Source organism: Eutrigla gurnardus (assembly GCF_963514095.1).
Source record: "Eutrigla gurnardus genome assembly, chromosome: 2".
Lineage (NCBI taxonomy): Eukaryota > Metazoa > Chordata > Actinopteri > Perciformes > Triglidae > Eutrigla > Eutrigla gurnardus.
This window is the reverse complement of record NC_139916.1, coordinates 29,158,783-29,230,871: the sequence shown is the minus strand read 5'-3', so window position 1 is coordinate 29,230,871 and position 72,089 is coordinate 29,158,783. Positions and strand designations below refer to the sequence as shown.

Sequence of the window (72,089 nt, the reverse complement as noted above, 5' to 3'; positions counted from 1 at the left end):
CTTTTAAAACAAATGAATAAAGACTACAATAACACTTAAACTCCTTTCGCATTTGTTCATTCTTGACTTGATTCTGTCAACGTTTCTTTTCAGTTCCTGTGTGCACGTCCCTGCAGTCTAACACACGTTTACAGGCGGCGTTTGGGATGGAGAAAGCTCTTTCACATTAAAAGCATTCCCTTGTAATTGCCAGCGTTTACCTGCTAATTAGGATCAACTTGCAACGCACCTTCAATTTACCTGTCCAACATCCATCAGGCTTTGCTGCACTTGCCAACATTACTGTCAGTAGTTTGACTGAAGTAGACAAGTGGACATTTCGTCCAGCTGGTGGCGCTAAATGAAGGGTTGGAACTCATCCTGATGAAACCTAGCGATCATGTCTGAGCTATGGATTTCTGTGGGAGTCAGATGGCGATAGAATCCAGTAAATGAAGTCAACAGTTGATTAAAGATAAATTATCACAGAGATTTAAGATGTTTACATTCCTACTGGAAGAGCCATTCTCTTAATCTGAACACTGACTGGAGGTCTGTTGGCCACTCTAGCATATATCCAGGGGTCCCAATTACTAAATATTTCTCAAAGTGAGCACATAAACTCGAAACCAGAGACAAACCGAGGGATTTAATGAGACGGACGGAGAGCTAGAGCCCCGAGCTCCAGTTAGACCGCAAACAATGTGACAGATTCACGAAGGCAACCTGAGTTTAGTTTGCTGAGAAATGTATCAAGAGAAGCCATACCATTGCTGTCGTGAGTGTGGAACTATAATTTGCATCATGTGTGTTAAATAAACATGGTATTAGATTGATGCCAGATTAAGTTTGTGGTATTCCGACTGCTGAAGAAAGCTCCATAAAGCATTTCTTTAGGCGTTGAATCTGATACTCATAGAATATTAAATTCATACTCCAACTGGGACCAATACGTTTTAAGGAGATAAACAAAACCTAAATAAAGTCCAATGGAATCCCTGAGCATTTGTACAACAAAGTACAGAACCTAGTTTTGCTATTTTTGACATATTCCCTTATTCCCTCTGCACTTTGGCTGCGTCCTCGGCACGCCGGCGGACACCTGAATAAATCTCTGGTGGTGCAGCTGAACCGGAGGGCTGTGTTAATGTGGGAATGTAGTCCACAGGGGGAGCAGGTCAATTCATCATTTTGTACCGTTTACTTTTGTGTTGGCTGGCCAAGTGGAAGAGTTTAGTGAGCAAGCGAGGAGAAAGGAGCTGCTGAGAGAGGAAAGACAGTTTGCTTCCTAGCTTCTGCAAACACCTTCTGCTGAGGAGCAACACACCCGGACCCAGAGGGTCTGGGACTCTTTGGGGTTCTGGTGTATCTCTTTGTGGTTCTTTTGTTTCTCTTTATTGTGGTCTCGTGTGTTTGTGTGGGTCTTCTTATCCTCTTACATCTTTAGAAGTTTTGTGTCACTTTTTTGTCTTTTTGCCATCGTGGCTGTTTTGTATCTCTTTGCATGTGGTGTCTCTTTGTAGAAGTTTGCATGACTTTATTGTCATTTTGCATCTCTGTCTTATAATTTTGTGTCCCTTTGTTGTTTCATGCATCTGTTTTTATAGTTTTGCCTCTATTTGTAGTAATTTCGCACCTTTTTGTAGTAGTTTTGTGCCTCTATATAAGATTTGTGAGTCTGTCTGTTTGTATCTCTGTGGTGAGGGCATCTGTAGGAGTCTACGTTTGCATTTACTTTCACCTTAAACAGAGGCTGTGGTCCCATGGCTCCTCTGACCCCTTAGGGCCAAAAGCCTGTTCAGTGATCTAACCGCGAGGACAACACAAAATTTAGTTGAAAGTGCAACACTGTTACTCCGTTTGAACTATTGACTAACCATGAAATGATTAAAGCCGGTAACTTGCGAGGGCAGTCCGAGGAGAAAGTGACCTTGTGATCACATGATCATTTATCAGGATCTATCATGGCGCTGGCTGGCTGCTTTCCATCCTGTCAGCAGGTTTTAAGGAGCTCAACAGGTTGCAAAGACGCACGATGAGAGAGGAAAGACAGTCAGAAAGGTTTCACTTGGCCGCTGCTCCACTTTTACATTTCAGCAGCACCTCAGACAAGATTTCTACATCTCTTTGTTTACTGCTTCGACTACATAGAGATCGCTGCGTTGCATCTTTGCACAGTTATACGGTGTCATTTGTTTGACACTAAACAACATCAACTTCACAAGGTTCTGTGGGAAAATATAGATGACTTTCAAAGACTTCCAAACAATGGTGCATGACTCATTACGTAATGACAGCCTTTAATATCCTGTACCTTTCATCCTAATGGTAGCCTTGGGTTAAAAAAAACAAAACTCTTTCAAATTAAAAGCATTCCCTTGTCATTCCTGCGATGACAGATTATCCTCTGTAAAGCTCTTCATTATTTTCATAAATTGTGTTGTTTGGGATTCTAGCTGTGTGACACATCCTCTTGGAGATTTGTGTTTGTTTTGACACAATTAAAGGCTTTATTTACTGGATCAGCCAAGCGGAGCCAGACAGATAGAGAAGAGGCAGAGGTGCTGTTTGTGAACAGGCAAGGCAGGCAACTGCTTGGGGCCCCGAGTTGCCAGGGGGCCCCCGAGACTCGGCCCGAGGGCTGTTTTATGAATGTTTAAAAATGTTTTTATTGTTCTTGACATTTATATATGCACATTTTGAATATAAAAAACGTTGGTTTCATACATCTTTCGTTGGCGTCAGATTATTTAGAAGATTATTATTGTTATTGTTTAGTCAGAAGGGCCCCACTGAAAATTTTGCTTGGGGCCCCAACAGACTCTAGAATCGCCTCTGAGAAGAGGAGGGCGTAAATGAGGAAAAGATAAACTGTACATTGGTTGTCTGAATAAACAGGATCGTCATCCAAACAACAGTGAACTTGTCACTCTGGGGATAAATAACTCAAAACCAGGGGCCCGTACTACGAAGCGAGTTCAACATACCCAGGGTATCTTTCAGAGATCCAGCTTAAGTAACCCTAACAAAGGAGATCGGAGATAAGCGGTCACACGAAGCTGGTTATCAACTCGTTAAGTCAACCCAGGGTTTTCCAATCGAGCTATGAGCGTGTGCACATGAAAGAGGCGGCGTTTGCAGCATTTGACCAATCACAAACATGGATCAGTCTACTGCAGCGGAGCGGCGTATTTCACGTACGAGGAGCGAACCATAATCTTACAGAAATACGAAGAAGTTAAACATATAATGCAGGCAAAAGGCAACAGTTTCATCTGCCAAATGCAGGAAGGACAGCTGGCAAAAACTCGCCGACTGTGTGAATGCGGAAGTCGTATTAATAGTATTAGTAGTACTATAATATGACTGCCCCATCATAAGGGCACTAGTAGATCAGACTGATTTGACTCCAACAGTAACTTTGCTGATAGCTTAGTGGTAGAGTTACCGACCCGTGTTACGAGGCTCCTTACAGCGGCCCCGCTTCGAATCCGCCCTGCGGCCGTCTTTTAAATCATGTCGTCACTCTTTCTTTAGTCCCTTTAACTCTTACAATGTCCTTCAGCAATAAAAGGCCAAACATATAACTTTAAAATAATGAATTTGTTGCTTGGATGTATTCTTATAACGTGGTTTATGACAATATCAGCCTCATTCTTTCAGCTGCAATCCCGGCGGTGTAAAACGGACTTGGGAGCAAATCAAATAAATATAAAAACATAATTCAAAGTGGTAAGTAGGCTGTACGCTGACAAAGAAAAGTATTTCCCTCCGATGAGAATCTGTATCTCTCATATAAAACATCGTCAGACACAGACAAAAGGGTTTTGCCGGTCTCTGTACACTCTATAGTTCTCCTACGAGACCCTCTCACGATCCACCGAGCTTCTTTTTTTTTATGTCGGCGCACCAAGACAGCTGATTGGTCAGTCGGCGGTGTGTTTCTCCACGTTGATCTCTTATCAGGAACATAACCTGCTCTGGAGCAGGTTAGCTTCACAGCGTAAGTAACCATGGCGATTTACCCCGGTAAGAAGTGAACCAGCGTCGTAGGACGGAAAACCCAGAGTTAACGCTTAAGTTACCTCGCTAAGCCCAAATCCCGCTTCGTAGTACAGGCCTCAGGCGACAGAAACCGTTTTGTTGTTGTTGTGGAACTAACAAATCTTTGCCAGAGTAAACATGTAATCAATAATAACAATGTCTGTGTGTAAAGTGGAGCTGTGGCCAGCTGCAGTGGAGTGTGAAAGTTAGTTTGACGACATCATGTGTTTCACATCATCGTTGTTGAACACTTGACTGGAGGAAACGGCCTCCTCAGACCCGTCAGCACGGAGACAGACGAGGGACAAGCCGTCTCTTCCTCTCTGCTCATCAGTGTGTGTGTGTGTGTGTGTGTGTGTGTGTGTGCGTGTGTGTGTGTGTGTACCAGTTCTTAAATAAATCCTGCAGGAAACTGAACGTTTGTTTCTCTGCCTGTCGGTTTGATTTAAACACACAGCTAAATACAGAGAAGTTACAGAAACACACTTGTGTTAATGCACAAACACAAACCTGAAAAACACACACACACACACATACACACACATTCACACATTCTCTCTCAACGGGGACTTAAAAACAGACTGTTTACTTTGGTTTTATGGGTTCAGATTCAGTCACACAGGACTGATTACTTTGATGGATTATGACTCTTCAGTTTGTGTGAGGAACTGTGCAAATAAACTTTTAACATTTCTTGTCACCAATCATGAAGCAGGTTGAATCTGGCAACCAATTATTCAAGATGTATCTCTTACAAATCACTGTTTCACCTCTTCATTACATTGACACACACACAAACACACACACACACACACACAGTGTGTGCGTGGATTGTGCAGTTGTAGTACGTCTTAATATAAGGTCTTTACACTCCGTTCTTATCTATCTGTTTTAATTATTCTAGATTTTCTTTGATCCAGCACCAGGCAGCAAGCACCGGTTCTGAAAAGTGAAGCCAAGGCTGAGGTGCCTTAAGCCTGCATTGTCTCTATTGGCCATCAGGGGGTGACTCCTCTCTGATTGTATAGAAGTCTATGAGAAAATGACTCTACTTCTCCCTTGCGTTATTATCTCAGTAAACATTGTAAACATGAGTTTATGGTCTAAATCTCTAGCTTCAAGTCTTCTTCAATCCAGCATGATGTTCATTTAGTACATTATGGTCCATTTAGAGTCCAACAGACCAGAAGGGATGCTTTAGGGGCGGGGCTTACCTGCTGATTGACAGGTTGCTTCTGCAGTCTCGCTACCGTCGCTACCGATGCAGTTAGCTACTAAGCTGACTTTAACAAGTAGCTGTAAGGTTGAACTTGAATCATGAAGCTAACTTTGTTAGCAGCTTCACACCAGAATCCAGATGGATCCAGATCCAGTAAGGTTGCTGCTCTGCTGCTTGTGTTCCTCAGATCCTCCCGTCGCTCCTCTACAGTCCCAATATGGTCACTTCCTTTACTGGTTGCAAAAGATGCATCCAAGATGGCAAAGACCAAAGTGCCGAGGTTGAGGTTTCAAAACTGTAGTCCACAAACCAATGGGTGACATCCCCATGACTACGTCACACTGGCTCACCTCTGGAAGCTATTATGAATGTGAAGTGACCACTGCTGCCGTCTTGTGGAGAGAGACACGTCACCCATATGTCACCTTTGTGTCAACAGTGTCTTTTCCTCTGCTACGTCTCAGACCCTCACAGCTGTTGGTTCATTGTTTGTCTGGAAGCCTCTACAGTTGGACTTTCCCACACAACATGATAATAATAACAATAATAATAATAACGATAAAACTGTAAGAATCCCATCTCCTCATGATGAAAAAGGTCACAATTTTAACAGATACCCTGATGCATTTTTACACAGAGGAGCAGAGCTGGGTGACATTGTTGAGGGAAACGGTTCCCATGGTTATCAGCGCGACCCATCTTTATTTCCTCTTCCTGTTGCACCATGGGGGCTGGGGTTTAAAGAGTAAACAAAACACATCCACGTCTGGACTTCCATCACCATTATACATGTTTCCATGTAGCCAGTGATGATTACAGCTTTTTTATTATTTTCCCTGTGTTGCTTCTAAAGCAGACAAACTAGAGGGAGAGATGACAGACACATTAAATACACAGACATAGTGATTATTATATCACATGACTTTCTAACCTACATCCTCCTAACCACAGACTGTAGAAGTGGATGTAGTCACGGTGACGTCATCCATTGGTTTGTGGACTACGGTTTGGAATCTTTACAACCAGTGAAGGACGTGACCATATTTGGAATGTGGAGGAGTGACGGGGTGGATCATATGAACACAAGCAGCAGAGCAGCAACCTTACTGGATCTGGATTCTGGTGTGAAGCTGTTAACAGTTCAGCATCATAATTCAAGGTCAACTTTACAGCTAAGTGTTAAAGTCATCTCAGTAGCAACACTGTTGTAGCAACCTGTCAATCACAAGCCCCGCCCCAAAGCACACCCTACTTTATTGTCAAGTGACTCTAAATGGACCATCATTTCTGAAATAAATATCTTGCTGGATTAAAGAGATAATAGAGTGAGAAGGCATTTTCTCGTTGACTTCCATGTAATCAGACTTTTTTCATAAAATGGGGAGTCGCCCCCTGATGGCCAGTAAAGAAAATGCAAGTAGGCAATTCAGCTTTGCTTTTACTTTCAGAACCAGAGGTTGCCCCCTGCCCCTAAAACAGTCCCATTCAAATGATTTTTTCTATGGTCCCCAAGAGGCTGGCTGCCAATCAGCTGCCTTGTATTTACTGTTAAAGGAGTCATCACCAGGAAATCGCAATTTCTCTTGTTAAAACATGCATATCTGTGTTTGACCTCAGTTGAAACTTGCCTGAAAGGCTGGAGTTTGAAAGTGGCGCCGTTTTTTCGCTTCTGCTCTTTTTCCGAACAGGAATAGCACACAAGGGTGTGCATTCCTAAAGCACGAGATTTTGATTCTGCGCCTACGGTGACGTCACCGTGGAGGCTACTTGCATAAGCCCACCCCTCTTTCACCGCTTTATAATGTGTCTCTTGAAGCACAAGAATCACAAGTCCATTGTGTAAATCAGAGCAATTTTAGAGTGAATGGACTGGCAAGTATGTATTTACTCTTCCATACACAACAAGTATTCTGTGTGGCCCACGGACCCCCAGTGGTTTTCCTATTTGGCCCACTTGCCATTGAAGTTGAATGGCCCTGCTCCACCACAACACTTCAGAAATAGACTGTTTTTGCTCTGAAACTCTTTGTCCAGGGCTTCCTATGTTAGCGGAGGGAAACGTTTGTTGAAATACGGTGTGAATAAAAAGTCAAAAATGGACTTCCTAAGTAGGGAAAATATTGTTATATGTCGCTAATGTTTCAAGCTTCAAAAGGAAGGGTAAATCAAACTGTAATGTTTTCTACTGAACCGGGTTTAATGTTGCAGTTTCAGCGGCGATGCTGCTGATGCTGAACGGCGAGTCCCGCTCCTGTTATAACACACTTTTGACCCGCCTTGTAAAATCAGAGCCAGTGAATACTTCAAATGCTTTCCGTGACCTCCATCTCCCCGGCCAATACGACCGAGCGTTTCTTGCTCCTGCTCGAGGGATTAAGCAGTTTTATTGTGTTTACAGGAGGACAAGGTGAAAACGTGGCCGGTATCTCAAGGAGAAGCTGAAGAATCTTGTTCTAAGGGAGCAGCTGATTTATCAGCAGAGAGTGGACCCGATTCCATTACTTCTACTCTTTTTTCTTGTTTAATCTCTTTTATTTATGACTTCATGTTTTCACTCTATCTTCCTCTTCCTCCTCATTTAATCCTTTCATCCTTCGGTCGCTCCTCCCGTTTCTTCCTCCATCTCCTCCGAGCCTTCCTCTCTCTGATACCATGACATTTCTCAGAGGAGGTGACAGCTTTACAACCTCTCTCTGCCAAACCTGTAATCCTCACCATGATTTAATAACCCGCCTCCCTCCATCCCTCCTTCGACACTGATCCCTCTGTTCGTCTTATTACTATAACATGAAGTCCAATTAATATCTCTGGTTTAATCTACAGGTCTCTTGCTCTCTGTTAAAATCCCTAATCTAATCAACTTCATCCCGTTTTCACGACTTCATTAAACTTCTCACTCCTCTTCTTCGTCTCTCTGCATCCGTATTGTTCGTCCCAACTCTGTCTTCTGCTGAGGAGGATGCAACTTTAAAAAACAAATGCAAGTGTTGAATGCTAATACTAACGTCTTCCACTGATCCAATACAAAATTCAGGTCTACAGGTTTTCATGGATGCAAGACAAGTGGGCTGAAGGCTTGATCTGGCTCAGGTTCATGATATGGGGGTCAGGACAACTGAGACCGTTTTCAGGTTTAAAGGACTTTACTGAATGATTCAAAGCCGCAAATATATACCTTCTTCTTCATCAGGTTGTTTTTGTGTGTGTGGTTTCAAAAAAGGAAAGGTAATATTTATTAAAGTGGTTCAACACAGTCTCACTGTTTGTGAAAAAGTCATGAAATTGAAATCAACCGATTTGTGTACATGGCCAAAAAACAAGATGGCGGTGACTAAACATCAAGATGGTAACTGACAATAGCCAAGGTGGTGATGGCTAAAAGCAAAGATGGCAATGACCCAAAAAAACAAAACAAGATGGCGACGTTGTGAAAAAGAACAGGATGGCAAGGCGAAGAAAGTCAAGATGATGACAGACAAAAACCAAGATGGCAATGTAAAAAAAATAAAATAAAATATGCTGAAAATATCCATCACAATTAGAGTTCTCAACGGGCCTGAAAATTACAACCCGACCCGACCCGGCCCGTGGCTTTCAAAGCCCGGACCCGATTTAACCCGACACATCAACATGGATTATCTGCCCGAACACGTATTATCATGACCAGAAGACGGCGACGGTGAATTCACCTGCGGCAAGTTTACTTTTCACCAACTCCATCTACTTCTCCAGGCAACGCAAGGGGGCTTACGGACCCTTTATGTCCTTGCGGACCCAACGCAAGGGCCTGACGTGCACCTCCCAAAAATCCTAGACGCGCGTCGAGGCGACGCAACACCAACGCAGCGGCATTGGCTGTGATTGGTCCGCTAACTACATCCGCTGGAGACTAACTACATCCACTCATAAACACCGCCATTTAAACTTGTAATACTTTTATTGGTTGCACCTTGTCGCTTTTGCACAAAGAAATAAAACACTGAAAAATTGTGGATGTTTAAAGCCGGAAGGTAAACAAATAGGCTATAACGAGGCTAACGACGATATACGTCAAGAGTCTCGGTCGGTCGGTCAGTCTTTACAAAAAACATAGCGCCCTCTACCGGTGTGGCATTGAATTGCATTTCGACACCTAAACCCAACGCAGAACCATCGTTCTGCTCCAAGCAACTGCGTGGCCATTGCGTGGCCATCGCATGATCACTACGCAGAAGCATAACCAAGGCTAAAGGTGTGCACGCAGCGGCGTCAGGTCTGCCCCCGCCCCTCTCCATGATGCACGTTGCACGCAGCAGCCAGACTTTCTTTACGGTGAACAGCAGCGATGATTTATACTTTTTTTTTTTCACTGAGCGGAAAAAATTAAGCCCGAGGTCCGACCCGACCCAAGTCACTTGCTTATATTGTAGACCCGAACCAGTTGAGAACTCTAATCACATTTAAAGGTTTTCATATTAAATTGAGTGTTTGTTTAACCAGCAGTATTCAGTTTGCTATCATAGCAACTTGGCATCATGACTTTTCGTAAATATACACGCCACTGCCTTATCTGTACGCAATTTGAGCTATCCGCGTGTATGTGTACGTTCTGAGCGAAACAACCCATCACATCCGTGTGTATGTCAGCGCCCTCTAGCGAAATGACCCATCACATCCGTGTGTTTGTCAGCGCCCTCTAGCGAAATGACCCATCACATCCGCGTATGTAAACGCCCTTTAGGGTTAGGTTCGGCGTTGATAAACACGCGAAAAGGCGATTGTGTGTAGTGATAACACGCCATAATGGCATACGAGTTGGCGTGTCATACATACGCCACTTCATGAGATCAGTCTGATCATAGACAACTAAGAACAGAATGTCACATTTCAGCCATCTCACGTTTAGAATGTTTATTGTAGCAACAAAACATAGTTCGAGTTTAGGTCTAGGCTCCGGCATCATCACTCCCCATATGTGATTACATAGAGATGATGGGAAGTGATGATGACTAGATATCTTAACCCCCTTATGTGAAGGAAGAATATTATTGGAGTATGAGGTATGTCACATGGGTATGACGGAGCAGCTCGAGTTGTCCGCCTGAACTAGCTTGCAGTCTTTGCTCCATGTATGGAAGTGGAATCAGATAATTGGGGGAATTTTCTTTCAAAAAAAGTACAAATTCATCAACCAATCGTACATAATAATACTTTAGTTTTAACTTAAGTTTTAAAATATCAACAAAATCTGAAAAGTAATCGAATTGTGTTTGCAAACAAGAACATAAAATTGATATGCTGTTGACGAAATTATGTGTATGCACTGCCACAACCACCAGCTGATTGCATATCTGCCCCAAGACACGTCATTAAAAGTCTGTAAGATATGTTGGAACTATCCAGACCTACTTTCTCAGGCGGAGGGATACTCACGTTCTCAGTCCACTGACAACATGTAAGTAGCCTACGGAAATGATAAAATGGAGACAGCAAATCTCAGTCTTTGTTCTTGCACGCAACCATGTTGATTTATTTTGTAGAGGTTTTACTTGTTCCTTCAGACTTCACTGACTTTTAGACATGGACAAAAAAAAAGTCTGTCTGAATCGTTGGATGGCAGTCACAGGACAGTGTCGTGGACGCTACCCGTGCTGCGACCGCCTCTTGTGGCGCAAGTTGAGACACAAGCGATTGACATTCAAAGCCATCCGTGATTGATAATTCGTATCGATTGAGGAGGCTGCTACAAATGCAGCCGTATCTCTCACTTGTTGAACCGAATATCCGGTCACATCGGTTTATCGTTCACAACCCTAGTTACAAGTATGTAATCTGCAGCTAACGCTACCTGTGTGTTAGCTGGTAGTTGATCAATCAATCAATCAAATTTTATTTGTATAGCACTTTACAATAGCCAGACGGTACCCAAAGTGCTTTACATCAAAGCAAAACACAGGAAAAGTGCTACTAGTGCTGCAGGGTGTTTGAGGCCCTCTAAAGTGCATTTAAGTAAAAACAGGCAAAATAAGTATGCCTAAGAGCAGGACTACCCTAGTCACAGTTAAATGCCAATCTAAAAAAGTGTGTCTTCAGCTTTGATTTAAAAAGGCTGAGGTCAGTAATGGTGCGAATGTCAGGGGGCAATCTGTTCCACAGCCTGGGAGCTGTGACAGCAAAAGAACGATCGCCCCACTGTTTGAGTCTTGACCTTGGGACTTCTAACAGGAGCTGGCCGGAAGAACGGAGGGCCCTGCCATGGTCACGGACAGTTAAAATCTCCGACAGGTAGGAGACAGCCAGGCCATTAATGGCGTAAAACAAACAATAACAGTTTAAAATCAATTCTAAAACGAACTGGAAGCCAGTGGAGTGACGACAGTACAGGGGTAATGTGTTCACGCCTGGACGTGCCTGTTAAAAAGCGAGCAGCAGCGTTCTGAACAAGTTGAAGACGGGAGATTAAAGACTGGCTGATGCCGACATAAAGTGCATTACAATAGTCCAGTCTTGAACTAATAAAAGCGTGGATCGTCTTCTCGAGGTCCTGCCGACTTAAAAAAGGCTTCACTTTGGCCAGGAGACGCAGCTGAAAAAAGCTTGTGCTAACAACAGACCGAATCTGTTTATCGAATCTGAGCCCACTGTCGAATGTTACCCCAAGATTCTTTACATGAGGTTTAAAAAAGGGTGCCAGAGTCCCAGAGTTTGTAGTTAAAACACTTGACATAGATGGTGTGCCAAACAGAATACATTCAGTTTTGCTGTCGTTCAGGTGCAAAAAGTTCAGAGCCAGCCACTGTTTTATATCAGAGATACAGTCCAGTAACTGAGTAAGTGCAGTGTTTTCATTGGGTCTCATGGGCAAATATAACTGTAAATCATCAGCATAAAAATGAAAAGACAGATTGTGTTTTCTTATAATTGATCCCAGCGGTAGCATATACAAAGAAAACAGAATAGGGCCAAGAATAGAGCCCTGTGGCACCCCACAAGAGAGAGATGTCTGTGAGGAGCAGAGGTTACCAATTATTACAGAAAAGCTCCTATTTGCCAGGTACGACCTAAACCATTTGAGGGCGGTGCCACGGATGCCTACATAGTGCTCTAGGCGAGATACAAGGATTGCATGGTCAACTGTATCAAAAGCCGCAGTGAGGTCCAGCAGAACCAGCACAGCGGGGTTCCCAGCATCCACAGACAAGGCAATATCATTATGCACCTTCAAAAGTGCTGACTCGGTGCTATGTCTGGATCTGAAACCAGACTGAAATTTATCAAGAATGGAATGAATTTCTAAAAATGTTTGTAATTGAATAAAAACAACTTTTTCCAATACCTTAGAAAGAAAAGGCAAGTGGGAGACAGGCCTAAAATTGGACAGTACAGAGGGGTCAAGATGTGTTTTTTTGAGGAGGGGCCTAACCACAGCGTGCTTGAAGGCAGCCGGGACAGACCCTGAGCTAAGACAGGTGTTTATAAAAACCAGCAAACTTGATCCAATAGAACTAAAAACCTCCTTCAGAAACTTGGCTGGAATAATGTCTAGGGGACAGTTAGTGGGTTTTAAGCCACTAATCACCTTAATGAGGGATGGCAAGGAAATAGTTTCAAATTTCTCGAAAAAGGCAGATTGTGCAGGAGGAGCACACACATCATCAGGGGACATAAGCATACTACTGGTATTCTGCCTGACTGATGCCACTTTGTTTATAAAAAAAAAAAAAAAAAAAAAGTTGTTGATGTGTTCAAAGTCAAAAATCTGTGTTTTTTTTATTTTTAAAATGACCTTTCAGGCCTTTAAGCAAAAGAACCAGATATCGACTGAACATTCCTGGTATGGGGTAATCATGCACCATCTTCCTATTGTTACACTTCCTTTTACAACATGAACCACTTTTCAGCCCTGGTGTCGGTGAAGTCCTCCTCATGTTTCAGGCTAAAACATGTTCCACACAGATGGACACACAAGTGTGAAACTAAAGCAGCGGAGGGATGTCTGTAGATCCAATGGTATCAGTGACATACAGTCAGTGCAACCTGCTTGTGATGAATATGAATGACTTTGTTCTAGTCTCTTTTTCCCTCTGAGGAGGAAATATTTGAAGCATTCTTGATCCAGACTGAAACACATAAAAAGCTCATTATAGGTATTATTTACTGCAGCAGGAAGAGAAAGCTATTCTTCAGGAGACATTGCTCCTGTAGTGAATACAGGTCTGCTGCTGGTGAGTTTATACGTGTATAACTTACAAAACACAATATCTAAGTATCTAAGAAGTTACTGGCAAACAATTGAAAGCATAACAAATTGCTCATCGTGGATTTTGAAAGTGTGTGTCCCTCGACACAGACATGCAGAAGGCCCCGCCACCACGCCTACAAACGATAAGAAAGAGACAGTTGTGTGTATTTCTTATAATTTTTGGGTATCTTAAAGTCATTTTGTGTCTTTGTGGTTATTTTGTGTCTCTTTGTAATTGATTTGTGTCACTTTGTAGTCATTTGTGTCTGTAGTTGTTTTTTTTTTCGTGTATTTGCAGTTGTGTCTCCTCATTGTTGTGTTGCCCATTTCATAGTTTTTGTAAGTCACTTTGTGGTTGTTTGTCCATGTTGTAGTTGTTTTGTGTCACTTTGTAGTTGTTTTGTTGTGTGTGTATTTGTGACATTTTGTAGTTGAAGGCCAGTGGTCTACCAGGCACAGGCCCAGGGGCCCAAAAGTGTCAGGGGTCCTTGGGCCTGTGCATGCCTGGTGCCAATGTCAAATTAATCATGAAAATAAAATGCGATCTCCGCCCAAAAAGGCAATCAGGTTGAAATGAAACTACTAAATCTCTTTTTATTAAATGGAGTCTGGTTTAATACAGAGTATAAATCACTGATATTAGTTGATTCTTAGCTGTTAATGCTCAGTGGAGAATATCCAGCACACTCAATGAGATTATTTGATTTTACAACTCATTCATGTGTAGCAAGGTGAGGTCAACTATTGCATCAGTATGAACATGTGCGTGCCAGGCTACATGCCATGACTAGATGATTTTGTTTTGGGTTCATCTGTACTCTTGACTGAGTCTGTTTGAAAAGGCTCCGTTTTATTCCCGTTGCCTCCGGTCGATATCGGCTTGTTTCATGGCTCTGTGACTTCAGAGTCCAAGTGGAAGACGTCAGACGCTCCACAGGAAAGCAAAACAACATTCTTGAATCCGGGACAAGAGCGTGAGTGATGGGGAAAGTTTCCAACGTTTTCTCCTGGAAGGATTGGAAGACTTGCTTTGACAAGAAGATGAAATTGAAAAAGTTTTCTTGTCAGACAGATATATTAACTCCTTGACAATTATAAATACAAGTCCTTTAATAAGGGAAGAAGAGAACACATTGTTTTTATTCATTGGGTCTACTGTTGGATCCAGATGGAGGTCAACAGGAGAACTGGGGATCCTTGTATTTATTGATGCATGAGGACCTTTTACTTGTCTTTCATGTCTAATTTAATTCAGTTTAGCATAATCGGATTATTTCTGAAGGTATAGCAGCTCCAGGGGTAATCATGAAGCTACTTGCTGATGTCTCTTATCATATTATCTTTTTGTTTGTTTGTTCTAAAATACATGAATCCAGCTGCACATACTCTAATATCTCTGTATATGAGACCAGAACGGCTGGATTCTGTTTCAAAAGAACCAGGACGGTCTGAAAAGGACTGGTTCCAGTTGGACTCGGTTCAACCGTCCATAACATTTACTGCGTGTCTCATTGTGGACATTTTGTTTTTCTTTTTAGTCTTTTTGTTCCTTCTTGCGGTTTGTCGTTTTGTGTCTCTTGTTTAGTTATTTTATGTCTATTTTTAGTTGCTTTGTGTCTCTTTGTTGTTGTTTTGTATCCATTTGTTCTTATTTTGTGTTGCTTTTTAGTCATTTTGTGTCTCTTTGTGGTTGTTTTGCCCCAATTTACAGTTGTTGGTGATCTCTTTGAGGTTGGGGGCCCCCTGAAACTTTGGGCCACTTTTAGGACACATATTAAATGAGCATGGCTGAATGTTGAATTATTCTCAACATTCAGCCACAATCAGCTGGTAATTGTATTTTATCTTGTCTTTAAATAGTAGTCCATCAGGACTACAATTCTGAACCTGCTTCTAGCTTCAGACGCAGATGCATTTGATATCAATGTGCACATTTGAATAGCTTTTATTAGAGTAATACAGTAATTTTAGATCAAATAACCAAGACAGTGATTTTCACAAGGTTAAATTACAGAAACCCAGAGACTCAACTGCCTTGTAGAGTGTTTTTACACCGTTTCAACATGCATGGCAGTGAACGGAGGTTAAAACAGATAACTGAGCTCTACTAAAGTAAGCACTGCAGACACTGATTCCAGATGTGTCGAGGACAGGAGGAATCTCTGCTAATGAAGAGAAGTCAGAATCAGACTTCACACCAGAAGCCAGGTGGATCCAGATGCAGTAAGGTTGCTTCTCTGCCGCTTGGCACACAAGTCCACTTGGACTCAAGGATGAACCGATTAGAATTTGGTGGTCAAAGGTCACTGTGACGTCACCAGACATGTTTTTTCATAAGCTAATAATTATGAGAATTTCACACAAATGTCTTAACAACCACAACGTGGTTATTGCGCCTGTTGGACTTTAAACCACGTTATTGTGAATGATCATTTTGCTTGCCTGAACCTAACGTCCATTTGTTGACTTAACCAAAAGGATCGTTTTGTAAAAACTCTCAATGAAGTGTTTCGGAAGCCAGTGGAAGAGCGGCGTCACACCAGCGTCTTCTATAAAAACACAGTATTAACTTCATTATTCCAGAGTTCTTGGATAGAGAAGTGCAATGAGATGAAAGAACACACCGGTGGAGCGTCAAGACAAACAAACATGGCTGTGGGAACTGAGCTGTAATTCTGGGAAGAGGAAACTATCATCTTCAGCTCTCTCTGTGATCACTGCTTCTCCCTCTATCTGTCCAAGGCCTCGAGGAAATCTCCGCCCTCTCTGGGGGGTTCTGGGAAGAGGAAAGGAGGCTGATGTCATCCACTTCCAGATGGCAGCGTAAGGAAAGAGAAGAATAGGAAACGGGCCCCTAGATTCTTACACAACACCCATATCCTTTAAGTTAGTCACATATTATCATGCTTGCCCAGTTTGCTTGACATGACTTCAGTTATTGCTATTTCTACATGTAGAAGTCTTCAGCCTTTAAAAGTAAAACATCTAGTGGTCATAGACGTATAAGGTGACATTGAGTTTCATCAGCAGAAGACAAGATGGTTTCTATATGTCTACAACTAGATCAAACACCTGCTAACAGTTAGCTTGTGATGTACCATTATATTAAGTCTTGTTCAGATACATATGTCGGGAGTATGTCAACATAAGCTCCGTGGCTCCAGACCGTCTGAAGCTAACGGCTTCCTGTTTGTTAGCCACGCTAGCAGTACAGTTGTTATGAAGTCAATGACGGTCCATCACTTTGGTCCACACTGAAATATATCGGAGACAATTGGATGCTTTGCTATGATGTATTTGTACAGACATTCATGGTTTCCAGAAGATGAATCCTACTGACTCTGATTGGCTGTAACTCCCCAACAGGTCAGGTGTTTAGCCTGCTAGGTAGGTCATGTTCATAGACGTTGATCTCTGGGATCAACAATAGTCAGAGTGATTGCCATTTTTTGTGATTTTTTTTTGTATGTAGCTATTTATTACCTTGTCTGTCTTTATTATGTTAATTGTGTGCTGCTGCCTTGGCCAGGGCTCACTTGTAAAAGAGATATCTATCTCAATGTGATTCTTCCCTGCTTAAATAAAGGTAAAATAGTGTATAAAATTATTATTGTTATTAAAACATTTATAGACTAATTTATAGATGGAATTTGCCCAGTCATAGTTTCACAGCGGCATGCCCAACAGATATAAAGGTCACTTGTGCACACACTCTCATTCTGCTTGTAAATCTAACTTTAAAATAGTTATGTTGTCCGTTCATTCATCTTTTTCTATTATCTTCTAATCCTTTGGCTCTTAAATGGTTTTAAACGCATTAAATTGTGGGAGCAAGAACCTCCACCAGCTCCATAAATACAGTCGTTAGATTTTTAGATTTGGAGAAATCTTCATCACACTTCTGGTAAAAACAAAAAAATAATACTTAGTTGTGTAGCTGAGTACTGCTGATGTCACCAGATTATGTTGTAGTCTACTTTTCGGGCTCTAAGGCAAAGTTTGGTAGTATCATTTCATTTTTGACAGATCTGTCTGTGAATGATAGACCATCTACTGTACATAGAGGGAAGTTCACATTATAAGTTGCGTGTGTGTGTGTGTGATGTCAAACCCCTCTTTCTGCTCATGTTTCCCATCTGTATCTTATACTATTAGCTGTTAAACAAAAGCAACGTGTGAAGGACGTGAACCTGATGATTTGGTTCTGCAGGTGCAGCGTGAACATGTTCTTTTCTTTCTACACTTCGTGTTCCTGTCTTTTGCTTTCATCACCACAGTAATGACGGTTATTTTCTTCCCTGGAAGAAGCCCAGAGGGAGACTGCTGCTTATTGTTACGAGTGAGAGAACAACATCATTAAGCTGTACACACTGAGACACTGGAAAAACCCAGGACGTCGGAAAATTTCTGCATTCACAGCATCATATATAAGTATAATATGTGATTTGTGCAGGATGAAAGAGTGTGTAGATGTACAGGTTTGTGTGGATGAAATGTGTGTTAGGGCTGATGTATGACCTGTAGGAGAGCCGACCGGCGGGAAATCCACAGATGTATTTTTTTATGTTTGAGTGAAAAACAACCTCCAGGCAACCTGCTGCTGCCCATTTACTATACTAAACATCGGTCACATCCCCACTGGAGGGGGATCTCCAGCTGGGTACCTGGCAACCTTTCAGAAGTTTTGAAGAGTGTAGCTCTTTTATGAGCTTCATCGGAGTCATTAACGTATGAGATGGTGATTTTGTCAAAACTCTACTATTATAACTACAGGTGAACACTCGGCCACACATTCATTACAGGTCGCCAGATAAGGGGTTAGTCATGTGCTTTTTTACTGTGTTTACAGTTTACATTATGTTATTAAACGCAGCTTTGTGTTTTTCTCTGTGTCTGTGTTTTATTACAGCTGGGGTCTGATGGTATTATCAAATTTAAAAGCCCCAAGTGAATCAGAATTATCTTTGAATCTAATTATGTTTACTTCCTACATTTGTAAGTAACTGAGCTAATAGTCTCATGGCAGGTCACCAAATGAAGTCTTTTGTTTTTTTGTTCAGGGACATGAATTTAATCACTAAGCACAAAAACATTGTCAGTGGAAAGTTAAGTTCCAACAACACAGGACTTTCAACCACCAGACCAGTGTTGGATACTGTTTGTCCCAAAGTCTAATCGAGTGACACGTTTGTGACACAAAAAAATGGAACATTTGTTTCCATAAATCACTAGATAACAATTCTGTAACATTAGACTATGTTGAAAGAGTATTTTTAAGTGGCAGCCTGATTATGAACCTGTAAATGTGAAATGACATTTGCAGCATCAGCCTCCTGTGGAGCTGCTAACCCCAGCCACCGTAATAATAATAATAATAATAATGAAGTGAATTTATATAGCACCTTTCAAGGACCATCAGTTTGGGGGTCCGTTGCCTTGCTTAAAGGTACCCCGACAGTGCCCACGAGGCAACTTGGCACCTCTCAGGCTACTCTGTACTTGGTCCATGCGGGGTATTGAACTGGCAAAAACAGCTGACAAGTTCAGAGGGCTGAAAGGGACCAAGTGTGAAAACATCCGTACTGAAGCAAGATGGATTCCCGTGTGATATTATGAAATCGTGAGCTGCCGTTCACAGGAAACTTTTTCCAGAAAGCTCACGACAAACTTCTATGTGATCCAGAGGATCACAAGCAGCAGAGCAGCAAACTTACTGGATCTGGATCCATCTGGATTCTGGTGTGAAGCTGTGAACAAAGTTAGCTTAATAATTCAAGGTCAACTTTACAGCTAAGTGTTAAAGTCATCTTAGTAGCTAACTGTGTTGGTAGCGTGGTAACGACCTGTCAATTACCAGGTAGCCCCGCCCTAAAGCATCCCCTGCTTTCTAGTCTGGTGGACTCTAAATGGACCATCATGTACTAAATGAACATCATGCTGGATTGAAGAAGACTTGAAACTAGAGATTGAGACCATAAACTCATGTTTAAAACTTTGTACTAATAAATCAAGAGTGAAGAAGAGTAATTTTCTCATTGACTTCTATACAATCAGACTTCTTTTTACAACAAGAGGAGTCGCCCCCTGATGGCCAGTAGAGAGATTTCAAGTTAAAGACACTTCAGCATGGTTTCACTTTTCAGAGGTTGCTGCCTGATTTGACACAACAATCGACATATTCGATTAGTGCAGTACATCTGTAGTTTTAATCAACTGAAGTTTCTCACCTTCCAGCTGCACAAAGGGACCACTATGATTAAGTCTTGACACGCCGTGGAATGACCCTTTAACGCCATAACCTGACTGAGTCACAGCTGACATATTGCAACAACACAGAAGTCCATATGTCGGCCTGAGCAGTCAGTAAGTCTTCACTGCTGCCTGAAATTCCAATCAGTCTGAAGGGACCTTTAAAGGCCTGTTCGACAAAAAGAAGGTTTCATTTACAAGCGGCCGCAGCCAGATAACGGTGGCTTCTGTTTGAGTTAGAGCCGCGTGAGTTTAGCTTCAATATTAACGGTTTGAGAGGTGTGATAACAGACAGAAATCTCATGGGCACTGTAACATAGTTGGGTTTTATTATGATGGCCAGCACCACTTTAAATACCATCAAAAGCATGCTTGTTACACTTCTTGTTACAATAATTAGTATATAATAAAGGCAGGTTAAGGTGTGTAACAACTTTTCTGCATTGAAATGTCTAAAAATGACGAGAAGTGTTATTCTTTCATACTTATGAATAATGATCCCAAATGTGCCCATCAAAGTTGTCAAGCCTGTCTGTCATTTTAATCAAGGTATCGTTTTCAACGTCACCTGTTGGTGGCGTCCTATAGAGCTATTATAAAATGAGTTTTATTCAGTTTTAAGGGACATTTTTACAACACATTTTTTAGATCTTGGTGGTTTTCATAGCCGGCTGATAGGATTTAGCCATGGACGTCTGGATCTTCAGTTATAAGAGAAGTACATTGAGAAACGGCTATATAGTAATGAGACATTTGCTTATTTTACATGCAAGAAGATTCTTAAATAATGATAACAAGATTTAATATCTACCAACAAGTCTTGATGTTAATTTACTTATAGGCAGTTCAGATTTATTTTTTGGTGCTATTTCATAGAGAGTTTATTAAAATGATCAAGGTGAACTTAACTGAGTGACTGATGATGTAATAAGGATTGCATGATAACTATCCAACTGTATGAGAATGATTGATCTCGATGGAACCATGCTGACAACTCTACACAGTCACATTTACATTCTCTGTATTTCTGAGATGAGATTCATTGATGGACTTTAACCCAGGAGACTTCTGTTAGTGAAACTTTGGGCCCTAGTTTCGTAGACCAGGCGCAGTCAGCTTTCAGCGCACCTGCGCCGCGCAGACGGGGTGTTTCCGCCTGGACTTTGCAAGTTTCGTGCACCGCGCAGGCTCGCGCAGGCACACCTCCCGTCTCGCCCACCGGCGCAAGTGGGAAAGAGGGAGGAGAAGAAGGCGTGAGTGGGAGACGAGGAGGAGACGAGGAGGAGACGAGGCGTGGACTGGGATTAATACAGCCGATTCAGATCTTCACCAATCAAATGAGCTCCTCTCCTCTCCTTTAATGCGTTAGGGGAGGTTCAGTGCAAGTTCCGTCACTTGACAACCCGATGACAGAAGCAGCGCCGCTGCTCCCACCACGCGCATCACGCGCTGTGCGTGCGTATCATAATAATAACAATGCCGATATTATAAAAAACAGGAGAGAGAGAGGGAGATGTTTTGGTCCGAGAGGCTGAGTTTCCGTTACGCGTGCCATCCGCCTTTGATCTGACGTCAGATGTGACGGGACAATCTATATAGATCAGGGGTGCCCAACCCCGGTCCTGGAGAGCCCCTGTCCTGCATGTTTTAGGTTTCTCCCTACTCTAACACACCTGATTCGAGCGATTTTCAAACCTGTGACAAGCTTCAGTTGCTTGATAACAAGCACATCATTAGAATCAGGTGTGTAAGAGCAGGGAGAAACCTAAAGCATGCAGGACAGGGGCTCTCCAGGACCGGAGTTGGGCATTCCTGATATAGATATAAATTCACGTGTTGATTCAATACGTTGCATTAAATAGTGTTTGTTGTGATTATTTATTGCATTTAAATGTGCCTGGAACTGTGGAAACCTGCCTGTGAGGTCTGGTGATGTGTACGCACTGCGCGCAGTCAGCCAAACTTCCACTCGCCAGCTGTGATTCGCATTGAATGAATGGACTTTATTTACGCCTTGCGCCGAAAGTAGACCAGGTTGGAGCTGGCGAGCTTTCAGCGCAGTCTCGGCGAGGCTTTTTGCCACGAAACTTCCGCTACGCCAAGCTGAATCTGTGACACCTCCCCCTGCTGCGCCGCCACACCCATCTTGGCGCCAACCAACTGCCAAACTGACGGTGCGCAAGGCTGCGCGGGTCGAAACTTGCATTGCGCCGGCTCCGCCACCCTGCGCTGCGCCACGAAACTAGGGCCCCTAGAGTCAGTCAGTCTTTGGTAGCGTGAATCGTTTGTGTAGATAGTCATGTGACTCCTTAGTCAGTTAGCTTTACATCAATCAGGCTCTTTTCATGTGGTTTTGTTGTCTAAACCTAACTTTTTGCGAACACAGACGTTTATTTTGAAATGACGCAGTGAGCAATTCTGATTGGCCTGAATAGGTGCTATCTTGGGGTCGCATATCCAGTTATTATTCTACATCCATGGGCTGAATGGGGAGCAAAAGCCAAGGGATCTCCAGCATGATGGGGATTTATCCCCTGGAGACCATGAATGTCTGATTCATCCTGCATCAGTCCAGACCACAGTGGTCGACCAACAACCGAATGGTATTAATATCTCTGTGTGGCTAAAAACAAGCAGAAAAATAGAAGTTAAAAGTAGAAAAATAGGAGGGAAGAAATCATTTTATTAGAGTGACCAGCCAGAAGTAGCTTGCAGGGGAAACACACACACTCACACACACACACACACACACACACACACACACACACACAGAGCGTCCTTTAGATTGACACACAGCGAGCGAAACAGAAAGTAGTCCCCCCTCATTAGGCATCTTAGCAAGCAGTGAAAGGAGCGTCTATTCACTGGTTCTGGTGGGAACACTGGGACCAGCCGAGCAAAAAAACAACCAAGCAGCCACACACAACGACTCCTCCTCACACAAAGACAAACGAGTGAATGCGTGCGAAGCTTAAAACTTCAAGACCGGTATATCCCCTCGCTTTCCTCGGCTCCTCATCCTCATCTTCGTCCTGATCCTCTGTTGTTCTGTGAGGAGAGGAGTGGCGTTGAAGAAAAGCTGCCTGTCCGCTGTCACTCTGAGCAGAAACCAGAGAATCACAGCTTCACACAAAGCAGCCGCAGCAGAAACCAGTTTGTGTTTTTACAAGCTTTCTGAACACTGAATGAATTATTGAATGAATTAAAGAGCAGATGTGGTTCTGGTTGCAAACTACAAGTACACTGGTATTCAAGGAAAGTCGATGCGGTCGGGACCCCCCGGGGGGCGCGAGATGATTTTCATTACTTTGACTGAGATGTTCTTCTGCTAACATGGAAATGAAAGTATTGTGTCAAAATGAAGTTTGTACATGACAGCAGCAATGTTCACTCATAAGAGATGGAGATGACTTTGACTGAGATATTCTGCTTTTATCTGATAGTAAACTGTTTATGTAAAATCATATCATGTTGTCAGACTGTTCTGTTCTTTTGTGTTGTCATCATGCCCGTGTTTGGATACGCCTATCTATGTTTCAGCCACCTGTTACACATTGGGGTCGCCGGTCTCTGACCGTTATTTTGGGGGTTGTGGGCTAAAAGGTTTGGGAACTCTTGGTGTAGAGGGAGTGACGTAGTATTAAATACTGAGAAAGACTACTTATGGTGGGGATGGGGAGGTGGGTGGGTCCAACAAACCATTAGTGGACAATGGACTGAGTTAGGTTTTGTTGGTTTTGTCGAGTGACGTCGTCCCGGCTTGTCTCGCTACGAACGCCACTTCAACTGAAATACATTCATGGAAGAAAGCGGGAAATTTGTGTCCTTTTGTGACCATTCCACTATCTGCTGTGAGAGTTCACTCTGTTCGGCCGGAGCACGGTGACGGTCAGACAGCATAGCTCACGGCCGTCAGACGGAGGAAACGCATCCATCTATGTAGAACTCCACAGTGGAGATTTAAATCACATAAAAACCTAACATTTATCTGCCAATATTCACTTTTTGGGGCATAAATAAACATTCTTTTTTGGGGATTGTAAACATTTCCCAAACAATCAATTCATTTCCTGTGTATTGTTTGTTTTCAATTGTAGGGGCTCGGATTTGTGGCATAATCTATAATAAGTATTTAAAGTTTTATCCATTTCTATCAGGGGAAACATTCTGAGTAAACTATGATTAACAGTTTGAACAGTGGGAATCCTTCTGAAAATCTGTCTGAACCCAAACTACACACACAAACACACGCACACACACACACACACTCATTGTTTGAGCAAAGGGAGGAAACAATAGAGGTGAAATCAGCTGCAGTCCGGAGCTCTAAACTGGGACGATGTTTGAGAGAAAACAGCAGCTGATGGAAACGTCTGTAATAAATATAAAAACACACTTGTTTCTTTCAAGGGGGAAGCGGAGTCTTTTGTGTCGCTTAAGCGCCTGACATTAAACTTTAGCGGGCAGGTCGGATTGTGTCTTTTGATTTGAGGAGCAGGAAGCAAATAAGGTTTCTCAGGGAAACAGAAAGTATCTCTTTTACAGTGCAAGTTCAAGTTGTAAAGGACAGGAAGTGTCAATGTGGACGGACACACACTGATTCAACACCGGCACATTGTGTGTGTGTGTCTGTGTGTGTGTGTGTGTGTGTGTGTGTGTGTGTGTGTGTGTGTGTGTGTGTGTGTGTGTGTGTGTGAGAGACAATAATGTCCCACACAAGTCTTTATGAAGTTGGCTCAGGATTCAAATTTCGGGGTTACAACTATTTAAAAATCGGTTTTAGGCCTCAGTTAGTAATAAATACACAAATAAATGAATGACATAAAAACAATCAGGGCAAATCTGGATGAGCATGAAGAAATGTAAAGACAAAATATAAGTGTTGCCTTTAATTGACTCTGTAAATGTGAAGTCAGTTGTGCTGCTGGCCGTCCATCACAGCCTTGTTAGAGGAGTCAGCGACGCTGGCAGCTGGACTCTCATCTCCTCCAACAATGGAGACGTGATGAACTCGTCAGATCAAAGCCAGTGTGTGAGGAGTGTGTGAGCGGACGAATGGGACATGAGGCGGAGGATGGGGTGTGGAAGCCCCGCCCCTTCTGGTGGAGCACCATGGGACTTATTTTGGAAGAAATATGTACAGCTGTCAACAGAGAGTTGAATATGTTTTTCATTGTGTTTAAATTGTGCCGAGAATTTCACATAATTAAAGGAACGAAAGAAAAGACGTCTCAGCTGCAGGCTGGAGGGTTGAACGGCAGAAACACACAAACAAAGAGAGACGTCAAATTAATGGCAAATACTTCCTCCTAATCTTAATCAGGAGGATTAAATCTGTCCCGCAGTATAAAGACTGAAGTAAAAACTCTTTAAAATACCACAAGTATTTATGTGTGTGGGAATCTTTAATCACTAGAAACTCTTGAGTTCCTGCTAGAACAACATTCATGTCAGGATATAAAGCTCAAACCTAACAATCGTACAGCTTCTGATTGAATATTTCTCATTATTCATTATGTGTCAATCAGTGTGGAAGTCATTTTGGAAACATGCATTCTTATTTATTGACTCCTCCTGCACAAACGTGTCTGAACTGAACAGATCACACGTTGAGAGACTTTTAGGAGGAAACTTGTAACTTGTGTTACTTAACGTTTGACTCAATATTCGGAAGTTATGTTAAATATGAGGATGCATCATTGCTCTCTTTTCATCCATATTTTAACAGATACTTCAGTCAAAGCGTCTCATACACAAAGCAAACACATGGAGCCAAAAGTGATCAAGCTCAACCCTGTTTCTCAGAACTGAAGCTTTTCATAATAACCATAACTAGTTTTCTAACAGTCATTTAGGTTTGAAAAATACAAATTTTGTTCTGTGTTTTTAAGCAGGGTGAAGCCACGTCAGCTTTCATTAAAACATTCTGAGATCAGGATGAATGAAAGGGTGTTACTTGTTGTGTGTGTGTGACCCTGCGACTGTTTTACGATGCGTTTTTAAAGAAAACAGGTCGAGTGTAAACGCTGCTTTTGTACCCGCAGAGAAACACACAAACACAGTTGTCCTGAAGTGACACGCCCACACACACTCTATGAGGCCTTGTTATAATCGGTGTGTGTGTTTCATGGCTACAATTCTCCCAACAGACACCTAATTCTTAACAGGTGTCGCTCAAGAAGAATACAGTTGACGAGATCAGGAACAACGTTTTTTAAAAGGTTGAGAAGTCACAAGGAGACGCAAAACTACCACAGAGACAAAGAACTTGCAAAAGAGACGCAGAACGGTCAAAGAACAGCTGCTAAATACAAAACCTGCAACCTGCAAAATCACCAAAACGATCGCAGAGACAAATGATGAAAATAGGTGTGAGTGACAACGAAGAAATGCAAGCAGGGACGAGAGTTATCCAGATATGCATGTTAAATACTAGTTTATTAGGAATATTCATTCTCATTGGTGAACAGATCAGAAGGTATATTTCTAGTATTTGGTGAATGAAAACATAGTCACAGATTACACACCTGCTGTAGTGCCTATTAGCAACACATTGAGCTTAAACTGCCATCGCAGACAGCAGTGAGCTTGTGTTTGAGATATACTGTAACTTGACACACCTGACACACACACACACACATACACACACACACACACACACACGCACACACAGAGAAAAACCCACAGCCTCCTATTCAACTACAGCAGAAGAAACAATGGCCTCCAAAATAAATCCTTTATGTCGACGACATTGTCCTGCATAAGTCAAATAAACTTCTCTCCTGTGGACGTAAGGAAAACAAAGCCTTTCATTTTCCTGTGTGTGTGTGTGTGTGTGTGTGTGTGTGTGTGTGTGTGTGTGTGTGTGTGTGTCTTGTTATTTCCATACTGTAGACCAAACAGACTGATGTGTGCAGGGGAATCAAGGACGCGGCTACGGTATCTAAGAGTGATAATATGGATGTACATCATGTTGGTTTATGAGACACACACAGACAGGTAGCTCAATATCACTGAGCTGATATGTGTGAGTATGTTGTATGTAATATGTATGTTGGTGTTGTTTGGAAGAGCTTTAGCTTTGCTATATACATCTGTCACACAGCTGGACTGTGGATACTGGTAAAAAAAAATCTATATATAATCAAATAAATATGTTTAATTTGTGCATCTGCACATATTTATTTATTTTCAAATTAACATTTATTTGATCATTCAGGCTTTTATTTCTACTTTTACTTTCTGTATTATTAAATACATTTATTAGAGTAATGTATGAATTTATTATAAAAGTAGGTTTAGTCCTGGATGGAAAAATGTAGCAACAAAACTTAATGTAAAAAAAAAAAAAGATAAATGAACAGTTAATTAAGCTTACATACCAGATACACCCCGTAGCAGTGAACTACATGTGGAAGCCTCACGGGTCAACAAGTTAAAGACAGAGCAAAGAAGAAGTCAGTGTGAGTGTGTGTGTGTGTGTTTCTGTGTGTGTGTGTGTGTGCGTGTGTGCTTGGCGCCAGCTCCAAGGTCTGTTCAGATGGTTTCGGGGGGGAAGGAAGCGTTCAGCCTGACAGAAATACTTTATTGTTGCCTCAGTCCTGATAAGAGCTTATTAATTAGTAGGTCAAACAACACAATACAATAGAGTGGTGCTGCTGTTTGTGTGCGCGCACACACACACACACACACACACACACACACACACACACACACACACACACAGATGACCTGGACACCTGAGGATGTGTGTAGCCCCGTTCAGACAGACGATTGTCTGCGGTTGTGTTGGTGTTTCTCAGCTGCATGTCTTTGGCTCGTTTTAGTCACTTTGTCATTTTCCCCGTCATGATCTAAATGTGCTCACAGCTGCAGCCTCAGGTAGCCAGCTGGAAGCAGACAGGTGGGGCAAAGCATCATGGGAGTAAAATAATATAATAAATGAATGATTTAAATGGCATTTGTTGAAGCTTTTTGATCACTAGAAGCGTTTCCACTGTATAAAGATATTAGTTGTATCCTGAACCAACTCTTTCGACTTTTCCTTTCATTTCAGATTTCAAATATATTTTTTTAGTGATAAAGTTCAACAGCATTAAAAAAGAACTGAACTTTCACTGAGATCACTCCAACTTGATTTGTTGATTCTTGAGACAAAAAGAATGAACTCAAAGAAAAGAGCGACTGAACTCATCAAGACACGGATGGAATTCTGGAGTAAAAGCTCAGCGACATAACAAATGCAGAGTGGATTGGTATCTAGGAGAAGGATTAATAGCTCCGGGTGGTTATCAGTCTGTTTCATTTGGCAGCACCAAGCCTCCTTTCTAAATACTGATAGCTGGGCTACATTAAAATAAAATAAATACCGTCATCCCAAGCCGTAATCACTCTCATAACACAAGCGCCTTATCTCACTCGTGTGTGAATATTTCTCAGCCGGACGGGTGTGAAGTTACTTCTGTACATTAGGAGATGTGCCGTCACCTAAAACCTTCCATCAAAGCAAATTAAACGGACTTTTACTTTCTCCACCTGTGCTCATTAAACGTTGAAACAAACACTTTCATTCATATTGATGCAGCGCGACTGTCCAATAAAATGTCAACAGGTTAATTAAACAAATGATCTCATGTCTAGACTGGAACATGTGAAGAAACGTATTAACAAGATGCAGGCAGCTATGATTCATGACAACGGCTGTGGATGTGAGAAAGAGTGTAAGAGCACGGATGATAAGTCATATTTAACATGTTGTTTGGTTCCCACACAACAAAGCGGTATAGTGTTGCTGTTTGCTTTTCACGTATCAGAGCCGTGTAAGGAGGAGGTCACCAACCAGACTGTTGTTGTCCTGTCTGAACCAAGTACTACTGTACGTTACCATTTGATAGTCATTTTAAGCAAAACCATGATTTTTTCCCCCAGAACTGCAACAGTTCAGTCTGTGAGAGTACAGTTTAGTTGTATGGGAATGTCATTTTGGAGAAGATGGGGTTGGTATTTTAAACGTTTTGGGATGAAATCAAATGGACTACTACTGTTGATACTATCTCTTCTGTTAATGCCACCACTACTGTTAATGCTACTACTACCATACTACCAACACCAAATGTAGATGGAACCCAAGGGCCTGGGCTGCACGAGATTTCTGCCTAAAATCCGATTAAGGCAGTTTTTCACACCACTGTCGCTGTAACGCTTGCCCCTGGGTGATGTTGGGAATTTGAAATTGTATTGACTCTGAACATCATGAGCATATTCTAGTCCTGCTCAGTGTCCTGAGATGACTTCTGTTGTGATATGACATTAAAAAATAAAATTGAATTGAATTGATGCATTGTGTAGGTTGTTGTAGGGCTGGTTGGATGGGTCTTTCAGCATTGCCATTGCACATAATAGTCACATCCCATTTTGTTTGCCCGAAAACTCAAAAAAGGAAAACTCCCACGGTTCTCGTCTTCCACAGCTATCCCAGTGTTTCCCATTAATTACCTTGAGTCTAGTTGACTGACAGTATCATAATGGATAGTTTCTACTCCGTGTGGGAGGATCTTCTCCCCGGTGCTCACTGGCCCTCGCCGGTTATATTTGCTCCATGTTGGATCTGTAGCTGTTGGCTTGGAAAGGCTCATGGTTCAGGTGGAAGCTCCACAGCAGCCATCACCCAGACCTCTTCCCAAGGCTGTGGACTATGGTCCCATTTAGAGTCAAATAGAGCATATAGCAGGGGATGCTTTAGGGCGGGGCTACCTTCTGATTGGCAGGTGGCTACTGCAGCTTTGCTATCACGCTAACATGCTAACAATACAGTTAGCTACTAAGATAGCGTCAACAAAGTTGACCTTGAATTATGAAGCTAACTGTTAGCAGCTTCACACCAGAATCCAGATGGATCCAGATCCAGTAAGGTTGCTGCTCTGCTGCTTGTGTTCATCAGATCCACCCGTCGCTCCTCCACAGTCCAAATATGGTCACTTCCTTCATTTGCCAAATGCCAAAAAAAAAAAAAGCCAAACTTGAGGCTTCAAAACAAATCACACACCAATGGGTGACATCACCATGACTACGTCCACTTCTTACATGCAGTCTGGATATCACAGACCCTTCAGCTCTGTGATGGAGTCTGTTGTCATGCAGCAGATCCTAATCCTGGAAAACACACCAAAGTTTGTTTCAGTTTTCTCCGTCTCTCACCTTGTGGGACCCGACGGCTCTCTTTCTCATGGTGAACAGGGTGAGCGCTCAGAGCTAATCTCCTCCATTGTTGTCGTGCAGGGGCCCCACTAGAACCAGGCCAGTGACCCACACTGGGTCCTGACCTTCGGCTGGAGGCAGAACATCCTCTGCTGATATGCGAACCCTGTGCTGCTCAGCTGTCACGTCCTCGGGGATGGAGACACTTATCTGAGGCTGACTGGGTGGTCTGCTCTGTCCGTTAGTCAGTATGAACTTTAAATATTCCCCATATATATATATATATATATATATATATAAAGTATATATATAACCATCTTAAGTCTGTGAGCGCACATCGCCTGGAGGACGGACCGACGGACGGACAGACGGACGGACGGACACACACGCTCACACACGGGAAAAGACTTCCACAGCATTGAATAAAACATCTTTACGATCACAATTTGCAATGAAAGAAACTGAGTGAATTGCATGGTTGAAATAGTTAACGGGGTGAATGAATGAATGAGTGAATTTGCTAAAACTAAACTAAACTTCATTCTAAATTATGTTTTCAGGGAAAGATATTTTTGGTCACAGTTTGAAACAGACGCTACAGAACTACATAGTTAGGTTTAAAAAAAACATTGCGGGATAAAATGATTATGAAATTGAAACAAAACAAAAATGCCACAAGTAAACAGATACTTGGACGTGTTTAGTGGAACAACTTGGTTCACACGGGTCACTGACATGAAACAACATGTTTAAATCTAGAAATAATCTGCATCCCTCCAGAACTGTTGGTGTTTAGCCTTTTAAAAACAGCCCTCACAAACTCTTTAAGCGTCCTCCAAAAACCTCAGAAGAAGCTTTGAATGTTGACAAAGTGACCGTGAGCGTTGTCTGATCCACTTGGCTGTGGATGAAGCACACAGAACAGACAGCTAGCGGACTGTAAGGAAACATTCACTGGACTTTACAAAAAGTATGTTGGATTTAAATATGCCGATGCTCTGTCTTCTTACAATTAAAAACTGAAAATTCAAATGACACATTGGATTATGATGGAATTTTAACAACCTTATTCGTCAAAAATGATGGACAACGAGAAAGTCTAACGCAACTGCTGCTGTGATGTTGAACGTTCCCCACCCTCGGTGAATGCATCTACACGCAGCCAGCGGCCGCCCTGACTCAAAGGGCGTGTCCCGACAGTGATGTTGATGTGTCCCGACAGTGAGGTGGGCTTGTTCCGACAGTGATGTTGATGTGTCCCGACAGTGAGGTGGGCTTGTTCCGACAGTGATGTTGATGTGTCCCGACAGTGAGGTGGGCTTGTTCCGACAGTGATGTTGATGTGTTCCGACAGTGAGGTGGGCTTGTTCCGACAGTGATGTTGATGTGTCCCGACAGTGAGGTGGGCTTGTTCCGACAGTGATGTTGATGTGTCCCGACAGTGAGGTGGGCTTGTTCCGACAGTGATGTTGATGTGTTCCGACAGTGAGCTGGGCGTGTCCCGACAGTGAGCTGGGCTTGTTCCGACAGTGAGGTGGGCGTGTCCCGACAGTGAGCTGGGCGTGTCCCGACAGTGAGCTGGGCGTGTCCCGACAGTGAGGGTGGCGTGTCCCGACAGTGAGCTGGGCTTGTTCCGACAGTGAGGTGGGCGTGTCCCGACAGTGAGGTGGGCTGGTAGAACTACATTACATTAACAACTAATGACTGCATTCTCTCACTATGTTTTATGTCCTTTGTGGTAAAGGCACTGGTGCATTCCAAGGTGGGGAATTTTTCAACCTCACAAGAGAGAGTGTGTGTGTGTGTGTGTGTGTGTGTGTGTGTGTGTGTGTGTGTGTGTGTGTTTGTCCCAGAGCCAGATCACTGTGGGTTGAGGAAAAAGAAAAAGGGTTTGTTTAATCATACGAGACGCTGCACGGAGGATGAAGAGGATGTTATTCTGGGCTCTTCATCAATGTGGCGTGTCTGCAGAGTTCATGTTTATGCTGTGGTCTCGTTGCATGTGAGGGCTTTGAGTGTTTTATTTTGTGATGGTAACCTCTGGGATCAGACTGAACAGGCAACAACAGGATGATGAAACGCCAAGAAAGCCTGAAAAACGCTGCTATCACTCATTCAGTGCCACGAGGTAAAAGGCGGGGCCGTCACTGCCGGTTCAGACCACGACTGGGTGATTGCACAGCTGGGAGGGAAAATGAATAGGCCTCGTGTCAAAATCCATACCAAACTATGGGTGGCTGGAACAGGTTACGACACTTGACTCTTCATTTACTTTTAGATTAGTAGAATTTAAAAAACATATGATACAAGATGAAACCATTATTATTATTGTATCTGGAAGAAAATAATATCCATACCTCACACACATCCAAAGCCAACATACAACGGTGTTTTTAACAACATAAATGGGACCCAAGAAGATTTCTGTACATCTGCAGAAATGGCAACAAATCGCAATTATAACATAATTCCAGTTCTTTCTTTGGGAATAATAAACGGAGGAAGACATGATTTCATGTCCGTGGGAATTTAATAAACTTGGTGGGAAGTTTGGGTTTCTTTAAAAGGAAAAGAGATTTCATTCATTAGCAGTGACAGGGTGACATAAGGTTGGTGTGTGTGTGTGTGTGTGTGTGTGTGTGTGTGTGTGTGTGTGTGTGTGTGTTTGTGTGTGCAGCTGGTCGGGGTGTAACGCTAGGCTTTTGTCATAAATCTTGTGCACAACATTACATATAAATCAGCCAGTAGGCATCTATGGGATTCACAGTGTATACAGATGTTTATGGTATAAACCTTGGATTATTAATTAGTGTAATTATTAATATCAGTAATGGAAGTCAGCTAAAGTGGGAATTAGCAAATGTTTTCAGTTCAGGACCCAAAATCTTATGAAAGCCAGCGGTGACATCATGAGTGTTGAAAGCGATTTCACCATAATATCTTAAATAGATATTGAATCTAGTCTAATGTTAATTTCCACTGCAGTAATGAAACTACTACTACAACTATTACAGCAGGATGTTCACCTTAAAAGTATTCCAGCCTTCATGTTGTTTGTAGGCTTTTAATGTGAAAATATACTGCTATTAACAGGTTGATGAAAAACATATTTGGCATTATAATTACACATCGCCATGTGAGCTGTTATGTTTTTCACTAACTGGCCACACCCCTTGCTATTAATATATTCTATTATATGTTATTACTACCAGCTTTTGTGTGAGAATTTAAGGTAGACTGTGGCGCAATTTTCACCTTTAGTAGTGACACACATTAATTAGGTTTTCATTTTCACGAAATCAATAATTGAGTCTCTTTTATGGATCAATAACTCTATGAAAGCTCAGCACACAGTTAACTACACTTAATATATTCCACGAGGTAATACGAGTCTGATTTATTGCATCTTGGAGTTATCCCAGGAATGTGGGAGGAGATGTCCATTATTGCTCCACTGTGACGTTGCCCCACCGAGGAGAACAGCAGGTTACAGGTGACTTGGTGAATCGGGCCGACTCGCTGCACGCCGACCTCTCCGCCATTAAACGTGATGGAAAGCCTGGCTCTGCGTCTGTGCCGCGGCGGCCTCCGAGACGTGAGGAGACGTTAAAGGTCAAATAAAACCTTCACAGAGTCTTTTATTTTGATATTACACCACTGCAGTGACACATGTAAAAGCACACACACACACACACACACTTTAGTACTGAAACAATTAGTCAATTAACTGATTTTTTATTAATTGGATTATGGTTAATAATAGTTAGATATGGTTATATCTAACTATTAATGAGTATGATTGATATGATATGATTGTTGACTGACTTTGACAATTTAAAGATGGATAAGAAGATTAAGACAGACATTTTCTTTCTGTTTTCTGAAATTCATGAGAAAATAATCTGCAGTTCAGATCAACTGTGAATTGTATTTTATTATTATGTAATAATTCAATAACATTAATACAATGATCCCTTAATGTCAATAAATGATACATGTTTCATCGTGTAGATGAGTTCAAGGAAATATTCTCTTTTTCCACCTCCAATGTATCATTAGAATAATTTGGCCTGTTGGTTGAACACAACAACCAATTTAAAGATCTAATGTTGATGTTCTGGGACATGACGCTGGGAATCCATATCCATGGGCGTTATGTGTCAGGAAATCATTTATCATATTATTCTCAAAAATGCTGTAAATGCAGGGACAAGAAAGCGCCGGCTAGAAAGTGATTTACTGCTGGCCGGTTGAACAAGAAGGCGGATCGTTGATCCGAACACCTCGGGGAGCCTGAAACAACCGCCGTCCCGCTGAGGAGCAGCGACGGACGAGGAGCTGGCAGCCGACCCAGAAAGAACAGAGCAGACAGCACATTTAACGGATGTGCAACCTCCGGCCACGGAGAACGAGAAGCACATTTGCGAGGCGTGTTTTGGTCAGCTGGAGGACGCGATCAAAGAGGAACGACGGGAAACACATTGTTCAGCATAGTTCAGGCTTGTGTCGGGAGGTGAGAGGCACCTGTGACTGACAGCTTGCAGCTTCCATCCCAACACGGCCTGCATGTGTCGACCTGCCGACGTCTCGAGCTGGAAAGTCAAGAGGCGGCAATAACGCGCAAACACAGACGTCGGGTTGTTGTATGTCATGGAAGTGTGAGAGGGAATGTGTTTGTAAGTCTTGCAGGAAACGCAGCACACAGACTTTAGACAGCAGGGGAAAGTCAGTGAAACCATATTCAGATTGTTTTTGTGCTTCTTTTTGGTGTGTTTTTATTCACCAGCTTCAAAGAAAAGAAAAATGGACCCGTGAAATCATGATGCTTTAAAGTTCCAGATGACAGGAAGTGTCTTTTCCTGCAGCTGATGAGCAGTTTGGAATCAGAAGAGCTCTGGTGCACAGACGTGATATCCTGTAAAAGTGTCATCCAACTTCTGAAACGCTTGAAGGTCTTCTACAGCGTTCACTCATGAGGTCTTGTTTTCTAACTCCCAAAACGTTGTGGGACAAGAAACAAGCGTAGAGAGTAGAACGGTCGGGGGAACAAGATCCCAAATCAGAAAAGAGCGCCATGTCGCTGTGTGAGCTCCACTTCTGTTTTGGCCGGCTGCCATCAGATAAGCCTTTTGTTGATTCTAGTCACGGAGCCACGACTCGATTCTGCTTCTAAAAACACCAGCAACCTGCCTGCTGCACGCCGAGCCGCGGACTGTTGGAGGCCAGAAAGGCCTTTCTGTTGGCGGCCACAGCGCTGGCGTGACGCTGCTCTCCGCTGGAGGAGGAAGTGTCAGTGACACACAGCTCTGAGATTCACTTCACTGCTGCACTTCACACACAGACAGAATATAAGCCTTGTGGGGCACCAGGGTGGCTCAGTGTAGAGTTGCCTCCCCACATACCGAGGCTGAAGCCCTCACCGCCGCGGTCCGGGCTCCAACCCGACCGGCGGCCCTTTCTGCAACACCGCCATCCCCCTCTCTCTCTCTCTCAATAAAAGGCAAAAACGGACAGAAAAAACATCTTTTAAAACATAAAAAGCTTTGTTATTTCTTGTTCTGGTAAATCTTCAGTCCGGGTGTGTAAGGAGTGTTCAGGGTGAAGGCCTTTGGACACTGAGTCCATTTTATTCACGTTTTTTTCATCCATTGGTTACACACAGACACTTTGCACACTGAGTTTATATATATATATATATATATATATATATATATATATATATATATATATATATATATATATATATATATGCTAAGTGCAGTGCCTTTTTTTAGAGTTGTGGAGTATAAAGTCTCACTAAAGCAGTGTCACACCATTGTCATCACTACAGCAGCACTACTGATTGAGAGGAGACACAATGACACAATGCAGCCAGGAAAACAATACACACACTCACACACAAACACACACATGCACGCACACACACACACACACACACACACACACACACACACACACAGGAAACAGCAGATTGTACAGCAGAGGGAGAGTTGAACTCCACAACAGGAAAGGCAGGGACAATTGGGGGAGGTTGACTCACAGACAGACAGAGACACTGTCTTTAGTAAAGTCAGCTGGAGGTTTGTGGGACATGTTTGGACTCATCATCATCATCATCATTTCACCGGCTCATGGAAACATAAACACTTGAAGCAGCGGATGCTTTGCAATGTAGCCGGTGTGTTAGTGGAGATTTAAACGCAGTGGGATTTCATTCTCAATCAAGTAAAAAACGGTTCCTCATCTTGAGGAATCCCCTCAAAACACCTTGAAACATTTCAGTGACCACAAAGAAACCCCAGAACCACCAAAACGTCCACAAGGACCCTGGAATGTCCTCAATCATTCATTAAACTCTTGGAAACTCCTGGTGAACACCCAAACCTCTACATCTTACCTTGAAACTCAATGGCTACAAAAACACCTTCAAAACGTCCTGGAAGCTAATTAATAACCTCTTTCAATGACCCTGGAATGTGTCAAATGACCACAGAATGTGCTACAATGACTCCTAGAATGTCCCCTGACCACCTAAACTTCTGAAAACTTCTGATGAACACCAAAATATCTTCCTTCAGAAACTCCTGGAAGCTCATTAACAATCCCAAAATATCCCACAACACACCCTGAAACAAGCTCATTGACCAAAACTCATACAAGGACCCCTGGAATTTCCTCAATGACCACCTACACTCTTCAACAAAAAAAAGTGGAAACATCTGATGACCACCAAATCCTTGGTCTCTACCCTTGAAACATGATCACAAAACACCTTCAAAACCTCAAAGAAGCTCATTTATAATCTACAAACTCTACAATGACCCTGGAATGTGCAGGTGACCACCGAATCTGCTCCAAGTACCCCTGGAAACTTCTCAATGACCACCTAAACTCCTTGACAAACTCCTGGGACCCCATTAATAACCACCAATGTTCTTCAATGAGCCTGGAACATGTCCACTGACCACAGAGTCTGCTGCAAGGATGCCTGGACAATTCTCAATGACCACCTTAACACCTTCAAAAACTCCTGGAAGCTCATAAATAATGAAAAATAAGGAAACAAGGACTGGAAATGCCAATGACCACTGAAACACCTGTAAACCCTCCTGAGAGCTCATTGGTCACATCCTTCTTCATGTGTGACCAGAATCTGCAACATGAACTACTTCAACATGACAACGTTATTTAAAATCCCCGAACCGCAAATATAACCTCTCAAGTTATATTTCACTGACCCTGGAACTGTGACACGACCACAGCATCGACTTCAAGGACGCCTGGAAAAACCAGCACAGCTCCTCGAACTCCAGGACGAGTTTTTAATAGTTGAAGTAAGAAGAAACACGAACCAGCCCAGTTATGATATGAAAATTATAAACGTGATGATGCTCATCGTGAGGTCATCATCAAAGATGTGACCATCATCAGTTTCACGCAGACGCACATTCACTCAAACATTTCACAAAAACACAAAAAAGTTGTTGCGTTAAACTTACCGGTCAGAAGCGAATGCTTGTGTGTGTGTGTGTGTGCGTGTGTGTGTGTGTGTGTGTGTGTGTGTGTGTGTGTGTGTGTGTGTGTGTGTGTGTGAGTGTAGATCTGAGCAGCGTCGCTTATTATTCCACCGCGGCTGAAGAGCAGGAGGATCCCGGACGAGATGATGCGGCTACCGGTCAGTTCAGTGTCGGGTCACCGGCGGACTCAGCCCGTTATAAACAAACTGCACACATGTGGGCTGAGCCACTCCGCTGCTGCTGCTGCTGCTGCTGCCTTCAGGGACCGCTCGGAACATCCCACCACTACTAGGTGAACATACTATAGGCCTAATAGTCGTAATAATAATAATAATAATAATAATAATAATAATAATAATAATAATAATAATAATAATAATAATAATAATAAATAAATAAAAATGATATATATATATGTGTCAATATTTATCTATGTCAATGAGAGAAACAAAAGACACAAGTAAACATGAAAGGTGTCCGTAAATGTAAACGTGTGATTGTATTGTGAATGTGAATATGGTATGAAGTCAAGGTGAACATCAGTGTTGGAAGAAGTTTCCAGATCTTCACTTGAAAAAGAAAAATCAGCACAAGGTCCAGGTTTTGCTGTGAGGCTTTACTACATGATGACCACACATGGAGCTTCTATTTGAAGTTACTGCTAATATTTTTAACTTGATGTCACAAAGCCACACAAAACTCATAGAAAGAGACACAAAACGACTACAAAGTGACATACAGTATAGTGTCAGTATTGATTATTTTAAATGAAGGGAACATTTCCTAGTCTAACACCAAGTCAGTTAAACTCAGTTAAACGTAGAAGTGATCGCTCCTCCAGGATCTGCATCCATACATGAGGTCACAAGAAGGTTTGCTGAGTCTCCCAGCAAAGTCTCAAGAGCATGCAGGAGATACCAGGAGATCGGCAGGTACACCAGGAGATCTGGACATCAACCCAGCACCAGGACCAGTATCTGCTCCTTTATGGAGGAGGACCAGGTACCAAGTACAAAATTACAAAAAAGAAATTCAAAACAATGTAAAAGAAACAAAACATAAATATCTTCAAAGACTACAAATTGATACAAAATGACCACAAAGTGACAAAGAAAACTACAAACCAAAACGACCATAAAAAGGCACAAAATTACCAAAAACAGAAGCAAAATGATGACAAAGAGATGTGAAATGTAGAGATGCAAAACTACCACTATTCTTCCAATGTGCCCTAATCCGTCCATGACTACAGACTGTTAAATGTCCAGTAAAGCATCTTATGATAAGAGTTTATCAGATGTTTGCATGTAAAGTCAATCACAGGCATTACGTTATGTATTGGAATACACGTAGAAATCTGAAGAACATACTGAAAGCATTTTTATTTTAGCTGTCTTTATTTATTTTGATTGGGGAAGTTCTTTTTGATTTTTCATAAATTGTGATTTTGTTTAGTTTTTTGTTGAATATCTTTTTCCTCTTTATGTTTTGTTAGATTGGAACATCTTGCCACCATGTTGGAAACGTTAACATCCCTTTTGTTTCTGTATCTGATAATCTATGAATAAATCAATCAGCCATTGAGTGTAAACGTAAAAAAGTACAAAATAGTTAAAGTAAAAAGTGTTTTTCTTTAATTCATCTAAATCTTTGGCTTTCTGAATTTTCATATTTCCCACAACACATGATGTCTGCAAACACGTCTTCAGACATCCCGCCAGCCGTTATCTGATAAACCAGAGCTCCCTCTTGTGGCCAGAGTTTGTCAACGCAGAAGCAGAGGTTGCCAGGTTTTTTTTCCCACTGAGATGATTATCATGTATTACACAAGTAGATTGTTAGGATGGTTTCCAGTCGTGGGTTTGTGTCCTCTAAAGGCTCACAGGTTAAATCAGATTAATAAGGTGAAATATGAGACAATTGGAATCCTCTTTGGGCCTCAAACAGAAATGTAAACAAACCATCCTTCTGAAAATTGAATGACTGAAAAATGGCCACAACGGCTGATCAATTTAGAGATTTTGGTACTTTTCTTCCATAACATGTCGTCTTTCAGACTAGTGGAAATAAAACATCCAAAATGCACATTTAGCTTTACATGCCACTTTGTGGTAATTTGTGTCACTTTGTGGTCATTGGGCTTCACTTTGTCGTTTTTCTGCATCATTTTGCATCTTTGTCGTCTTTTTTCTTATTTTGTGGTTCTTTTGTCTCACTTTGCAGTACTTTGTAGTCTCTTTGAAGCCCAGGGTCAATGCTTGGTCAGTAAGACTACAAAAAGACTTCTTCACTACTCCATAAACTATGATAAATACACTTTTCTCAATTCAAGTCACATAGCTTTGATTTCATGAACTTTCAATTTGATTTGAATTTGGTATAAAACATGATTAAGACACCATTTAGTCTGGGACTGCTCAATCCATGATGAGGAATCTGATCAAAGTTGCAACTGAGGCGTCATATTAAAATGCTTGTAAAATGATAACCTCCTAACCCTTCTAAAACACTGACTTGTTTCCACGGTGTTATAGAGGAAAGACTCAGAAACTGCAGGATGATAACATGACAACTTTATTATGAAGTCAATACATCTGACAGGTTTCATTATGGTGTATATAAAATGATAACAGGTTCTTTATAAGTGGAGAAAAACACATGAAGCTCGTTCAAAAGGTTGGAAATGCTCTTCTCCATTTCTATCAGAGCATCCTTGCCTCTCCCTTACTTGTTTTTATATAAAAGAATATAACATCCAAAAGGTAAAATCATTAAACAATACCTTTGACATACAAAAATGGTCCTTTATAAAAGATGTGGCTGCATATGCAACATGTGGATGGATTTTCACACTGAGACCTGACCTGAAAGGGACAGAAACATCTGACTCAGACGTACAAAGAAAAGAAATCCCACTAAAAAAAGAAATCCATAATCTAAATATATCTCCTCATTTATAATCAAACGGCTGTATAAACAAACAGTTTGTCAGCGCTGCGATTGATTGCAGGAACGGAGAGCTGGGCTTTGTCTTATCTCAGGAAACAGACTGGCAGTAAACTGAAGAACATTGTGTCTAATATGTAAACGTGAAGGCCTTGTTTGGTCATTTAAAGCACCATATTATCACCGATGACTCGTGTATTTTACATTAGCACTTTATCCTCTTGTTTCCCACATGAATGACCCAAATACTACAGGTCATTATGACATGTCAGTATGTTACTATAAAATACTACAGGTCATTATGACGTGTCAGTATGTTACTATAAAATACTACAGGTCATTATGACGTGTCAGTATGTTACTATAAAATACTACAGGTCAGGGTGACGTGTCAGTATGTTACTATAAAATACTACAGGTCAGGATGACGTGTCAGTATGTTACTATAAAATACTGCAGGTCAGTATGTTACTATAAAATACTACAGGTCAGTATGACGTGTCAGTATGTATAAAATACTGCAGGTCAGTATGACGTGTCAGTATGTATAAAAAACTACAGGTCAGTATGACGTGTCAGTATGTATAAAATACTACAGGTCAGGTTGACATGTCAGTATGTTACTATAAAATACTACAGGTCAGGATGACATGTCAGTATGTTACTATAAAATACTACAGGTCAGTATGACGTGTCAGTATGTATAAAATACTACAGGTCAGGATGACATGTCAGTATGTTACTATAAAATACTACAGGTCATTATGACATGTCAGTATGTATAAAATACTACAGGTCAGGATGACATGTCAGTATGTTACTATAAAATACTACAGGTCATTATGACATGTCAGTATGTATAAAATACTACAGGTCAGGATGACATGTCAGTATGTTACTTATAAAATACTACAGGCTGAGGGATATTTGGCAGCAAACACTTTGTTCTCCACGCCGTAGACGAAGAAGCCGTAGTCCTTCCCGCTGTAGGTGTAGAACGCGTGAGTCAGGGGCACCAGCTCGATGGTCTGACGCTACGGACAAGAACAAAAAGATTTCTGCACTCTTATTTTGCACTTTGTATCTTAACACTCCGTTGTACTGTATACTCTGGGCGTGCTTGAAACCTGTTCTTGTGAAATCCTTACTGTACTGATAGCAATATATCCTGTTGCACTTTCCTCCAACAAGTGCACTTATTATTTCGTTTCATTATATTATTATTTAGTAGGACTACAAAACAGACTACTCCATAAACAGTAATGAATACACATCGGCATTCAGTGTGCAGGGCATTAAACATATCTCTATTGCTATCACCCAGCTACATTAAACTATTGTTGATGTTTTTGAATGAACAATTATTGTCCATGTTTGTTAGTACCTGCTGCAGGATGCGGCTGGTGGAACTGAAGCGATTAAGATGCTCGTTAATCATCTTTGTAGAAACATCACAGATCTCCTGATCAGGGAAACCCTGGATGGGGTACACCTGGCAGGACAGAGAGGGGAACACAAACAATCAACAAAATCATGGGAGTGTACAGTGTACACCTGAGCCAGTGAGATAAACAATAAGCTCACAATTAATGTCTTTAACAACGAGCTTCATTCAAATAAAGGAAGTGTTTCCTTTTTACCAGAACATGCTCATCGACGAAGAAAGGATCTCCTGTCACCTTCTCAAACTTCTTGTCGGGGAAGTCAGGTTGGCGGTCTGGAATGAAATCACTGATATCGTTCTTCCTACACACACACACATACACACACACACACACACACAAAGACGTACAGAAGAAGTAATATGGATAGATTTGAGTTAGGTGTGTGTGTGTGTGTGTGTGTGTGTGTGTGTGTGTGGGTGTGTGTGTGTGTGTGTTGACGTACCATGTGACAGTAAGCTGGATGAAATGCAGCAGGTTTTGGCTGCCATGACAAACAGAGCAGGTCTTGTAGCCCTGGCCGTGACAGGAACAACACCTACAGGAGTGAAGGACACATGGAACAATTCAAATATTATTCCCTCACATTGTGATGAAAACAATTATTGAACTTGTGCAAAATAAATTAAGGAACAAGCAGAGCTGTGACAGGAAGAAGTGTGACAATGATGTGATGCGGTGGAAAGAAAGTACAGCAAAATCCATTTGATCCCAAAGACTGAACATAAGAAGTGGACACAGGCATCATGATGGTTTGTGGACTACAGTTTTGAAGCCTCAAGTTCAGCATTTAGGCCAACGGCATCTTGGAATTTGCCACCGCATTTGGAGTTTTTGCAACCAGTGAAGGAAGTGACCTTATTTGGAGATGAGGAGGAGTGACAACCTTACTGGATCTGGATCCATCTGGATTCTGATGTGAAGCTGTTAACAAAGTTAGCTTCATAATTCAAGGTCAAGTTTACAGCTAAGTGTTAAAGTCATCTTAGTATCTGACTGCATTGTTAGCATGGTAATAACCTGTCAATCAGCAGGTAGCCCCGCCCCCTTCTGGTCTGGTGGACTCTAAATGGACCATAATGTACTAAATGAACATCATGCTGGATTGAAGAAGACTTGAAACTAGAGATTGAGACCATAAACTCGTGTTTACAATGTTTACTGAGATAATACATCAAGAGAAGTAGGACCATTTTCTCATAGACTTCTATACAATCAGAGACAAGTCACCCCCTGATGGCCAGCAGAGAGAATGCAAGTTGAGGACACTTCAGCTTTGGCTTCAATTTTAAGACCTGGAGGTTGCTGCATGGTTGAGCACAGCAGAGATATTAAGGAGCGATGTGTTTGACATCATTAAAATACCATATGTTGTGAAAGAATGGTCTTCATGCCCCTGTAGAGCTCTAGAGACCTGGGGAGCTTCATTTACATGCTTGAGTCATGGCTCCTCCCAGAGAGGATGGAGGAGGTGTATCTATCAATCGAGACATCTTCACTAACTCCAGCATAATTTTGTACTTGTGAAGCACAACATCGACAAATATGGAAGAAATTGTTTCTCCAAACTTTTAAAAATAAATATACTATATACACTGGCGTCCTGTCCAGGGTGAACCCTGCCTTCGCCCAATGACAGCTGGGATCAGCTCCAGCCCCCCGCGACTCTGAATACAGGATAAGCAATGGATGGATAAACTATATACGCCAGGGCTAAAAGAATGTAGCTGATAGATAGAAGGCCGCCCTGTCACTAACTAAACTCCCTAAATATCCATCCATCATCAACCACTTATCCCGTTTTCAGGGTCGCGGGGGGCTGGAGCCGATCCCAGCTGTCATTGGGCGAAGGCAGGGTACACCCTGGACACGTAACCAGTCTATCACAGGGAGACATGTAGAGACAGACAGGTAACCAGTCTATCACAGGGCTGACATGTAGAGACAGACAGGTAACCAGTCTATCACAGGGCTGACATGTAGAGACAGACAGGTAACCAGTCTAACACAGGGCCGACATGTAGAGACAGACAGGTAACCAGTCTATCACAGGGTTGACATGAAGAGACAGACAGGTAACCAGTCTATCACAGGGAGACATGTAGAGACAGACAGGTAACCAGTCTATCACAGGGCTGACATGTAGAGACAGACAGGTAACCAGTCTATCACAGGGAGACATGTAGAGACAGACAGGTAACCAGTCTATCACAGGGCTGACATGTAGAGACAGACAGGTAACCAGTCTATCACAGGGAGACATGTAGAGACAGACAGGTAACCAGTCTATCACAGGGCTGACATGTAGAGACAGACAGGTAACCAGTCTATCACAGGGAGACATGTAGAGACAGACAGGTAACCAGTCTATCACAGGGCTGACATGTAGAGACAGACAGGTAACCAGTCTATCACAGGGAGACATGTAGAGACAGACAGGTAACCAGTCTATCACAGGGCTGACATGTAGAGACAGACAGGTAACCAGTCTATCACAGGGCTGACATGTAGAGACAGACAGGTAACCAGTCTATCACAGGGCTGACATGTAGAGACAGACAGGTAACCAGTCTATCACAGGGCTAACATGTAGAGACAGACAGGTCCCCATCCTGCATGTCTTTGGACTGTGGGAGGAAGCTGGAGAACCCGGAGAGAACCCACACTGACACAGGGAGAACATGCAAACACAGACAGAAAGGTACGTATAAAAGTGAACCACCCCACCACCTGGTGATCAAGACAGAAGACATTGAAATAAACGCTGCTCTTCTTACACATATTTCTCTTCCCCTCCGGTTTCTCTTAGTTCCTTTATATTTTAAATGTTGTCTCAAATAATATTTTTGTCCAGCAGGATTAATAATATTCCACTTGAACATTTATTGTTTTGCTGACGATACCATCTTTTATCTATGTCGACTCTACCACAAATCAAGCCTTTTTCACGTGACACCTATGATTCCTACTGTGATCTGCATTGGAAGCACTTAAGACGTTTGGTTGAGTAGAAGCTAAACATTTGAATTCTTGTACCAGAACAGTGCTTGTTTTTCCTTCCAATCCTGTATACGATCTACCTGCATGCTCATGGTGCTTCCATCAACTACCGTAAGACCACTGTGAGGAAATCCCCCAATCACTGCGTATCTCCCCTCTCACCTCTTACGGCCTCTCCCGCTACAAGAAGTACAACGCATCTTCCCAGAAGACCGCTTGTGATTCCCGGGCCGCTTTCTGTACCCTGAGCCGTGGCAGCTAAAACAATGGTTCTGCAAGACGGAGAGGGACATTCAAACAGAGAGACAGGAAAGAAAAGCTGGACACCCACCTCCTGTGACCTCGGCCGTGACAGGAGGTGCAACGCTTGTTCCTGGAACGACCGTGACCATGGCAGAACGTACAACGCTTCTGCAAAGTGAAATGAGGGTTGGAGTTAAAGGCAGAGTAGGATATTTGGAAAAGCCAAAAAGACTTTGACTTTGGACGCATCGCCGACCCCAAAAAGTCCCGCCCCCTTCGTTCAGACCTCCGTTCAAAGCCGCTCCCCCAGAACGCCAAACGAGTGCGATCAGCAGTGAGTGCAATCAGTAAGTAAGCATTGACAGACAGGCAGGCCGTCGAATTACTTTCTCTGATTGGACAAGGTTTTTGCAGTCCTGCCACGCCCACAGGTGACATTTAAAAATTTTTTTTATGTCAGAGCATTTCATTTATTCATTGCTATCAGTATGTTACAAGGATTTCAAGTAATATAACCCAGCCGATGCCGTCACACGAGTTTCACGCGAGAGTATGAAAAAGTTTCGCTGAATTTGTATCAATGCTTGTATTATCAGGTCAACAAGTGTTGACAAGTGTTGACCTGATAATACAAGCATTTATAAAAATTCAGCGAAACTTTTTCATACTCTCGCATGAAACTCGCGTGACGGCCGCCTGGGTAAACACGGAAGTGGCGTCTACGCTGCGGTAGCATAGCAGTTGAGGATAGAAGCTATCAGGCAAGTGTTCTTTTAAATAAACTCCTGGTGTACGTACAAACTTTCAAATGCCTCGTTTTGTGAGAACAGACCCTATTCCATGCATTATTAGTGGGGTAATTTACGAGATATACAAGATGTGCCATCGCGCCAGTACTAAGCCATTTGGCTGATAGCCCTATCTTGACCAATGTTGACCATCGCTAAAAATGCTTCCGAGGGGGTATTTGGCTGGATGTCATGGTGGAAATGACCTAGGGTGCATTTTACTCTGAACCATCACTTTAAGTGGTTGATCAAGTCTGTTATTGTTTGTCTAAAGCTACAGTAGGACGCGGGACAGATACATTGAGGTTTCCCTCATGATCATGCAAGAATAACTGTTTTGTTTGTTTGTTTTTAACAAAAACTCAGGTGGAACTACTACATTGTAAGAACGTTTACTGTGGATAAAATATCAGAATGTTCTGTTGTGTGTGATGTCTGGAACTTGCCAGATGATGTCCACTGTACTTTCATGTTAATGTTGTTGGAAAAAATACACACATCAAACTTAAAATCTGCTCCTGTGAGAGGCTCTATACTGACTTATATGAAATATTAACCAAATCTGAACTTGAACACTTTCTCCTCCTTCTTAACGATGTGGTCAATGCTTTAAAAACGAGGCATCTCACCTGGCCTCTTCCATGGCAGTGAACACAGCGAGTTCTTCCACAGCCGTTGCACTTGTGACACAGCTAAGACACAGGCACACAATTGCACATTATGTTGACACAAAGAACACAGAAAAGTACAAGAATCGCCAGTCTGGAAAACAGAGGAAGCTGTACCTTGACGAAGGACGAGTGCGGCACGCGGACCTTCTCCACTTTGTCGGTGTATCTCTGAGGCAGCGTCACGGGAATGTCCCACGGTGGAGGGCTCATACCGTACTGAGGACCATCCACCACCTGGCCTGTTACAACATCACACATGAACAGTGATCCTTTTCACTCAACAAGATTTACAATTTTTATTTATTTATTTCTTATTTTTTAATTATTCAGTCGTCCAATACTTTGGTTTGTGACCAAAAACCTACAACTAATTACATTCCCATCAGCATCAGCTGTACTTTGTGTTTTCACTGCTAATTAGCAAAATAGAACACGCTAAACTGAGCCGGTGAACATCATACCTGCTAAACATCACCGCACTGCAGAGCACATCCCAAAGCAGCCCATACAATAGCTGGTGACTTTAAAAAGGCAGTTAGCACGGAGTTTGAACACATCAAATATGTACTCAGAACCATTTGCTTCTGCAGATCCCTTTTTTTTTTTTTTTAAAGAGGGATTTATAGGGTTCTATGTAACTGTGAGGTCATTAAGCTTCCTTTCCATTCAAAGAACCCTTTGTAAAAGCATAGTTGTTAAAGAAACCCTCCAAACCAAATACCTAAAAACTGTGATTGAGAACCATGATTGTTGTGGGTTGAGGTGCACCTCATCGGCTCTTTAGGGTTCTAGATGAAACTCTTGGAATATAAAAGGGTTCTTGGGAGAACCTCCTGACTGATTTTGAGATGAACCATTGGCATATAAAGGGTTCTCAGTAGAACCCTCTGGATGGGTCCTAGATAAAACCCTTGGCATATAAAAGGGTTCTGGGACGAAGCCCTGTGCAGGGCTGGTTCCAGGAAACAAAAAGGGTTCTACTCGGACAAGCCAATGAAGTAGTAGTGTGTTATTAGGGGGAAAGGCACTAGACAGGGCTTCATATCAGTAACCTGTGAGGCCAGTCAGACCAACTATCCCAACTGTACTGCGCTAGATACAGAAGTGCCATGACAATGTGACCATTGATGCGGGTAGACCTCACTAAGAGGCCCTGGGTGACAAAAGACGTCAAAACTCTCCTCAAGGACCTGAACACTACCTGCTGGTCCAGGGACAGATCTCTAGCAAATGCTGCTAGAGTAATATTTGTATTACTGTTTGATAAATGTGAATTCATGTCAGGATTGCTAATGGATTTTGTTGTTTGTTCTGTTCAATTCTATTCTATGTAACAAAATAAACAGGCTTTTTATCCATGTTAAGATCAAATGATATCAGTAAATAGTAAATCAACTCTCTCGTAAACGTATGTTACTTTAATAGTAACTGTATTAAGCACTGTTTCTGTACACTCTACATTTTAAGTGTTATGTTGTTTTTATTTATTATATTGTAGTTTACTTATTTACTACATGTATATCACCCTTATCGCTTTTCTATTACTACTAGTGTTAGTGTTACTTCTAATACACTTTATAGATATTACTTTATTGTTATTATATTATATTTATAGTTTGTATTGGTACTCTTGGTACTGATTTTTAAAAATATTTTTTGGGGATTAAGAAAGTTATTTCTCATCTTCTTATATTTGTACACTCAAGAGTTCTCAATTTTTACCATTGTAGGGTTCAAACTGCCAGGCGCTGGTTCTGGTCTCAGTGTAGGTCTCCAGTCGATACTGCAGACAGAAAACAATCAGAAGACATAACACCTCTTGTAAATCTTGTTAAGTCTTATAAATCTTGTGTTTTATTCCAGAATATAAAACACACATAACATAACATATAAATACACGATGATGATCATCATCTGTTAGGCCGTACGTTAGATTCTCTACGCTGTGAGCCAAATCACAGGATAACCTACCAAGTGCATTTAACTATTGGATTAGATATTAGATGAGATAGAGGTACGCCTGTACCCTGTACACGGTGATGGGTTTGAGCTCTTTGAAGACGAGGTTCCTGGCAGGTTTGGAGCTGTACCTCCATTTTGATTCCACAAATTTGAGCAGAGCATCTCGGGCCACATCCTCCGACACTGTGGGGACCCTGTAGCAGCAAAAGACACACACAGCATCTTTTATCCCATCACACCTTCATATCTCTGTCTAAAATCTGAGACAAAACTCAGAATCATCAGCAGAGTATCTTATGAATTCATTGTATTTTTATTTATGGTAAATGGAGTTCATTAATATAGCATCTTTCTAGTCTTCTGGTGCCACCTTGGGGTTCAATATCTGGAGGAGCCGGGGATCGAACAAAACATCTACCGATGAGTTTACGACCCGCTCTACCCCTGAGCCACAGCCGCTGCTGATTTAAGTGTGTGTTACCTGACATTGGGCACCAGAGTGTTCTTGTTGAGTTCGGGCTGGGGGGTGTAGGCAGGGGGGGGAGGATACAAGGGGTTGTCATCTTCTGGACGAACACGTTAACACAAAAACAAAGACACGGATGAAGATTGGGAAAATACATGATGGAAAACAAAAGAGAACCAAAGAAAAAAGTCACCTCCTCCTTTGTGCCCCTGGTATCCATGTACGTCATCCAGCCATCCAGGAGGGGGCGCTGAAGGTCCCTCCTCTGGTATGTTTGGATCAAATGCACCTGAGTAGAAGAGGTGAAGAAAGATGAGACAGTTGTCTTTTGTTTGGAGACACATTCTCACGTTTCACAATGCAGCTGGGAAGCAGAACAGTTTTAACACTTTGTTGGTGGATCGATAAAAGCAAAATGCAACAAGGGTAATGGAAAACAGGCTTTGTGAATGAATGAAGTAGATGAAGTACGAGGGATTCTTCACCATTTATCAGAGCCTGAAACTTCAATCCTTCACAGCAGCTGTAGCTACGTTAGCACAGTAGCTGCAGCTAAAGTTAGCATGCCAGCGTCTAAACAATCTAACTTAACTTCTAATAGACAACAAAAGTCTTGGTGAAGCATCGAGAACTTCAGCAAAATCTTTACATGATGAATTGGCTTGTTGGAGATAACTGGGCTGTTTACTGTGATAACGGTCTTGGTTGGCTTAGCATTTTTACTAGCATTAGCTAACACCACTGGCTGTGACTGAAACTCCAACATGATATTTAGTCACCACAACAATGTGTGAGATTTATTGGTATGTCCGACACTTTAGCATGAAACCAGTATTCGTGAATTGCAGACTATTTACGAGGAAAAAAGCACAGTATGAAGTACAGTGGTGCTAACACAGCAGAGCTAACACAACAGGAAGGAAATCACGTGTTGAGAGAGAGATGGATCTTATTTCGTGTGGCGAAACAATTTGGAAGTTGAGAAGTTTAGTTACACGTTTTGTTTTTACAGACAGAATAAAACTGAATTCCTCCTTTCCCTCAAACGCTCCCCACGTTGACCTCAGAACTTTCTTTACATAAAGCTCTGATTTCTGGATCTCCTGAAACATGTTTGACGCCATAGAAAGTAATCTGCTAACATTTGAAATATTCCTGTGGAACCTGTTGAGGAGTGGTGAACAGTGGCAACAGGGGAAAAGTACAAAAAGGGTCTATCCAGGATAGAAAACGTCACAATGTCCAGGAAAGGAGGAGGATCTAGAAAATAACCAACCGGCTGCACTTGAACTAAATACTTCCATAACTATGGTATCTTAACTGTTCTTGTTATTGCACTATCCCTTTTGCTGCTGTAACCCTGTAAATGTCCTCCGGTGTGACTCACAAAGGATAATCTTATCTTGAACGTGGACAACACAGGGAAATATACTTCACTACCAAAATAAAATCAACATTAAAAAGGAACACAGGCTACAAGTCATACGATTCATTTAGTTAGTTGTTGAGTTATGAGAAGGGGACGGATAAATTTTTTTCTTCCTTTCTGAACATTTTATATTTATTTATGTTGATGATTGTTTATGTTGTTTAGGAGAATGTGTTTGTTGACAGTGTGCTATATTTACTTTTCATTGTATTTATTTTAGTTGTTTCTTCCAAATTTAAATGAATACAAATAAAGCAAAGCAAAATAGCGTTTGCTGTCCTCTCATATTTATCAACATGAAACACATCAGTATATGTCTGTGTATGGAAGGAATTGTAAGATGGCTGTATCTCTTTCTTTCTCTCGTTTTCTGCGAAGGAGACAGGAAGGAAGAGTTGAAGCACCTTTCCTGAGAATCTAGAGAATTCCACCCATGTTTCCTCCATCATGATGCTCAGAGAGACACAAGGAAACCATGAGATGAGAGAGGAAATAAGGAAATATTGTTCTTAGAGAAGTAAGGCGTCTTTTCCTCTGAAGCGTCACACGAAGCAGCGTCTGTTTCTGATTACAGCTGGATCAGCTGTAAGTCTGATCTCACAGCTGTTTGATGGGGTTTGTGTCTGAACACTGATACTCATAAAGACACACAGTTATTATCTCTGGCAGAGCAGTCATGTTTTGTAGTCTGGTTCCTGTTCCACCCACACCGGACCATGAAGAACAACTGCATTCTGTATTTTTACTTGAATGAAATAGTTCATATCCCAGATTATGATTATTGTGTCTTTTGAACACTGGAATGATTTTTATGAGTGTAAATGTCCTGGTGAATATTGAAATGATGCTGATGCCAGGAATTATAAGCCTCATGTGACTGAATGGAAATGATGATACATGATGTAAACGTGTTTCTTGCATGCCAGACCGACTCGACTCTCTCTGACTTTATTATATCCATAATATGAGTGACATATAACGTGATGTCTTTTTGTTGTTCAGACCTACAGTTAACACAGATGCTCAACTAGACGGAGAATCAGAAAACTAATAAAACATAAGAGTTTAATCAGTTATCTGTCAGTTACCGGTTAACTGATATCCAATGAGGGGGCGTGTCGGTCGTTAAAAGACTTTGATAAAGGCTGTTTGGGTACACACAGATTAAAGGCTCTTTGTCGGGTTGGTAATACAGCCATCATACACAATCGACAAATCACAAAGACATGAAACAGAATCAAGGAAGTCCAGTTTGAGGAAAAAGATTTAGTGAATTTGACGTCTAATAGCATGAGACAGGATTTTACAACTCTGTAAAGTCAGCAACTATGTTATCCCCCCAGGACTGTGTTTCAGCACGTATGTGATTGGCCAACACGGCCCCTCGCCTGCCTCATCGCCGTCACATCAATATCAAAGCCACATCTCTGTCTGTGTTTCAAACAGTGGAGCTCTAGGCGGCGCTTTGGCCAGACTTAGTCACCAGAGTGAGACGTTTTAATTGATCCATGGTTTCTCTGTGTGATGGGTTTGTAATGCGCCCGTCTCCGGCGTGTCTGTTGGTTTGCAGTAGAAACTCTGTGGAGTAATTCAATACCACACGGTTTAATGTGAACATAAGCTCAGAGGTTTCTGTGGTTATCTTTGCAACGGTCTGCTGCTGGACAACATGCTGCCTTCAGATGGCTGTCGGCACGGTAACAGAGAGGCTTTCAGTCCAGGCCGCTAACGAAGAATTCCTTTTATTTAGTCCTGCTGGCATCACATGTCAGCATGCTGAGGAACATGAATAATTGAATCAAAGTGGAAACAAAGTCTGGATAAAAAATGTATAGTCCCTTTACAGCCAACGTTATCAAAGATATGTGTGTTGCCAACAGCCGTGTCATTTTTTTCAATTTGCGACATCCAGACCAGTTAGAAGCTTTAAACATTGAATTAAAACCTTTACCAGCATCAACATCTATGTATGTTGTTGCAGGATCAGAGCAACAGGTGTTTTAATTGAATTCGGTTTTTTAATTGAATGAGTGACCGTTAACTGGTGACTTTCAGCCGAATGCATCGTGGTTGCATATAAAACAATGTATAGTTATTGTAGATAATAAACACAATTATATATTAAAATACAATGAAGTATTTTAGGACACTGTCAATAAGAGCAACCACGGAAGCATGAGAATCAGCGGAGTACAACAGCTTGTCTAGCTGTGTGTGATTAGTGAGTGGCTCGGATAAATTTGCAATATTTAATGTCCACATTACTTTACACCAGTGAATCGTTATGAGCATCAAGTCACCAGATGATCAACTACGATTTCTCTGGTCACGTACACAACGTCAAACACCACGACAGACTCAGAGCTTCTAGTTTGAGTTATCAGCTGTAACCGTCATGAGCAAGGAGAAGCTCTGATAACAACACACACAGAGGGAGAGTGACTTCTCTCTCTGCTCTGGTAGACATTACCACACTCTATATTTACATAGAAAACAGGTGCTGATGACATTGGTGCACTGAATGTTCAATACAGCTCCTTGAAAGAGATCACATAAAGTGGTGACTCAGCAGAATGCGTGATTGTGAGTGTGGTTTGGTTTATGGCAGGTTTTCAGAAGTGTTTACTGTAGCTGAAATAAACATGATTGAAGTGAGATGAACCAATTGAAAACTTGATCTTTTTAGGTGAAAAACAGACAAACTGCATAATTTGTAGTTGGTAATAAATCACAATATATGGTATCAGAGTTCTCAGCATTACTCTCCAAATTGTGAGGCCCTGGTTTTAATGTAGCAATAGCAATATTTAATATGACTAATGTAACAAAGCTTTTTTTAAAGATTTAATTTTCAACTGATGGCAACCAATGGTTGTTCCTGTCAGTCCCCTTCTGTTATAATGTATGATTCACGTGAGTGTAACAACTGGGATACACACAAAACTCAACAATAAGAAAGTGGACCACATGCTGCCAACGCAGAGACAGTCCATCTCTGAGCTGAGGAGTCTGTCTGCTAGATCATTTTCAGTTCATCCACATCTTGGCCGGGCCTCAGTAGACCCCGCCCTTCCCATTGTCCCACACAAACTGCAGTACACTTCAAATACCATTCCTACCCACACCCTGTGCATTGACCTTTGTTTTTTTAAGGGTTCCCTTCAAAAGGACTTCTGTAAGAGCATGGCTCAAAGGGCTAATCCATGATCCTTGACCTGAATGTTTGTATTCATATTAGAATACACAGTCCTCTACATAGTCCTCTATATAGTCCTCTACCTAGTCCTCTACATAGACCTCTACATAGTCCTCTATATAGTCCTCTACCTAGTCCTCTACATAGACCTCTACATAGTCCTCTATATAGTCCTCTACCTAGTCCTCTACATAGACCTCTACATAGTCCTCTATATAGTCCACTACCTAGTCCTCTACATAGACCTCTACATAGACCTCTACATAGTCCTCTCCATAGTCCTCTACCTAGTCCTCTACATAGTCCTTTACATAGACCTCTACATAGTCCTCTACCTAGTCCTCTACATAGTCCTCTACATAGTCCTCTATATAGTCCTCTACCTAGTCCTCTACATAGACCTCTACATAGTCCTCTATATAGTCCTCTACCTAGTCCTCTACATAGACCTCTACATAGTCCTCTCCATAGTCCTCTACCTAGTCCTCTACCTAGTCCTCTACATAGACCTCTACCTAGTCCTCAACCTAGTCCTCTACATAGACCTCTACATAGTCCTCTCCATAGTCCTCTACCTAGTCCTCTACATAGACCTCTACATAGTCCTCTCCATAGTCCTCTATATAGTCCTCTACATAGTCCTCTACATAGACCTCTACATAGTCCTCTCCATAGTCCTCTATATAGTCCTCTACATAGCTCTCTACATAGCCCTCTACATAGTCCTCTCCATAGTCCTCTATATAGTCCTCTCCATAGTCCTCTATATAGTCCTCTACATAGCTCTCTACATAGCCCTCTACATAGTCCTCTCCATAGTCCTCTATATAGTCCTCTCCATAGTCCTCTATATAGTCCTCTACATAGCTCTCTACATAGCCCTCTACATAGTCCTCTCCATAGTCCTCTATATAGTCCTCTCCATAGTCCTCTACATAGTCCTCTATATAGTCCTCTACATAGCCCTCTACATAGTCCTCTCCACAGTCCTCTATATAGTCCTCTACATAGTCCTCTATATAGTCCTCTACCTAGTCCTCTACCTAGACCTCTACTTAGTCCTCTACATAGTCCTCTTTATAGTCCTCTACATAGTCCTCTGCATAGTCCTCTATATAGTCCTCTACATAGTCCTCTGCATACTCCTCTACATAGTCCTCTACCTAGTCCTCTACCTAGTCCTCTACCTAGTTCTCTACATAGACCTCTACCTAGTTCTCTACCTAGTCCTCTACATATACCTCTATATAGTCCTCTACATAGTCCTCTACCTAGTCCTGTACATAGTCCCCTACATAGTCCTCTATATAGTCCTCTACATAGTCCTCTACATAGACCTCTACCTTGTCCTCTACATAGACCTCTACATAGTCATCTACATAGACCTCTACATAGACCTCTACCTTGTCCTCTACATAGACCTCTACATAGTCATCTACATAGACCTCTAGTCCTCTACATAGTCCTCTACCTAGTCCTGTACATAGTCCCCTACATAGTCCTCTATATAGTCCTCTACATAGACCTCTACCTTGTCCTCTACATAGACCTCTACATAGTCATCTACATAGACCTCTACATAGTCCTCTACATAGTCCTCTACATAGTCTTCTACATAGTCCCCTACCTAGTCCTCTATCTAGTCCTCTACATAGTCCTCTACATAGTCCTCTATATAGTCCTCTACATAGTCCTCTACATAGTCATCTACATAGACCTCTACCTAGTCCTCTACCTAGTTCTCTACCCAGTCCTCTACATAGACCCCTATATAGTCCTCTACATAGTCCTCTACATAGTCCTCTACCTAGTCCTGTACATAGTCCCCTACATAGTCCTCTATATAGTCCTCTACATAGACCTCTACCTTGTCCTCTACATAGACCTCTACATAGTCATCTACATAGACCTCTACATAGTCCTCTACATAGTCCTCTACATAGTCTTCTACATAGTCCCCTACCTAGTCCTCTATCTAGTCCTCTACATAGTCCTCTACATAGTCCTCTACATAGACCTCTACCTAGTCCTCTACCTAGTTCTCTACCTAGTCCTCTACATAGACCTCTATATAGTCCTCTACATAGTCCTCTACATAGTACTCTACCTAGTCCTGTACATAGACCTCTACCTAGTCTTCTATATAGGTAAAACAATACTACTTGTATTTAACAACACTAAGCCAACACAGATATCCTTAAAACAGATCCATCTCTTACTGAGCAAACTCCATCAGATCGCTTGTAAGTAAGTCAGTGAACCTTGAGATGTGATTGTTTTGTCAAACTCTGGTTTGAAAGCTCGAACTCTTTTATTATTTAATGAATTGGACACAAACCCATAAATGACAGAGCAGTTTGTGTTTCCAACATATTTGCATTGTGGGTGGAGTTCAGGGCCTCTGGTGAAAGGGTAAGCAATGCTTTTCACTAAAACTGTCAGCAGATATCTTAAACACAAATGCTGTGGACACTGCTGTGTTATAAATTGGTACAGGGTTGTGTTACTTTCTATGTAAAACAATCATATTTGAACTAGTTTACCTGTCAGGTGGGTTTTGTTGTGTCTTAGGGCCCTAGTTTCGTGGCGCAGCGCAGGGCGGCGCAGGGTGGTCGAGCCAGCGAGTTGCAAGTTTCGACCCGCGCAGCCTTGCCCACGGTCAGATTGGCAGTTTGGTGGATCGCCTGCGCCAAGATGGGTGTGGCGCCGCAGCAGGGGGAGGCGTCACAGATTCAGCTTGGCGTAGCGGAAGTTTCGTGGCAAAAAGCCTCGCCGAGACTTCGCCGAAAGCCCGCCAGCTCCAACCTAGTCTACTCTTGGCGTAAGGCGAATTACAGCTGGCGGAGTGGCAGTTTGGCTGACCGGCGGGCAGTGCGCACACGTCACCAAGACCTCACAGGCAGGTTTCCACAGTTCCAGGCACATTTAAATGCAATAAATAATCACAACAAACACTATTTAATGCAACTAATTGAATCAACACGTGAATTTATATCTATATAGATTGTCCCGTCACATCTGACGTCAGATCAAAGGCGGATGGCACGCGTAACGGAAACTCAGCCTCTCGGACCAAAACATCTCCCTCTCTCTCTCCTGTTTTTCATATCTATCCACTGCTAATAAAATGCGTCTATGCCTGAAAAAATCGTAAAAAAAAAAATACAGCAGCTCGTGCCTGGTCTCGCGCCTCGGCAGCCTGTTGTCCGTGGAGAAACTTGAGTTTCGCTCTGCCGTTTCCAACATGGCGGCCGGGCCACAAACGATCTCATTTTAAACTACACGCTAAAGCATGTTTCTGAAAACATTTGAGGCGGGAAATGTGTAGTGCAGTAACAGAATCTGGATTCATTTGCATAAAGTTCAATCCATCGAACTTTATGCAAATTACGTCCGTCCAACGCAATGCCGCCGGCTCAAGAAACTATCAAACTAGGCAGTGTTGATCAAATATGAATCCAGATTCTGTTACTGCACTACACATTTCCCGCCTCAAATGTTTTCAGAAACATGCTTTAGCGTGTAGTTTAACTTTAAAATGAGATCGTTTGTGGCCCGGCCGCCATGTTGGAAACGGCAGAGCGAAACTCAAGTCCCGTCCACTTCGCAGGACGTCTATCCAATTGATCCAACTTGAACACAGACCTGCCCACTCGCCGGTGCGTTCGACGGTCCGTTGCGTCCGTATCCGTCGCTGCCGGAGTTGGTGTGTCTGTACCATCAAGGTACGTGTCCACAGGGGCCATTTTAAACGCGAGTGGACGCGCCGCTTCCCAGTATTGCACGCTTGGTGGGCTGCCACTAGAGGATGATTGACAGGCGCTCTCCTTTAAACAACAAATTTTTGCGAGCGTTCGCGAGGCGGCGAGTCGAGCCCGGCGCCTCTGATTAGCATAAAGTAGATTCGACTTCAACTTTAGGCAAATGAGGAGCGGCCAACTCGCGCACCGTCTCTCGACATTCGCCGCGACGCCTTCTGTAACCAAGAAGTTTGTACACTTCTTGTATGTATCCGTTCTCTCTCTCTGAGAGCGAGAGAGAGAGAGAGAGAGGGACACACACACAGACAGAGAGTGTGTATGGTAGTAGACAGTAGTAGTGTAGATATACCGTTGAAATACACATTTTTTTTTATCTACTCTTCACATTTATTAAATGTATTTTCTCTTCCTGTTTCCCAGTGAGAGTTTAGATACACAAATATGATCGCGTTTGTCAATCGCGGTATTTTATTTTGAAAATTGCTTTTATTTTGAAAATTGACCGGATTGTCTCGTGTTCCTCTGTGTGATTTCCTGCCAGAATTGATGCGTTCGCTCGCGGCATGCGCAAAAAATAGAGCAGACACCGAAACGATCTGTGAACGACACTATCGCTTAACAGGGGCACCGAATGGAAGCGGGCCCCGCTACGCGTCTATTCGCGGCGCTTCCGCGTCCGGTGTGAACCAGGCGTAAGCCTGGTCTACGAAACTAGGGCCCCTCAGCCTTAAACCTGATAATAGTCAAAATTCAGTTTTTATATCTTCTCATACCAATCCTGGGAAGAAAGCACTCAGTCACATTTCCCAGCATGCCCCATTAGCCCTCAAATCAATAACTTGTTCTCTAAATGTCAAATGATTAATTATACACATTTTGAACTTGAAGCAGCTGCCTGTAGCCAGCTAACGTAGCTTAGCATAATGTCTAGAAACTGTAATATTTGTTTTCATATTTTTACTGTCAATACTTTAAATTTTTCTTTGTATTAGATAGTATTTTTCATATTTCATTGTCAACATTTTATAATATTTGTCATATCATTGTTGTACATATTTTATTGTAATTAACATCTTTTATTATACGTTTGCCATACAATCAACAGATACTAGTAATCATAATTACCTCCTGAACTGCTCCTTAAAATGACTTATTTGCCCCCCCCCCCTCTCTCTCTCTCTCTCTCTCTCTCTCTCTCTCTGTCTTTGTCTCTCTCTCTTATGGAAAGCAGAAGTCAAAAACGTACACAGCTTTGAATGATTAGCAAGATGGAGCTATGTCTCACCATTAAACATGACTACAGCAGCAGTACAATGCCACAGTGTTTACTCGTTCTCATATTTTTATGCGTAGCTGTAAAATTATTAATTTAGTGAAGCAGTCAGCAGAATACCAAAGAATCCAATGTTTTTTACACAACAATGCAATATTTCATAAATATACACAATGGGGCCCTGATTGAGGCGCCGTGCAGCTCGTTAGCCTGCGTCATGACTTCGCCCGCCAACATCTACTCCTCGGAGTGTTTCTCATTCGACATGTTTTCTCCGAGCCCCGGCAGATAAAAATACAACACTGCGCTTATGTCACGCTTTACACAATACCTCTGGCTGCGGGATAAAAATACCAGCGAGAAGGTGTTTCCCTGAAAAGATCTGGGTTGAGATGGACAGAGTGTGAGAACGGCATGAGGGAAGGAAGGAGAGCCTCATTAAGACAGACAAATAAAAAGAGGGAGGGGGAGGGGAGGGGGAGGAGCAATGTCAAACCCATCTGATTACTGAGCGTCTGACTGGACAGTACATCCAGAAAACTCCTGGCTCTGCACGGCACTGTTAGAACTGGACCAGACTGGACAAGTGTAGTGACACATGCTGGCCTGAAGGGGGCCAACAGTGAAAGAAGCTCCTGCTGCCAACACAACACCGAACAACTCACATGCAGATACATTGTACACAGTTTTATGGTTACTATTTTATTGGGCCTATAATCATTGTCGTTTGGACATTTTTGCTGTGCATATTTTATAATAGTTATAATAGTTTGTCATATTTTTATTGTACATTGTATAGTAGTTTTTCAAAATGGTACTGTATATTTTTTATAAATATTTTTCATATTTTACGGTTATCTTCTATAACATTTTTAGATGTTCATTTTGCATATTTTTAAAGCAATTATATACAATATTTTTTATTTTTTATTTTTGTGCATAGTTTAAAATAGTTTTTCATATTCTATTGGACATATACTTTTCCTTGCATATTTTATAGTAGTTTTTCCTATTTTATTGTACACTCATATTTTAAGTGTACATACTTAATTGTATGTTTTTTTCATATTTGTACTTTATAGTATTTGTAGATTTGTATTGTACATATTTTGTAGTATATTTGACATTGTAAGTATGTTATAGTCAGTGTTGGGTGTAACGCGTTACTTTGTAACGCGTTACTGTAATCAGATTACTTTTTCAAGTAACTAGTAGTGTAAGGCATTACTCTACTGAAAATAGTAATAATATTACAATTTTCCGGGCTCGTTACTTGCGTTACATTTGTGGGCACAAGTGGGCCGAGTTCGGCCGTGTTCAGCAGTCTGTTTCCCGGCTGGTTTGCGTGCTGCGCGTGTGTGCGTTTCGCGTTCGACCGAGAGTCCGCCTGTGTGGACTCGCGTGGGGCTGGGCTGGCCGCTGTTTGACCGATGTCCGAGGGCTTTTCACCATGGTCTGGTGGCATCAGGGCCGCGAGTTCGGCTGGGTTCTTGTGTCTATTTAACGTCCGGATTCCCCGCAACGCGTCCGAGGGTCTACGGGTCTTTGGCGGAGCCGAAGCCCGGCTTCGCGGAGGTCAATTGTGTCTTTGCGCGGACCTGGAGCGGCCGGAGCTGGACTGAGCTGCGCGGGCTTCTCACACAGCCTTGTGGGCACAAGTGGGCCGAGTTCGGCCGTGTTCAGCAGTCTGTTTCCCGGCTGGTTTGCGTGCTGCGCGTGTGTGCGTTTCGCGTTCGACCGAGAGTCCGCCTGTGTGGACTCGCGTGGGGCTGGGCTGGCCGCTGTTTGACCGATGTCCGAGGGCTTTTCACCATGGTCTGGTGGCATCAGGGCCGCGAGTTCGGCTGGGTTCTTGTGTCTATTTAACGTCTGGATTCCCCGCAACGCGTCCGAGGGTCTAGGGGTCTACGGCGGAGCCGAAGCCCGGCTTCGCGGAGGTCAATTGTGTCTTTGCGCGGACCTGGAGCGGCCGGAGCTGGACTGAGCTGCACGGACTTTTCGCCCGGGTCTGAGGGCACGGGTCCCGACATTCCGGCCCGGTTCGATTGCCTGTATAGGGGCAGGATACTAGTTAAAAAAGTAACTAGTAATATAACTAGTTACTTTCTCCAGGGAGTAATATAGTAGTGTAAGGCATTACTATTTTTGAGAGTAATATGTAATCTGTAATATATTACTTTTTAAAGTAACTAGCCCCAACACTGGTTATAGTGTACATTTATTGTACACATGTATAGTATTTTTCATATGTTTATTGTGAAATGTTCATCTTTGTATTGTATTCATTAACATGTGCAGTACTTTTATTTCTAATGTTCTTTATTATTATGCACCAACTTATCAAATACCTTGTATATCAAAACCTACTTGGCAATAAACCTGATTCTGACCACAGTTCATCATAGCTTAACATGTCATGAAATATTATGATGCAGCTACGAATGTAATGCATTAACTTCAGAAGAACAGTTGCACTGTTGGGGAACAACTCTCCAGTGTGTCTGAATGACTGACATTCCTTACAACCCACTCTTACCCCGTTTACTGGAAGCACCCGTTCCCCGCCTGCTGAGTTTCATCTCTCAGAACGGAACGATCATAATTATTGCTATACATCGGAACGAATCGGCTAATATTTGGTATTCTTCCGTGGGTGTTCCCCAGTTTAACCAGTAAACCACATCGAGTGTGTCTGGATGCAACTGCAGTCCATATAGTGTTAATATTAATATGAGTTCGGTGCGGCGTCTTCATGGGAATGAAAGCAGCTCGAAACGGACTCCAGTGCAGCAACGCGGTGAGTTTAGAAACGGACTGAAGAGGAGCAACACGGTGAGTTTAGAAACGGACTGAAGAGGAGCAACACGGTGAGTTTAGAAACTGACTCAAGCAGCAACGCGGTGAGTTTAGAAACGGACTCAAGCAGCAACGCGGTGAGTTTAAAAACGGACTCAAGCAGCAACGCGGTGAGTTTAAAAACGGACTCAAGCAGCAACACGGTGAGTTTAAAAACGGACTCAAGCAGCAACACGGTGAGTTTAAAAACGGACTCAAGCAGCAACACGGTGAGTTTAAAAACGGACTGAAGAGGAGCAACACGGTGAGTTTAGAAACGGACTGAAGAGGAGCAACGCGGTGAGTTTAGAAACGAACTGAAGTGCAGCAACACGGTGTGTTTTGCAACCCGGTTTAACCCTTGACCCCAGTTAAACCCCCGTTCTGCCCCAGCACCGGGGAACCTCGGGGGGCTCCACACCTCTCCAGCCGGACGGTGTGAGGGAGCACCGGCGGGGAACGCTGCTCATTACTCACCGAGCTCTTCGTCTTGCTCGCCCATTTCTCCGCTGCTTTTACTCGCTGGAGGTGAATGAAGGTCCGTGACAGAACGATGAAAACAGCCGCTGTGTGTCAGCCAGAGTTACCCACAACTTCCGCTTACCGGTTAAAAAAATAAAAGCCTGAAGCTCTGCTGCTACTTATCCTAAGAGCATTGTTTTACATGCAGTTATTGTACATGTGTTAAAGTGTTATTCATATTTTCATTTTACATGTTCTTTGATGTTTTGTTCGGGGACAGTGCCTCTGGACTGGCAGACCGGGGTGGTGGTCCCTCTATTCAAAAAGGGGGACCGGAGGGTGTGTTCCAACTATCGGGGGATCACACTTCTCAGCCTCCCCGGGAAAGTCTATTCCAGGGTACTGGAGAGGAAAATTCGGCCGATAGTCGAACCTCAGATTCAGGAGGAACAATGCGGTTTTCGTCCTGGCCGTGGAACACTGGACCAGCTCTATACCCTCTGCAGGGTGCTTGAGGGTTCATGGGAGTTTGCCCAACCAGTCCACATGTGTTTTGTGGACTTGGAGAAGGCATTCGACCGTGTTCCTCGTGGCATTCTGTGGGAGGTACTTCGGGAGTACGGGGTCGGGGGCCCTCTGCTAAGGGCTGTTCGGTCCCTGTATGACCGGAGCAGGAGCTTGGTTCGCATTGCCGGCAGTAAGTCAGACCTGTTCCAGGTGCATGTTGGACTCCGGCAGGGCTGCCCTTTGTCACCGGTCCTGTTCATTATTTTTATGGACAGGATTTCTAGGCTCAGCCGTGGGCTGGAGGGGATCTGGTTCGGGAGCCACTGGATTTCATCCCTGCTTTTTGCAGACAATGTGGTCTTGTTGGCTCCTTCGAGCCAGGACCTCCAGCATGCCCTGGGGCGGTTTGCAGCCGAGTGTGAAGCAGCCGGGATGAGGATTAGCACCTCCAAATCTGAGGCCATGGTTCTCGACCGGAAAAAGGTGGCTTGCTCCCTCCAGGTCGGGGGGGAGTTCCTGCCTCAAGTGGAGGAGTTTAAGTATCTTGGGGTCTTGTTCACGAGTGAGGGAAGGATGGAACGTGAGATTGGCAGGCGGATCGGTGCAGCGGCTGCAGTAATGCGGTCGCTGTATCGGTCCGTCGTGGTAAAGAGAGAGCTGAGCCGAAAGGCGAAGCTCTCAATTTACCGGTCAATCTACGTTCAACTTCCTACCCTCACCTATGGTCATGAACTTTGGGTCATGACCGAAAGAATAAGATCCCGGATACAAGCGGCCGAAATGAGCTTCCTCCGCAGGGTGGCGGGGCGCTCCCTTAGAGATAGGGTGAGGAGCTCCGTCACACGGGAGGAGCTCGGAGTAGAGGCGCTGCTCCTCCACATCGAGAGGAGCCAGTTGAGGTGGCTCGGGCATCTGCATTGGATGCCCCCTGGACGCCTCCCTCGGGAGGTGTTCCAGGCATGCCCCACCAGGAGGAGACCCCGAGGAAGACCCAGGACACGCTGGAGTGACTATGTCACCCGGCTGGCCTGGGAACGCCTTGGGGTCCTCCCCGAGGAGCTGGGGGAAGTGTCCGGGGAGAGGGAAGTCTGGGCGTCCCTGCTCAGGCAGCTGCCCCCGCGACCCGGTCCCGGATAAAGCGGAAGAAAATGGATGGATGGATGGATGGATGTTCTTTGACATAGTACATATTTATTGATTTATTTTAATATTTTTATTGTGCATATTTAATAGTGTTTTTCATATTTGACTGTGCATATGTTAGGGTATTATTGATATGTTTATACATGTGTTAACGTATTTTATAGTATTATTAAACTTTTAATTCATATTTCCATTGTTTGACATGCAGTTTTTGCTTTTATTTCAAATGTTACTTACTATGATTATTGTTATGCGCCGAATTACCAAGGCAATGTGAAAAACCTGTTTCTGACCACAGCTGATTAATGTAAATATGATATAAAATAGAAAATAGTATGACCGTAGAACCCAGACTATTTATATGTTTATTTTGTATTTATGTTTTATTATTGGTGCTTTGGTGCGTATTGTATGATTTATTAATGATTTGTTTGTTTTTTGTTTGTACTGATTATTAATATTATTTGAACGTTAAGCATATTTGAGGAAGTTGTTCCCATAGGGGCTCATTGTAAGTCGTTTAAACAACAGTTAAATAAATCTCATGTAATCCAAGCAGGTTTTGCTAGCTGTAATAATTCCTGCTAGCTGTAATAATTCCTCATGACACAATGATTCCTTCCTAATGGGCTTCCAATGTGATCAAGGACAAAAGCCGTAGTCCTACTTAAATGTTATTTACACTTAATTAAACCATGCTTTTCTAAGGCAAGAGTAAATCCTCTAATGGACTCCCAATAAACTTTATTCACAAATAAATACATAACTAAATAAAAAACACAGCATCAAGCTGATCTCTAGCTCCACACACTTGCTGGACATAAGATTGGCTCTCAGATAACAATGTAATGTTTTATTTTGTGACATTTTTTATACTTTTATACATTTTTAGTACAAGTAAGTGAATGCAGTGCATGTGATTATTATATAATCATACTGGGTGAAACAAATGTTTTGTCATTTTAATCTAATATCATTAGAGACCAACAAAGACATGGTAATGGCTTATTATAGAGATGAAAACATGAATGTGCCCTGAGCAAAACTCCTTTTGTGTAAAAGCTCATTTCCCCCACACAGTTTTACTTTGAAAGCGACAACTAAGAACTTCCTGTCCTGTTTGGTCTGTTTGCGTCTAACTTGACGCAGCTACTTGCCGCGCCCACATTGTTTACATTCACATCCTTCACGACGCTGAAAGAACTTCCAGCTGTCTGATATTTCTCTAGACATTTGACCATTTCGTATTTTCCTGAGTAAAATTTAAAGACAAAATGAATAACATAAACATTCGCTTTTCCACTATGTTGTTCTCAAAATAAAACAGAAACATGGGAAAGTTCAGTTTTGTAACAGCTGGAATGTTCCTGTCAATATTGTTTTTGGTTGAGTAGGAATTCGTAAATTGTGTATAAAATCTTCATAGGATAGTAAACCTCCATTCTTATATAATAAGTGAGCAGCTGTTATTATTCCATTATTCATCTATGTTTTTTTGTTGTTTCCAGTGGTGGAATGTAAGCAGTACTATATACTTGAGTAAAGTACACACTGAAGGTATACTTTCTACTTCCACACCATGAAAAAAGTGGCTGCTATTTTGATATTTGTTTTAATTGTTCTGAAATTTTTGTCAAATGAATCAATTGATTAATAGAGAAGACGATCAGAAGAAAATATATAAATAATCATCATTACTCCATTAATCGAACATAAAATCCGTATTTTGATTGAATGTAGAAGTATTGTTTTAATCATAGAATATATGATAGTATCACAGTCAGATTTGGCATTTTCTGAACTGAACACATTTTTTACTTATACTTCCATACTCAAGTACATTATAAATGCAGGACTTATACACATTTCACAATGTTGTATGAGTTCTTTTACTCGAGTTGAGTAACTGAATACTTTTGCTCCACAGAATGTATTGTGGGAGTAAAACATCGGAGTTTTAACCAAATGATAGCGTTTGTGTATTTTAGCATGACGTCAATTTCTTCCATTTTTTGCGAGTGACCTCGAACGCAGCATTGCGGCACTTGACCCGGATGTTTACGTCAGTTGCTTCCCAGCAACTAAACTGTGCCGTTAGCTGTTGTTCTGTTGAGCTCGGAGACGAACCAACTTCTTATACAGATATCTCCTCACATAATAAAAATGGTAGGCTGCGATAACTGCTTCGACTTATATTTTATAAACATGTTCATATTTCTGCTGTCATTGTTGTGAATATATAGCGCCATCAGAGGGAATTTGGTCAAATGCTAACCGCGGCTAGCTTATTTATGCTAGTCGGGCGTTGTCAGTTTAGCATGATATAGTTAGTTAGCTAGTTAGCTTCTGCAGGGTGTGTTGGCGGTGTTGACAACTGGGCTGATGTTCTCTGGTCACCTTGCTGTTGTCTAAATGATGCTAACTCGTGTTCCCAGGCTGAAGTGGAAGAAACTCTGAAGAGAATCCAGAGCCAGAAGGGAGTGCAGGGAATCATCATCGTCAATTCAGAAGGTAACGCGATGAAAGATGTACCTTGATATATTTTAACTTTGTGTCACTACTAGTCTGCGCAGACAGTTATTTGTGATACCCGATGTTTTTTTTTACCGGCTATAACACCACCCGTTTATGTTCATGTACAGCCACAACACCACCCATGTGTTCATGTACAGCCATAACACCCCCTATGTATGTGTATTTACTAGTGTATAAAGATGCATACAGGTATAGTGTACACTGAACACTGAGGTATGCCTTACGTCTTTCATAGATTCAATATTTCACCCGTCAATGAAATGCTTCCCGTGTCTTGTTGTTAGTTACATGATAACTTTACAGGCTTTGTTATTATCTTGAGGCATATGAGTAGCAGGAATGATTTAGAAAATAAGATTACTAATCAGTAAAGATTATAGTTATCTTGAGCATCACTTTGAATGTACTGTCAGTTGAATGTACTTGCATGTAAATATTTGCATATATGAAAATGAACTCCTTTCTCTCAGGAATCCCTATCAAGACAACTCTGGACAACGCCAGCACGGTGCAGTATGCAGGACTGATCCACCAGCTGGTGATGAAGGCGAGGGGAACCGTACGAGACATCGACCCCCAGAACGACCTCACCTTCCTCCGCATTCGCTCCAAGAAGAACGAGATCATGATCGCTCCAGGTGAGCGGGGAAACATGTTGCCCCTAATGACGTGTTCTTAGACAAGGGTTCTCAACCTTTTCCAACTTAAGGTACACTGATTGTAAAAGAACATATGAGAAAATAGGACTGGACAGTAAATATGTTATGCAACTGTCAGGTTTAATGAGCAAATTAAATGAACCTGTGTTTGGAAGCCAAATCCTCATGTTGGCTTCAGCTAAATGTCAAAATGCATTTGGATTCGTCTTTGTCACTTACATTAAAAATGCTTCAGGAAATTTATTGACAGCAAGTATGTGCTGAAGGGACTACGGCAACCAGTAACCCGTTCAATGTACAGTGCTGTGAAAAAGCATCCGGATTTCTTCATCTTTTTTGCATATTTGTCATACTTAAATGTTTCAGATCATGAAACTCATTTTAATATTAGACAAAGACAACCCGAGTGAACAAAAATGATTATTTCATTTATTTATTTTTAAAGATGGTGGCTTGAGTGTGATGGTCATCAGGACCTGGACATCTTGCAAATATTGATGGAACCATGAATTCTGCTCTACCAGAAAACTCTAACTAAAAGTTTGTGACCTGAAGCTCAGGTGCAGTTGGGTTCTGCAGCAGGATAATGATCTGAAACACACAAGCAAGTCCATCTCTGGATGGCTCAAAAAAACAAAATGAAGGTTTTGGAGTCAACTAGTCAACGTCTGGACTTAAATCCTGCTGAGATGCTGTGGCATGACCTTAAACAGGCAGAACTGTCCAATGGGGCTGAATGCTAGGCTATGCTAACATTGTAGCTGCTCCATCAACACTCCAAATAAGGTCATCTAGACATAAATACAGCAGAGACCGTGTTGTTTGGACCACAGACAGTCTCTGGTTTCTCCACAAAGTCTGGTCTGGTCTCTGGACTAATGTGAGCTACTATCTAGACCTCTGGGGGACCACAGACAGTCTCTGGTTTCTCCACATAGTCTGGTCTGGTCTCTGGACTAATGTGAGCTACTATCTAGACCTCTGGGGGACCACAGACAGTCTCTGGTTTCTCCACATAGTCTGGTCTGGTCTCTGGACTAATGTGAGCTACTATCTAGACCTCTGGGGACCACAGACACAGGAGACAGGATTTGTTTCCTCCATTTAGGATTTAGCAACGTCAGGATGACAGGAGGACGATCTCAACGCTGAAAGGCTCTAGAGACACAGCGTCACGCACATATTGCCTCCTTCACTTCGCCCATCGGGAATTTGAGTCTATTGGCGTGTTTGCATTGACTTTCTATGCACAACATTTGCTTAGCATTTGTGGGAATGCAGCATTCCAGGAAGGCTGACAACTCAGAGGCTTTTAAAGATTTGATCTTAGAAGGCAAGTTGGAGAATCACATCAGTGAAAAACAGTCAGGAGTATGTTGTGATGATCAGCTGTTGGCAGTAAAACATTTTCCACAATAGCAGCTGTTCTTGCCGAGGAAGCTGACTGAATAGAGGCCCTCTGAATAACATGACGTCCAGCTTCCAGTCTCTGCATTGCAGCTCACCACAGTCTGGAAACAGGCTTTTTATAACGCAACTCATAACAAAGCTCCTCTGAGCTGTTTTGGGATCTGATTTATATAGTCAGAATACTCTGACTTAAGATTGATTCTGTTCCAACCTTCATAATTCATCTCGGTGTCGAACTTGAATGCATTGTGTACAGACCAAATGTCTCTCTAGCACCGAATATTGAAATCTGTTTTGAGTTTCAAAGTTGTTAGGGTCATTCCGTGTCATTTCATCAAATTTCTGAAAATCTTCCCACCTGACCATCTCAGAATGTCCTGAAAAAATTCAAGTACAAAGACACACTTGTTAATAGGACAAATCCAAAATATTAGGTCTCTACTGTCAACAGTTTTCTCATGAAACATCATTGAATGAAGGGTAGTTTAGACGGTTTTTGGCATCATGCTCTGAAAAGCCATTTTTAAACAGCAATACTTGGAAAACTATCTCACCTGTGGCCTTCAAAATTTCTACAGTGTATATCTGTTACTAATAGCCTCCAGACATGAAATATCAGGGGTGTAGCTCAATGATAACCTAGTATGGTAGGTACTTAAAATGTGGCTTGTTGAAATAAAGTAGTACATTTGAAGAGTGGCTGAGCCCCCATTTTTGCAGATAAAAGACTTCTATCACTTCTGCCTCTATCTCTGGTGTTAGCTTAAACATTCTATAAAATATGGTTTCTCTCAGATGATTAGTTTCACAGATATTAAGGCTCAAAAATAGAAGTAAACACATCTTTGCCCAACTTCAGAGCCATATTCCAAAAAACTGACAACAAGTATCGGGTCCAAACTTACTTTTTTTGAAAGATCATATTCTTGTTAAAATCATATTAAAAAATCGGGAGGGTGTTTTGCCTCATTTTGTCGCAGTGATTTTTTAAAGATCCTGATATTGGTGGGGTTTTTGTGGCCGGTTTTGGTACTGCATGTCCTAACAGCCCACTAGTAAACATCACAGGAGGGCAATTCAATTGTGTTTTTTACCATTTACCAAAGACTTACATGTGACTAAATGCTACTGATAAATTTAGCCTCATGAAAACATTAAAATGTAGCACAGTTGTAGTTACAGAGGCAATAAGTCCTTGAATGTGAGTTAAACATGGTGAAAGCAGCTTTTAATGTCTTAAACCATGAACAAACAGCATAATATTGAAGACTGTACATTTTGTCATACTTTAAGTACATACATTACACAACCAAATCAAATAATAATCTTAATTTGAGCATAAAGATTTTACATTACAGTAGAAAAGTCTCCAAAGTTTGATATTGAATAACAGTTTGTGTCTGTATGCTCACTATGAGACAATATGTGAGTTGTGTGTATGATCAGAAATGGTGGATAGGAAGTATCAGAGATGTTCAAGATGAAGATGAAGATGTACTGGTTCAGTTCATGCACCCACATGACCCTGCCAAGAGTTTCTACTGGCCAAGAAGAGAAGACATGTGCAATGTCCCACTGCAGCATAGAATTGCAAGGATTGACGTTCCCTCTACAGAAACTGGGTGCATGTATGCCATCAAAAAAGATGAGCACAACAGAGCAGAGATGTGCATTAGACAATTTGTAAAGTGACTGCCAAATTAATGAATGTGACGAAGGAATTGGATCTAAAAGATGAAAATGTGTGATCCCTCATAGTGAGCATAGAGACAAACTGTGCCACAGGTGAGATAGTTTTCCAGATATTGCTGTTTAAAAATGGCTTTTCAGAGCATGATGCCAAAAACCGTCTAAACTACCCTTCATTCAATGATGTTTCATGAGAAAACTGTTGACAGTAGAAACCTAATATTTTGGATTTGTCCTATTAACAAGTGTGTCTTTGTACTTGAATTTTTTCAGGACATTCTGAGATGGTCAGGTGGGAGGCATTTGATGAAATGACACGGAATGACCCGTTATTGAGTGCTTGTTCACATTCTTGGTCTTGTTTACTTGTCTTTTATTAGATATTTCCTGTGTTTTGTTTATGCAAATGTCTTGTTTGGCTTCTTTGTGTTTAAATCACACTGATGCTTTAGAGAATTTTGGCTTATTTTGCTTAAGAGTTTTGTAGATAAAATGTTTATGTTCAACCGTGTGAGATATATTGGCATCTGGTATCGCATAGAAAATCTTAAAATGACAGCCAGCCGTATTTGTAGTTTGTGCTGCAACGCGCTCAAGTCTGATCAAATCTGTTTTCTTCACAGATAAGGACTATTTCTTGATCGTCATTCAGAACCCATCGGATTGAAAAAGGTGGAGCTGCAGCCCGACACGTTACTCTCTTTGTCTTTCAAATTCAAACGGTGAATCCTTTTTATTTGTCTCGATAAATCAAACAAACCAGAAGCTTTTAATGCACTTGCTGTACCAGGAAGTTCCGACAGGATGGGGAAGGTGGATGAAGTTGAATCCCTCTGCTCAACAACGAGATGTGTGAACCATACGACAGTCAGGCAAATTATTATTTCCAATGTTTTTGCATTCCAGCTCGGCCTCCTCTCTGTGCATCTGTACGTCGTGTCACTGTGTTTCTTCCAGAGGGGTTTGAGCACACGCCTGCTCAAATGCCTCTGGAAGAAGGAAACTTAGTGCACGAGAGAGAGACCACAGCACATCTTCACATCTTTACGTTTGAAAACTAAAAATATGTTATTTATTGTTTTGTTGGCAAAAGATGTTGAATTGCAGTATTTTACTGAGCAGCAAAACGACACTACAAACACGTCTCTGCTCTGCCACGTCAAGTTTCCAATGGTTATTTTTAACAAATTAAAAATAGTCAAAATGGTCTTGTGTTGTCATGTATTTTGTATTCTTCATGCTGGATTTTTACTTGTTTGTAACAAGACTAAACTGTATTTTCGTAGAATAATGAATCTACCAGAGACTTGAATAGAACCCATTATGCCTTTCTAATTCTTCCCTTTCCTTTAGTGTCTTTTTTTTTTCATGTAAAAAGTCTTTAGTCAAAGCCTAAAGTCCATGTCCAAAGACAAACGCTCCTCCTGAACTAAATCAAACGCCTCAATTAAATCTGGCCTTTTCTGTGAAGTGGTGATGTCACCAAGTAACACATGATGATAATAATAGTGGTTTGCCCAGCCGCTAGTTTGGTTTGCCCTCAAACCATTCAGAACAAGCTGGAGCAAGAGTTAGATCAGCGGTCGCCTCGTCAAGAAGACGCTGTTTCTGCTGTGAACATAAATGTCCTTTGTAACGGCTTCTAAAGGAAGAGGAGAGGAAGAAGCTAAAATACATCTTATGGCGAGTACAACTCCTGATTACGGTAACCATGTCTGACAAACGCACTTAAGCTGAGCATACCAGGCTTTTTGGAAGAGGGGTTTGAGGTCAAATAGGGCGTTTCAGAGAGAGGGCGAGCTGCTGCTGCAGCACAGCCTGATGGGAAAAATAGAGCATGTAAACATGTTCTAGTAGGAACCTGAAAAGGTCTGCACCAAGAACAGTGCAGGAGCAGAAAGAGGGACCCTGAAAACTGAGTCCTCAGCTCCAACACCTTGTCCTTCCTGCATCCGGGCCGTCCTTTGAGGAGATAGTGATGCGGTTGGAGGTAGGAGGAACTACAGGCTGCTGCTTTAGCTTCCTGGTCTTGTGCACCACATGCAGTTCAAAAACAGAACTTCCTTGTTCTCTTAGCTTGAATTGCAAACCAGCTCTATTTCTAAGCAACATGCCGTCCCAAATACGAGTGCAGAGGAGGTTCTGGACGAGGGCACATGTTCCGGTATTCTGCCTGATTTGGATGATTATGTATTCATTCCAGCCAGAGTATGCAGCTGAATTAGCTGTGTAGATGCACTCGAAGC

General features: G+C 42.1%; 2 protein-coding genes across 4 annotated transcripts; one reads left to right on the top strand and one right to left on the bottom strand.

The window, feature by feature from the left end:
• Nucleotides 1-39,984: 39,984 nt before the first annotated feature.
• On the bottom strand, nucleotides 39,985-62,014 carry LOC311023753 (protein SSUH2 homolog). Of its 3 annotated transcripts, none has more exons than XM_084025772.1 (12): nucleotides 61,916-62,014; nucleotides 49,138-49,233; nucleotides 48,960-49,044; nucleotides 48,543-48,672; nucleotides 48,239-48,299; nucleotides 46,631-46,755; nucleotides 46,475-46,537; nucleotides 45,146-45,225; nucleotides 42,260-42,352; nucleotides 42,013-42,118; nucleotides 41,757-41,864; nucleotides 39,985-41,406 (listed from the first exon to the last, which is right to left on the bottom strand). In XM_084025772.1, the coding sequence occupies exons 1-12, from the start codon at nucleotides 61,938-61,940 to the stop codon at nucleotides 41,272-41,274; spliced, it is 1,107 nt and encodes a 368-aa protein (XP_083881898.1). In that variant the 5' UTR covers nucleotides 61,941-62,014; the 3' UTR covers nucleotides 39,985-41,271. The 3 variants fall into 3 exon arrangements, with proteins under 3 accessions (XP_083881898.1, XP_083881896.1, XP_083881897.1); XM_084025770.1 differs by lacking the exon at nucleotides 45,146-45,225 and adding an exon at nucleotides 44,977-45,086; XM_084025771.1 differs by lacking the exon at nucleotides 45,146-45,225 and adding an exon at nucleotides 44,977-45,086 and having other exon boundaries at nucleotides 48,960-49,041.
• A 3,585-nt stretch (nucleotides 62,015-65,599) lies between these two features.
• On the top strand, nucleotides 65,600-71,049 carry dynlrb1 (dynein, light chain, roadblock-type 1). Its single transcript, XM_084038677.1, has 4 exons — nucleotides 65,600-65,716; nucleotides 65,986-66,061; nucleotides 66,556-66,723; nucleotides 70,467-71,049. Exons 1-4 carry the CDS (start codon nucleotides 65,714-65,716, stop codon nucleotides 70,508-70,510), a joined length of 291 nt encoding a protein of 96 aa, XP_083894803.1. The 5' UTR covers nucleotides 65,600-65,713; the 3' UTR covers nucleotides 70,511-71,049.
• The last annotated feature ends 1,040 nt before the right edge of the window (nucleotides 71,050-72,089 follow it).

Excerpts from the sequence above, each read along its gene's own strand:
- dynlrb1 (XM_084038677.1), top strand. Across the intron at positions 66,062-66,555 it reads CATCATCGTCAATTCAGAAG|GAATCCCTATCAAGACAACT; the intron begins GTAACGCGATGA and ends CCTTTCTCTCAG. Across the intron at positions 66,724-70,466 it reads CGAGATCATGATCGCTCCAG|ATAAGGACTATTTCTTGATC; the intron begins GTGAGCGGGGAA and ends TTTTCTTCACAG.
- LOC311023753 (XM_084025770.1), bottom strand. The coding sequence starts at position 61,940 with ATGGGCGAGCAAGACGAAGAGCTCG. Across the intron at positions 49,045-49,137 it reads CCAGGGGCACAAAGGAGGAG|AAGATGACAACCCCTTGTAT; the intron begins GTGACTTTTTTC and ends GTGTTCGTCCAG. Across the intron at positions 45,087-46,474 it reads ACTGCCATGGAAGAGGCCAG|AACCATTGTTTTAGCTGCCA; the intron begins GTGAGATGCCTC and ends TCCGTCTTGCAG.